This window comes from Triticum aestivum, chromosome 4A (genome assembly GCF_018294505.1).
Source record: "Triticum aestivum cultivar Chinese Spring chromosome 4A, IWGSC CS RefSeq v2.1, whole genome shotgun sequence".
Classification (NCBI taxonomy): Eukaryota; Viridiplantae; Streptophyta; class Magnoliopsida; order Poales; family Poaceae; genus Triticum; species Triticum aestivum.
This window is the reverse complement of record NC_057803.1, coordinates 283037399-283109487: the sequence shown is the minus strand read 5'-3', so window position 1 is coordinate 283109487 and position 72089 is coordinate 283037399. Positions and strand designations below refer to the sequence as shown.

At 44.2% G+C, this 72089-nt stretch overlaps 1 protein-coding gene across 8 annotated transcripts; it reads right to left on the bottom strand.

The window, feature by feature from the left end:
• Positions 1 to 41222: 41222 nt before the first annotated feature.
• Positions 41223 to 65569, bottom strand: LOC123085967 (GTPase HflX). Of its 8 annotated transcripts, none has more exons than XR_006440196.1 (14): positions 65126 to 65567; positions 64765 to 64907; positions 50994 to 51110; positions 49879 to 49993; positions 49267 to 49404; positions 48533 to 48628; positions 48333 to 48446; positions 48160 to 48228; positions 47994 to 48064; positions 47722 to 47815; positions 43995 to 44128; positions 41845 to 41970; positions 41663 to 41752; positions 41223 to 41490 (listed from the first exon to the last, which is right to left on the bottom strand). XR_006440196.1 is itself a non-coding variant. In XM_044507661.1 (13 exons), exons 1-13 carry the CDS (start codon positions 65510 to 65512, stop codon positions 41392 to 41394), a joined length of 1662 nt encoding a protein of 553 aa, XP_044363596.1. In that variant the 5' UTR covers positions 65513 to 65566; the 3' UTR covers positions 41223 to 41391. The 8 variants fall into 8 exon arrangements, 3 of the variants coding, with proteins under 3 accessions (XP_044363596.1, XP_044363597.1, XP_044363598.1); XR_006440195.1 differs by lacking the exon at positions 41223 to 41490 and adding an exon at positions 43763 to 43899 and having other exon boundaries at positions 41657 to 41752; positions 65126 to 65568; XM_044507661.1 differs by lacking the exon at positions 47722 to 47815 and having other exon boundaries at positions 43995 to 44091; positions 65126 to 65566.
• Positions 65570 to 72089: the final 6520 nt, after the last annotated feature.

Sequence of the window (72089 nt, the reverse complement as noted above, 5' to 3'; positions counted from 1 at the left end):
AAGGGGTAAGTGGGAAAGAGGGATACATGGGCCTTTGGCCCGACTCTGCGCGCAGGCAGGCGCCGGATGTCCGGGCTAGGGGCCGGATGTCCAGGGCTTCGCGAGTCGCCGGATATCCGGGCCACTGGCCGGATGTCCGGCCCGAAGATGGGCAAACTTCTGGTGCGTTCTGTCATCGATGCCCGATTTCCGGGGGATGTGCCGGATGTCCGGGCTTTGGCGAGGCGCCGGATGTCCAGGGCTGGCGCCAGATGTCCAACCGCTGATGCTGTTGGCCGTTTGTTGGTGCAGCTCCTTGGTGGCTGCACAGGCGCCGGATGTCTGGCCTCTGGCCCTGATGTCCGGCCGCTGTAGCTTCAGCAGCTCCGTCTTCTTCCGCCGTCGCTTCCAGGCTTCCCTCGCGGATGGTGTAGTTGTTCCTTGGCGCTTGCACTCCTCCTCGTCATCCGTAGTGTTCCAACAATATCTATGCATGCACACGAGTGGAGTGTCAAGTAGTATACCATCCTCGAAGGGGTCAAGTAAGCACGTGTAAAGGAGATGATTCACCTTTGTGTATGTGAAGTAGAGGTCGCACATGTCACTTGCCAAATGGACTCTTAACATGGTGATGTTCATGGGATGCTCCGCATCATATCCCCTCCCTTGGGAAAGATCCGAGCTCGGATCGAAAACCAAATCACCATGGGAAAGAGATGGCTTCACCATGTAGAAGTGGACATTCACCAAGTACTCGTCGTCTTGAATCTCGAAATGGGCACTCTCCAATGTCGCACCGTCTTGTGATTCCTTCAAAAGGAGTAAGGACAACAAACACTTGGAAAAACAAATGTGGTTAGCATTAGTGCAAAACCAAGCATTTGATAGGTGAGTCACCAAACAAGTGCCGTCATCATGCAAAGCATATGGTGTGACAAAGGATTATGACATGGCATGTAAGCATATCAATCGAGCACAAGCAAAGAAATCATGGGGACAAGCATGTAAATGTGAGGTAGTGATGCAAATATGTGTGTCAAGAGAATAAGCATCTACCTCAAGATCATAGCAAGCATTCACAAATTGATCAATGAAAGGTCTATGGTAGGCATATGAATCATTCACAACACCAAAGAAGATGAGATGTCTAAACACATGGATCAAGTGCAAGACAATCCAAGCAATACGTGCATAGGGTGTAGTGAAGATAGTGTGGCATTCAACACAATAGAAAGAGCAATTGTTCATCATGTGTGAGGCAATCAAGTCAATCATGTGACGAGCAACGGGACTTCGCATATGTGAAGAAATGACATTGTTGCAACCAAACATATGATAGGAGCAAGTAATCCAAGAATTGGATGCAACACACAAGGCATATATATCATGATGCATGGAACGGTGAAAATGACAAGTCGAAGCAAGATCTCTAACATGTGGGCAAGCAAGTGGTCCAAGATGGCCAATAAGTCTCATGGTGCAAGCAACACAAGTAGTATGATCCACAATATCCATGCTCAAGAAAGATGTCACCTTGAAGGCATGTTCTTGTGCGTCCTTCACAATGCCTAAACACAAGCAAGTGCAATGTAGAATCGTCGTGGTAGAAGGTGGTTCGCTCTCATGAGCTCGAATGGTCAACTCATGTGAAGTGGAAGTCAACACAAAGTCCAAGTATCCTACACATGCACACAACAAAAGAAAGAATGTATGCGCATGGTAGATAAACACATCATCCATCATGGTGGTTCTCTTCTTTTGCACACAAACATTAGTAGCACAAGTGCATGAATAATATGATGCAACAATGGCTACATTCATGGCACTAGGTAGATGGTGTAAAGAGGTATGACAAGCATGCTTCACAAGAAATATGTCAAAATCTACAAATATATGTGAGAATGCTATGGGGTCAATCTCATGAGCAAGAGTAGAATCATTGTTGCACTCAATACATGACAAATCGTCTAACATGAGAGTGGCAACACATGGAGATATATGACAAGATGCAATAACAATCATGTGCAAAGCATGTAAATGGTTGTTAGCAACTGCATGAAGTGAGAAAGTATGAATAATTGGTGATGCAACATAAGCAAGCATAGTAATCAAGTCGTGCAAGCTAGTAGTGTGAAGATGCAACATACTAGAGGAAATCATGGCAATCATGTCATGTGAGCAAATAATAGGCATAGTCAATACACATGACATATCGCAAGCACGAACACAAAGCAAGATCATAGTATCATCATAGTCATGGGGCACAAAGCAAACATGGCAATAGCAAGCAATATCTCCACCAAGCTTGCAAATACACATACAAGTATTAGAATCAATCATCATGTGTAATGCAAAGCATGGGTCACAAATGCATGGCAAAGGCATAGGAATGAGCATATCATGCAAAGTGAACATGGAAAGATGGGCAAAGGATATATAATGGACAACAACCCATAGCCAAGTGAGGGCCATGTAGAAGAAATGCGCGAAGTATTTGCACGAAGAGAGCGGTGGGAAAGGCAATCCATGGGATCCCAAATCATCGTTGCTCTCTAGAGCTCGTTTTGTCAACTTATGGGATTGTGAGGTTGACAAGTATTCATGGGTACCTACACAACAAATACATAAACGAAAGAAATTGTGTGTGTGACAAATGTACACATCATCCATTAGGATGTGTATGTGCACGTGAGAGTTAGCACAAGATAAGCATCGCTCAAAGAAATTTGATGCATGGTATAAGAACATGCCATCCATCATGAAAGAATAATTATTGTGTATAACACGATGGGGATGCAAATTGAGCATACAAGTATAAGGCATAACAATAGCATTTTTATTCATGGGGAGCATATTGTGCACACAAGTATTGGGATCATGCAACGAATGGGATGAATCAAAATCTCCTAAAATGTATGAGGAAACTATGGGGGTCTCCTCATGAGAAATGTTGGAAACATCATATGGAGAAAATGGACAACATCCAAAGTAATGCATATCTGAAGCTAGGTGGTCATGGCATGGCATATGAGATAGATGATGCAAAGGGAGCATATCAATATCATCACAAGAAAAACAAATGCCAATAACCATGGGCTTGTCATCTATGCCATATGTGCAAATTGGGTTCATTTTAATGGCATATGCATAGTCACTACGATGAGATTGCAAATATGACATATGATGGATCTCATGCATAGTATATGACAAGTCAAGCGGATTGTCAAACATGATGTGACCTAAAGAATGATCACAAGAAATCCTATGTAACATGGCATCAGAACTAATAGACTCCACATGGCAATCATCAAACTCATCATAAATGGGTAAATCATCGCATTGGGAAGTCACACTAGCATGAAGCATGGTAATAGGTTGATCAACATCATGCAAGCAATCAATGTCAAGAATGTCCACTAGTAGGACTAGAGCATCACCGTCACCTATGTTACCATTTTCATTCCACTCTAGTGGTGTAGGTGAGGTGGGTAAGACCAAAGGGTGGTCATCATCATCTTGATGGAACCATGTGGGGGGTGCATCATATTCCACCATGGCCATCATCTTGTCCAAAGATAGGACGAAGTCGTCGCGAATCGGCGTGTCATCGTATATGGGACCTAGCACCAAATGAGAAGACACAATAGAGGTAGAGGTTAAGTCATTAGAAATCATAGTGGCCTCACTCTCTCTATGTGGTGATTCACTCACTCCCTCAAGGTAGGTGCACTCAATCTCATGTATGGTGGAGTCACTCATCTCACTCAAGTGGTGGGGGTTGTGGCTCTCCTCACATGGGAATTGTGGCAACACATCATATATGGGGCTAGTGGTGAAGTCACTCTCACTCTCAATATGGTGGCAAAAGTCACTCAAGTCATCATACGACGCCGTGGTCGAAGGGAAAATCCCATGCTCAACCATCTCATCGCTGTCACCATGGATGAAAGATGAAGATGGCACATCATCACTCTCGCCTCCTAGGATGGAAGCATCATCCTTGCTCGTCACCATGTCGTTCGCCTCCAAAGCTTGGTCCTTGATGGTCTCCGTAGTCGTAGTCGTCACCGCACCATCTTGAAAAAGAGTCATGGAGGACCCGGCATCATCAATGCCACAAAGAGGGATGGCGGTGAAGTCGAACTTGGGAGCATCGTCTTGGAGCTCGTCGGGCTTGGACATCGTGGTGGTACTAGCCTCATGCTCGTTCTCATGGAGTTTGGTCATTGCGAAGTGAGCTTGGGGTGGAGAAGCTTTGGCCTTCATGAGTTCTTGTTCCGCCTTGAGAGCACCAATGTAGTTGTCGTTGAGGGACTTGTATTCTCGAGGAAGATCGTCTTGGAGATGTCGTTGTGCAATCCCATCATGAAGTGGAACTTCATTGAAATGGGGTCGTCCACGCTGGCTCGTCGCAAGGCAATCTTCATCTCCTTGAAGTACTCGTTGATGGACTTGGATCCTTGGATGGTGTTCTCCAATTGGCGTTGAAGTTGTTCCGTGTAGGTTGGAGGCACAAACTCTCGCCGCAAAGCTCTCTTTGTCTTGGGCCAACTCATGTCGTAGCTTTTCGAAGGTGTGTGAAGCCACCATGTGTACGCGTAGCCGTGGAAGTATCTTGTGGCGCACTTGACTTGATCTTTGGGAGGAACTTTATGTAGCTTGGGGTAGTTGTCCATCAAACATTCCCACTCGAGATACTCCTCGAGTTCTAGAGTTCCATAGAAAGGAATCTCATGGTCGATGTTGAGGTCGTAGTAGCTCGTGGAAGTCGCAGACCGTAGCTTGGGGAGCTTCTCTTGAGCGTAGTCTCGAGGTGCTTGCTGGTGAAGATGCCGTATATCCGAAGGCAAAGATGCCTTGAAATCACTTGGCGAAGATGCCAAGGGAGATGGTGAAGTCATTGAGCAGTTGTTGGTGTTGAGATCTTGACCTTCACGTTCTTGTTGGTGATGGTGTCGATGCCGATGTGATCTTGCCGAAGATGGTAGCTCGGAATCATGTGCTCTCAAAGATAAGGAAGATCGCTTGTAGGACTTGATGAGGTCTTTGATCTCCTCCATTTGAGCATGCATCTTGGCGTCGGTGGAGTTTTTTGTGGCATCGAACTCGTCATTGTTGTTGTAGACCGAAGATGAAATGCCTTGCCTATCCATCACAAGACTCGAGTAGAGGTGAGTAGGAAAAGAGATAAACAATACCAAGTTACCTTTTCCCAAAGTTAAGGATGTATCCCGTTTCACTCAATGTGAGATGAAAGAATAGTGGAATTGGTACCGGACTTGTTCAGTCACACCTACAAACTAAAGCTTATGGAGTAGCTCGGTGAGGATAGTGGCACAAAAATTTAATGCAAAATGTTAGCAAGAGTCAATAATGTTGAAAGAGATTCACAAATTCGCAAGTGAAACAAGTAGAACAATAGCAATGAATGGCACACGGAAACGCACACACGGATAGATAAATGGGGTCGTGCAACCAAGGAATGAGCTCAAAATGTGGAATCCACGGAAAATGCTCTTGTTGCACAACTCTAGAGAGACGCTAGCATGATTGCTCAATAGGCAGATACGACACTTGTGCACAACCTATAGAAGACAAAAATGCAATGACTTCTATCACAAGTATGCTATATATGTATGATGTTCCGGCGCTATGATCCAAGATGATCGGATATGACAATCTTATGTGCAATGTGGTATGGTGCTATGGCTATTGCTTACAAGCTTCTTTGCTCTCTCTTTTTCTCTGCTTAAAAGCTTATTTTTTTGTATATGGACACAATGCGAAATGTACAAACCAAGGTAGCAATTGGGTATATGCGAGAACAAACTTGAGGCACAAGAGATGATATGATGATACCAATATAATATGGTATGTATGTAATGGAAGGTGTAGACCACTAATGTGCACAAGTAATGTTGCCGGCAATACTCAAATGGCTAGTCTCGATAGGCAAGTGACGCAAAATGGGCCAGGGGTTAACAATGTAATGGCACGGAGAATATACAATGGATGGATACCACGATACCAAGATGATATGGAGGTTACTGTCCGCGGTGATGATGAGTGGTTTTGTTCTTGATGTAGATACCAAGATGATGGAGACTCGTCCCTAACTAGCCGAAACACCTTAGGAAACAGAAAAACCGCGAACTCAAAATCTCAAATGTCAAATGGTGGTAGAGGGAAAGCAGTGGTGGTTTTACGGAAGCTCAATGGGATTGCGGGAATGCAATGATGGGTGTCGGTGTCAAAACCGGCGGATCTTAGGTAGGGGGTCCCAAGTTGTGTATCATGGATCGATGGGTAACAGGAGACAGGGGACACGATGTTTACCTAGGTTCGGGCCCTCTTGATGGAGGTAAAACCCTACGTCCTGCTCTTGTTTATATTGATGGAGTATCAAGTACAGAGTTGATCTACCTCGAGATCATATGTTGTGGTCTAAAACCTAAGGGTATGATGAATAATGTCCTCCTCTATCACCTAGCCTGGCCTCGGCTTATATAACACACCAGAGGCCTAGGATAACAAGAGTCCTAGTCGAATATGTCGGTGGAGAGGAGTCCTTGTCTTGATCACCAAGTCTTGTGGAATCTTCCTCGTATATGTCTTCGGTTGTCCGAACTGGCCCGGGAGCATACGTCCATGGGGGTCCTCGGCCCAATCCAACTGATTGGGAGATGACGTGGTGAGTACCCCCTAGTCCAGGACACCGTCAGTAGCCCCCTGAACCGGTCTTGAAGTTGGGGACGCTCCTTGGTTCTTCCGAACTGTTCTTCGTCTTCGGTCGTCGGTCTTGAAAACTGGTTCAACAAATCTTCCCATCTTCTATCTTGGGGATTGCCGAGCTAAATCTGAAGATCTCACACGTCAGGTATCCGAGGAGCCCTTTAAGTCTTCGGCCTTTATCAATACCTTGTTATTTTTATGCCACACCTCGGGTTTGAAGTTGTTCCCGGGCGGCCGTGTCCTCTTGCGTCCGAGCTCCAACGCCGGACTATATTTGAGGTATCTTTTGCAGACGAGCACCAACGCCAGACCGCTTCCGAGCTCCAATGCCGGAATGTATCCGAGCTCCAACACCGGACTATGTCCAAGCTCCAACGCCAGACTATATCTGAGGTGTCATAGATCACCTTGGTTCAAAAAGGTTAAAGGAGTTTAGTCGAGCTTAATGCCGGAAATGCCCACTATGGAGCCAGCCACTGGCGCCCGAGTTTTATGCCGGACTGCTTCCGTGGTGGTGCACCACCCCGACTGTGGGCTGATTTTTTGTCAATATTTTTGATTGGTGCAATTTATTCTCTACCGAGATATATAGAAAGTAGCTCTCAAGGTGTGTATCGGTCTAAAACCCAAGATGCACCTGAAGGATGACATAAGACCGCTGATCCCAGTAGCCGCTGAGACTCAGGTTGATTTGCAAAATCGTCCTGAGGATCAACTCCTAGCTTGGCAGAATACTTCGAGACAAAAAAAGCGGTGTGCAAAGTCCTTGAGACTCAGGTTGGGTGCGGCCGACCAATCCTGAGGATCATAATCTCCTCGAAAGCTATATTGCACTTAAATTTTCTACACTGGATTTCTGACGTAGTAGCCCCCGAGACACTGGTCGGGTGGCAACACCAGATCAGGGGATCGATGTGCCCCTTTAATATTTATAAATAAAGAGCGAGAAGCCCAGTAGCCCCCGAGCCTTAATACGGGCACGGGTGGCCGAATTAAGGATCGATATCCATAGTAAAATCAAAAATTATGTGTAATGACTCTATGTATCCAGGGATGTTACATCATTAATGCATGAATCCGCATTGTACAAAACTTTGTTGACCGACCATTGGCTGCCACCTCCTCGGCCAATAGCCGAGGAGTGTTTGTCCTACTTTATAAAGCCTTTATGAGGGCAAAGATTTACGACAAACAAGGCAACCTGGCCATACGGTTTTATAAACAAAGGTACGCAGAGAGATATGTTATATTGTTGTTTAACATAAGAAATATCTTCCAAAGAAAATAGTCCCGCTATCGGTTCTTTCTTTGGGTTGTCATGCTAAGCATGATCATGAAACCTCAGCTCTAATGTAAGAGCAAAATATTGAGGATTTAGTTTGGGAGGCCAGTTACTAGCCCCCGGTAGTGTTCGGCGACAGTCGAGGTCAAGTCGTAAACACTTCGGCCAATGTTATGAATGGCCCGTCATTTAACATAGTCATCGGATCGCTGACCAGTTTATGCTTATTGTGACAGTCAGTTTTTGGCTTTCTCCACTGAGGTGCTTAACCATGTGAGCTAGAAGCACAATCGCAGTGGTTCTCCCTTTGCACACCTAGCCGAACAAAGCGGAACGTAGGAGGCAAGCGCAGGAGCCGGGCAACCCAACTATTGACCGAAGACACAATTCGAAACCAATGCATATATAGCAATATCCGAGAATGTTTTTGCCGAATCTCTAAAGGTTTCCGGCATTGCACTGCGAGACTTGTGCTGAAAACACACAAATAGTTTGAAAGTGCCATAAGCTTCGAAAACTAAAAAACGTCAGTAAAATCTTGACGTACGAACAACATCAACTGTTCGGTGCCAATCTGAAAATTGGAAGAAAAAAATTGTGCTTCTGTCGTGCTTTAAGATGATACACCCGAGCTCATTATCCCAAAGGCGGAGTACTTCTCCGAGATCAGTTTAGCAAATTAAACTCGAGCGCCTTTTAGAGACAAGACAAGCTATCCGGCTATTGACCATACACTCGAGTCGAAAAAGGAGCGGTAGAAAAAGACTTTGCAGCGACCAAGAAGAAAACACATTTACTAAAAAAACTGCTCATATAAATTTTAAGAACCCCCAAGTGACTTGGGTAAAAGAATTTTATGTATAATCATTGTATATACCAAAGTACTTATATCCCGAACTTTAAATGCATCTTAACCGACCGTCGGCTTCTCCCTCTTTGGCCAAGGGCCGAAAAGTGTCATGTACTCCACCTGTCGAGAGTATCGACAGTGTTTCCGATGACCAGGCAATCAAGCCATATGGCTATAACAGACAAAGCGCGCTCAGGGAACTTATGCTATATTACTGACGAACTGTAAGAAGCATCTTCAAAGAAAATAGTACCCTCACCGATACCTTTCTTCGGTGCTCATTATTACTATGAGACTTGTGCAATAGATTTTTAGCACTCATGAGTTCCGTTGTGTGCCGACCATGATTGAAAACAATAAGAGCACTAGCTTTCGGCTTCACCCAGTCTGAGGTCAGAGCTCGGATGACCCGGTCGTGACAATCGCAGAGGTTCTCCCTTTACTCCATAGCTGAACAATCGGGAATGTAGGGGTAAGCACAGGAGCCAGGCAACCCAGCTTGCGGAACACTTAAATCAATATGGTGCATATTGTGGCGTAATACACGAACAAGGAACGAAGCCGTACAAGTATAATCATATGCAAGAGGAAAAGCTTCATGAAGGAAGCCCCCAAGTAAACGGGGTATTCAAATTTGCGCGTCACAGACAAAGTTTTGACAGGGAAGTATGACACTTGGTCCAATCGGGAGAAAACAATTAAAACCGAAAGTTTTTGAGCATGAAAGCGACTTAGCTTGTTAATGTGTTCGGCATTGATGACGCGGTCCAAGCTTGATGCAGGACAAGCTTCCATCCCCCAAGCCAGTCCCAAGGTGGCGGAGCGAAGAGCTCGGCACTCCGAAGTGGTGGCATAGCACGGCCAAAGCGGACCGATAGAGTGACGCCGAAGCCCCCAGTGCGGGTTAATGAAGTGTTGACAAAACCTCCCGTCTAGCCGAGGAGACAGCACTGCCCAACTCGATTCATTTACCTGTGCACAAAAAATAGTGCAAACCGGAGATAATGGTAATAATGATGAATAAAATTGTTGCATAATAAATAATTTATGCAAAGTCAGTAATAAAAGAAGTATGGCCTATGCGCTGAACATTCGGTGAGGTAGAGCTCTCTCGGCGATGCCGAAGTCCCTGAGGCAACCGAACACGTCGGTATGGCAACACGGCAAACAAGGTGATCACGCAAGCCGATTTATGCCAATTTGAGACAACGGCGTTGGCTTGCCGAAGCGACCGCGTAGCGTAGTCAAAGTCGATTACCTACACGTATAAAATAGTGCGGTCCAAAAAGAATAATATAAATATATATAAATCCTTGCATAATTGCTTTTCGCAAAAATAATTTATTTAAAGAGACGTGGCCTATCGCCGAAGTCAATGTTGATGCAGAGCGTCAGTGTGACGCGATGAAGGCGTGGCAAAAGCCCGAATTCACATGCCGGTCCGAGTTCCGGATTCGGCGTTTGCCAGACTATATACGGAAACTGAACGTACCACCGCGTGACCATCAATAATGCGGCCGCCATTTGACAGGCCTGCGTAAAGATGATGGAACAAACCCGAGTAATAATTCTTTGTGGAGAATAGACCCAAACAAGTAAAAATTACTGGGATAAATAGCACCTGGTTTTTTTATTGTAGCAATCCGAAGAAAGGTGACTCCCAACATTGGGACTCGGCACACCCATTGCCTGATGGGTGATAAAGCGCCGGCATGGCGATGCTGGCAAAGGTTGGCTTGCCGAGACAAAGCCCTTAGTCCAGCTAATCGTGACAAAGTTGGTCGGCTGGTGACGCCAAAGTCACCAGAGTAGGTTGATGAAGAGATGATGAAGCCCCCGGTCTAGCCGAGGTGTTGGAGAGGCTCGGCGAAGAGATGCCGTAGTCTACCTGTCAGCCGATGTGTCGAAACAGGTCGGCGTGTTTGACGATGATTTGAAGAAGAGGCAGCATGGTGATGCCGACGCAGGTCAAGACTTGTGACGCGATCGGCGCTAGCTTGATGAAGCTATCGCGTGGCGATTCCGGTGTGCCCGCTCCGTGTAATCCGTGTGGCAGCGATGTTGACGATGATTTATCCTTCACGATGCCGAACTCTTGTTCGGCTTGCCTAGATGATGATTGAAGGAGTTGAGCTCGTCTCAATAAAGCGGCGACGTGTCTAGCGCAGGTCGGCGACCGTGGAGCAATACTGCCGGACTGGTTTGACACCAGCGTGATGGTGAAGATCACCTCAGAGGAGGCTTAAAATTTTATGGGTACGTGTTTAAAAACAACGCGCAATACCCTAGAAAAAAATTCCTTTAAAAGTGGTGTCCGATATCCCGTTCATGAAGAAACATGAACTCGGGCCGGATTCGTATTCGCATAGAAAATGGATCCGAAAATCGTTGTGCTCATCGGAGGTTTCCCGGAGTTTGAACGGTCGGATCAAGCTGAAATTTTTAGGGGTGGTAGATATTGGAATTCCGCAGCCGATCAACGGTTGGATCTTCCAAAGGACGTCCAGGCTAGATGCTGGACGCTACGCTCCAAACTCGTCCAGATTCCCGTCCAGATTCAAAACGGCTTCGGTATATCATAGATTGCCAGAGATTCCACCATCGGAACTCGATGAAATTTTTCATGGTGGTTGTAGACTCAATTCCGCACAATCCCACTGAAGTAATCGTCAAAGCGATACTCGAGGAGGTGGTGGCGGCAGATACGAGTTCGCTGTCCAGAAAAAAAGCACGGTCGCTCGAGGGCAATGTTGACGTTGAGCCCCCGAGCTCCATGGATGATTCCTCCATGATCTTGATAGAGATCGGAGTTTATGTTTGATTAAGGCCCTCGTCCGAACATGGTGATCCAAACACGGGGCGCAGTTCTTGGTTGAACCAAGGTGACCAATCGAGCTGGTGACGAAGATGCCGAAGTCGCAGTTGATCTGCAGGCGAGCCATCGATCTTTTACAGAACACACAGCGGAACTCTCAATGAAAGAACCATTGTCGGTGTCAAAACTGGAGGATCTCGGGTAGGGGTCCCAAGTTGTGTATCTTGGATCGATGGGTAATATGAGACAGGGGACACGATGTTTACCCAGGTTCGGGCCCTCTTGATGGAGGTAAAACCCTACATCCTGCTCTTGTTTATATTGATGGAGTATCAAGTACAGAGTTGATCTACCTCGAGATCATATATTGTGGTCTAAAACCTAAGGGTATGATGAATAATGTCCTCCTCTATCGACTAGCCTGGCCTCGGCTTATATAACACACCAGAGGCCTAGGATAACAAGAGTCCTAGTCGAATACGTCGGTGGAGAGGAGCCCTTGTCTTAATCACCAAGTCTTGTGGAATCTTCCTCGTATATGTCTTCGGCTATCCGAACTGGCCCATGAGCATACGGCCATGGAGGTCCTCGGCCGAATCCAACTGATTGGGAGATAACGTGGTGTGTACCCCCTAGTCCAGGACACCGTCAATGGGTTTTGAGATGCAATGCGGAAGTGGAGGGTAAGGTGGTGGACAACACTTTACTTATTTTTGGAAGAAAATATGCACAAAACTGCCACGCTAGACTTATTCACGTGGAACTTCGAATTGAACTTCCAAACAAAATAAAAGATCATAATGAACTTCGAAACACACTACATAATATAGAGAGAAAACAAAACTAACCTAGAGTTTCCCAGACTTTGATTCAGAAATCCTGTCTACAGCAAGCACAACCTTGACAGCTTTGTACATCCAAGCAGATACAGCAAACTTATGTGGAGGAGGCGGACCTCCTATCTCAGCAGGAAAGTTGACACTTGAGATGTCAAGTCTATCGACATACATGAGATGCACAATACGGAATAGTACAGTAAACATTATGGAGTGCTAGGAGTAGTTTAAGATAAGGATGCCACCCTCGGGAACATAATTTTCCATGTCTGTGTGTAGTGTAGAAACAATGAGTGCACATTTGCCATGTACTATTAAATAAAGTTGCCATGTGCTTACAATTGGAGTTGCCATGTATGAACAAGTATAGTTGCATGGAAGGAAACTGTAGTTGCCATCTCTAAGCAACTAAATTGCGATGGTTTTGCAAATGGATTTGCCACAGTTTACGAATGAACAATATGTTTGCCTAAAAACACATCAGCCACCTTCAATGAATTTAAACGTAACAAGGCATGAAAAAATCAACATAATAAAAGCATGTGCAAAGAAATTATCACCATCATGTGCAGCCGGCAACCCTTCTGATACATCTTGGTAGCAAATGTGCCATGTAGGGAATTAGCAATGAACTTGCACCAATTCATGTTTTTTATGTCTTTCAACATCGCCTGCAGAAATTTCAAACAGAGATGTAAGCACATACACCGTTAAAAAGAACATGAAGTGGACAAGCATGCTAGGGGATGACAACAAAACAGCTGATAGAAAAAATGAAAAAGAAATGAAGACATTTACCAAGATGGGAAATCATACGTTGCTTGGTCGTAGCGACATTGTAGGCGCAAAGATAGATGATACCAAGTACATCAGCAAGTTCATCTTGAATGCCTCTCCATAGGAATTCATTTGATGCAACGAAGTTGCAAGTGCAATCTTGTTGGGCATGGATGCCTGACCAGGGAACACACGGGGGAACAGCTCTAGCTCATTATCGTTGTTAACCTCGTACGGAACTTTAATATGTCCCCAAGGAACACCCAATGTGCAGAAAACCAACTCCTCATCCAACGGTATCCTCCCACGTCCCGGGATAACGAATTCCCTGGACTCAGGGTCATACAACTCCCCAAGCCAGTCCCACACAGGGTTTACCAAGTTCGTGCATCGCACATCCATTAGAGCCTGCATCCCCATTTCACCGGCAGATGACTTCTGTTTTGGGCTAGATCCTTCGATCAACACAGTTAGCCCTTCTTGCGAAGCCCTATTGCACGGAGGTTTCTTCTTCTGCAAGCAGGAACAAATTCCCTATTGCCATCAATCATTTCTGGAAAAAAACAGTGAACACATGAAACAAACTCCCTTTCACACCAAAAAAGCAAAAAAACAACCTCTTCCCCAGCTTTCTTAGCACCAGCCCCATCGTTGAATGGCGGTGGCTCCATGAAGTCATCGTCATTGTCCTCCCCGTGGTTACGAACCATGATGCTGTAACCGACAACGAATACACATTGGTGTGCACAGGTAAACAGAGTATATTGGACATGAGTGCAACGTAAGCATGGTAACTAATAAAGTTGATGACTGATGGAAACCGCCAAGTTTGCTAGTCGGTGGACGGCAGATATGCGGGCGACATATATCTGATAAGACCTACTTTTCACATAGCACAAAACATATATATAGCAACAGTTGCCACAAAGTAGATACCTCAATGGCACATGATGTAGTTGCCATGCTAACAGGAATTGGCATGTTTGCCACTGATATGAAGCTATAGCAATGGATACAGTTGCCATGGGGAAGTAGAACAACACGAGAACACATTTTGAATTGTGATCTAAGAAAAATGCGGCCATGTAACTGCCATGCCTACACCACATACAATAGTGAACGAATAATTTCCACATTTGCCTCTAGATACATACTGATGTTTGCTTCTAACTGCCATAATGTACGAAATAAGCACTACGGAAAACGATCATAAACAATGCATAGTTGCCAAGATTTCTAATAGTTACAAAAAGATGCTCACTTTTTCAACTGACTCCATCACTAGAAAACAATGCAGTAAACAAATAGAGTACTGAAGCAAAATATGGAGGTTCCATCTGTTAGGAAAACAGAATGGCAACTTAGCACTAAGCACACACAAATGTGATTTTCCCCTGTACAAAGAGACACCATGGCAACTAATTTAGTAAGCACATGGTCAGTTGCCTGCATCACACACGAAGGAAAAAACAACTAGTGCGTTTGGGCAGCATTGGAGTTACCGTATGTTGAGAGAACAGAATGGCAATTAGCTGCAAAATCAAAGTTATGTCTTTGCCATGTTTGGTACAACACAGAGGCAACTAATTATGATCAGAGCACACACATTCGCCATTTTGTTCAGTTGCTTGCATCAAACACGGAGGTGCAGCAACTAGTGTGTTGATGACCCACAAGTATAGGGGATCAATCGTCGTCCTTTCGACAAGTAAGAATGTCAAACCCAACGAGGAGAAGAAGCAAATGACAGGCGGTTTTCAGTAAGGTGTTTTCTGCAGGCACTGAAATTATCGATAACACACAGTTTGGTAGTAAGATAATTCGTAACGGGTAACAAGTAACAACTGTTACAAAGCTGCAGGAAGGTGTCCCAATCCTTTTTATAGCAAAGGACAAGCCTGATGAACTATTATATAAAGCAAAGTGCTCCCGAGGACACATGAGAATTATCGTCAAGCTAGTTTTCATCATGCTCGTATGATTCGCGTTTGTTACTTTGATAATTTGGTATGTGGGTGGACCGGTGCTTGGGTGTTGTCCTTACTTGGACAATCCTCCCACTTATGATTAACCCCTCTCGCAAGCATCCACAACTACGGAAGAAGAATTAAGATAAATCTAACCTTAGCATGAAACATGTGGATCCAAATCAGCCCCTTACGAAGCAATGCATCAACTAGGGTTTAAGCTTCTGACACTCTATAAACCCATCATCTACTTATTACTTCCCTATGCCTTCCCCCATGCCCAGATCATGGTGAAGTGTCATGTAGTCGATGTTCACATACCACCACTAGAGGAAAGACAATATACATCTCATCAAAATATCGAACGAATACCAAATTCGCATCATTACTTATAACAAGACTTCTCCCATGTCCTCGGGAAGAAACATAAATACTCACAAAGCATGTTCATGTTTAAGATCAGAGGGGTAATAAATATCATTAAGGATCTGAGCATATGATCTTCCACCAAATAAACCAACAAGCATCAACTACAAGGAGTAATCAACACTGCTAGCAACCCACAGGTACCAATCTAAGGTTTTGAGGCAAATATTGGATACAAGAGATGAACTAGGGTTTGAGAGGAGATGGTGCTGGTGAAGATGTTGATGAAGATTGACTCTCCCACGATGAGAGGATCATTGGTGATGACAATGGCTTCGATTTCCCCCTCTCGGAGGGAAGTTTCCCCGGTAGAATAGCTTCGCCGGAGCACTTGATTGGTTTTGCTCAGGTTCCGCCTCGAGACGGTGGTGCTTCATCCCGAAACCCCCTTATGATTTTTTTTCTAGGTCAAAACCCTTCATATAGTAGAAGATGGACACCGAGGGCTGGCCAGGGGGGGCACAAGCTCGGGAGGCGCACCCTAGGGGTAGAGCATGCCCCTAGGGCTTGTGGCCACCTGGTGGGTCCCCTTTTGTTGTTTCTTCGCCCAATATTTTTTAAATATTCAGGAAATTTGGATTTGTGTAGAATAGGTATCTCAAATTTGCTCCTTGCCGGTCCAGAGTTCCAGCTATCGTTATTCTCCTCTTCATGTAAATCTTGTAAAATAGGAGAGAAAAGGCATAAGTATTTTATGATGAAGTGAAATAACAGTCCATAATGCAATAAATATCAACATAAAAACATGATGCAAAATGGACGTATCAATTCCCCCAAGCTTGGACCTTGCTTGTCCTCAAGGGAAAGCCGAAATCTATAATCATGTCCACATGTTTAGAGATAGAGGTGTCGATAAAATAAAATACATAGAGGGCATCATGATCATCTTTAGAACAACAACATATTGTCATATAACTTCTTATGCCAAAGTAATAATTTATTACAAGGTAAAGTCTGAACCAAAAACTTCATTGAAAACTAAGAATGTATGATCTTGATCATTGAGGCAATTGCTATCATAACATCAAAAAGAGTTCATGTAAGAGCTCGTATGTAGCAAGTTCAGATACTCAACCATCTTTTCTTCTTTCATAATTGCTAACACTCATGTGATACTGATGAGATTAAAGCTTTAATCAGACACATAGAAAGATAGGGGCTTATTGTTTTGCCTCCCAACCATTACATCAAGGGTAATGTCAACAATAATACTTTATGATCACCTACATCCGAGTGGATATGTATGTCTCGATCTTTCCCCAACACATAATGCTTACCAAAAAGAGAAAATATAAAAAGAAGGGTGGAGATCACCATGACTCTTGCATAAAGGTAGAAAGAAAAATAAAAGATAGGCCCTTCGCAGAGGGAAGAAGAGGTTGTCATGTGCTTTTTGGTTGGATAAACTAAATCTTAATGCAATGGAACGTCACTTTATATTGCTGCTTGTGATAGAGAACTTTATTATGCAGTCTGTCGCTTTTATTTCTTCCATATCACAAGTTCGGACTACTTTTTATTTTCCTAATTTTTAAAATATTCCAAAACGGAGTAAAATTGCTTTTGGAAAACTTTTTTGGAGTCGGTTTACTTACCGTATCACCTGCATATTCCTTTTTAGGGTTCTCGAAGGTTTCCCTTATGTACTCCTCCGGTGTTATTAAATGGTTAATATTAGTTTCAACATTTATGGGCATACCTAAAATATAAAGTTTGATTCTTTGCCCATTCACCACCTTCGGGTTGTTGCCTTCGGTGTTGTTGATCTTGATAGCACCGGAGCATAAACTTCTTCGATGATGTAAGGTCCTTCCCACTTAGAAAGGAGTTTTCCTGCAAAAAATCTTAAACGAGAATTGTATAGCAAGACTTGGTCACCTACGTTAAATTCCCACTTTTGTATTCTTTTGCCATGCCATCTTTTAAATTTTTCTTCAAATGGTTTAGCATTTTCATAAGCTTGAGTTCTCCATTCATCAAGTGAGATAATGTCAAATAACCTCTTCTCACCGGCAAGTTTGAAATCATAGTTGAGTTCTTTAATTTCCCAATAAGCTTTATGTTCTAATTCAAGAGGTAAGTGACATGCTTTTTCATAAACCATTTTATATGGAGGCATACCCATAGGGTTTCTGTAAGCAGTTATATAAGCCCATAATGCATCATCAAGTTTCTTAGACTAATTCTTCCGAGATCTATTAACAGTCTTCTGCAAGATTAGTTTTATTTCCCTATTTCTTAGTTGCACTTGACCACTAGACTGAGGATGATATGGGTATGCAATTCTATTGTTAACATCATACTTAGCAAGCAATTTACGGAAAGCACCATGAATAAAGTGTGAACCACCATCAGTCATTAAATATCTAGGGACTCCAAACTTCGGGAAAATAACTTCTTTAAGCATTTTAATGGAAGTGTTATGATCAACACTACTAGTTGGAATAGCTTCTACCCACTTAGTAACATAATCAACAACAACCAAATTATGTGTATACCCATTAGAGGAAGGAAAAGGTCCCATATAATCAAATCCCCAAACATCAAATAGTTCAATAACAAGTGAATAATTGATAGGCATTTTCTGACGTCTACTTATATTACCAATTCTTTGACATTCATCACAAGACAAGACAAACTTACGAGCATCTCTGAAAAGAGTAGGCCAATATAAACCAGATTGTAATACCTTGTGTGCAGTTCTATCTCCAGCATGGTGTCCTCCGTAGGCCTTGAAGTGACACTTGCATAGGAGTTGTTCCTATTCATGCTCAGGTATACAACGTGTAATAACACCATCTACTCCTTCTTTATAAAGGTGTGGGTCATCTCGGAAGTAATGTCTTAAATCATAGAAAAACTTTTTATTTTGTTGGTATGTGAAACTAGGTGGTATAAATTTAGCAACAATGTAATTAGCATAATCAACATATCAAGGAGTACTACAAGAAGCATTTATGACAGCTAGTTGTTCATCGAGAAAGCTATCATCAATAGGTAGTGGGTCATCAAGAATATTTTCTAACCTAGACAAGTTGACAGCTACTGGGTTCTCAGCTCCTTTCCTATTAGTGATATGTAGATCAAATTCCTTTATCAAAAGAACCCACATAATAAGTCTAGGTTTAGCATCTTTCTTTTTTGTAAGGTACTTAATAGCAGCATGATCAGTGTGAACAATTACTTTAGAATCAACAATGTAAGATCTGAATTTATCACAAGCAAACACAACTGCTAAAAATTCTTTTTCAGTGTAAGCATAATTTCTTTGGGAACTCTCATTAGTTTTACTATCATAATGGATAACATTTAATTTCTTATAAACTCTTTGTCCTAGAACAGCACCAACAGCATAATCACTAGCATCACATAATTTCAAAGGGTAGGTTCCAATCAGCTGGTTGAACAATATGTGTAGATATTAAGGCTTTCTTAAGTATTTCAAAGGCTTCTACACAATCATCATCAAAAACAAATGGAAAATCTTTTTGCAGAGATTAGTAAGAGGCCTAGAAATTTTAGAGAAGTCTTTAATAAATCTCCTATAGAAACCAGCATGACCAAGGAAACTTCTTATACCTTTGATATCTTTAGGACATGGCATTTTTTCAATTGCATCCGCTTTAGCTTTATCAACTACAATACCTCTTTCAGAGATTTTATGCCCCCAAGACAATACCTTCATTAACCATAAAGTGGCACTTCTCTCATTAAGGACAAGGTTAGTTTCTTCACATCACTACAAAAATCGATCAAGGTTTCTTAAGCAATCATCAAAATAAGTTCCGTAAATGGAAAAAGCATCCATGAAAACCTTAACAATCTTTTCACAAAATTAATAGAATATAGCAGCCATACATCTTTGAAAGGTAGCAGGTGCATTGCATAAACCAAAAGGCATACGTCTATAAGCAAAAGTACCAAAAGGGCATGTAAAAGTAGTTTTTTCTTGATCCTCTTGTGACACGGGTATTTGGGGAAAACCAGAATATCCATCTAGAAAGCATAAATGTGTATGTTTTGATAGTCTTTCTAGCATTTGATCAATGAATGGTAGAGGATAATGATCTTTCCTAGTAGCTTTGTTTAATTTTCTAAAATCAATTACCATTCTATAACCTATGAGAATTCTTTGTGGGATAAGTTCATTTTTATCATTAGGGACAATGGTGATACCTCCCTTCTTAGGAACACAATGAATAGGACTTACCCATTTACTATCAGTTATGGGATAGATTATACCTGCTTCCAGAGGCTTTAATATTTCATTTCTTACCACTTCCTTCATCTTAGGATTTAATCATCATTGGTGATCAACAACGGATTTAGCATCAGGCTCCATATTAATTTTATGCTGACATAGAGTGGGACTAATTCCCTTAAGATCATCAAGAGTATATCCAATAGCGGCACAGTTCTTCCTCAGAGTTTTCAATAATCTCTTTTCTTCATGCTCGGAAAGGTTAGCACTAATAATAAAAGGATATATCTTATTTTCTTCAAGTTAGCATATTTCAAAGTATCAGATAATTGTTTAAGATAAAACATGGGATCACTCTTGGGAGGAAGAGGATCTCCAAGAGTCTCAATGGGCAAATTTTGTTTCAAAACATGCATTTTTTTCAAGAATATCTCATCTATTTTGTTTCTTTCATTCATAAACATATCATTTTCATGGTCTAGCAAATATTGTTCTAAAGGATCAGTAGGAGGTATAACAATAGAAGCAAGACCAATAATTTCATCCTTACTAGGTAATTCTTTATCACGTGGTTGTCTACGGAATTTGGAGAAATTAAACTCATGAGATACATCACCAAAACTTACACTATCAGTTTCTTTCTCACAATCTATCTTAGCATTAACCGGGTTCAGGAAAGGTCTACCAAATATAATGGGACAAAAATCATCTTGTGGGGAACCAAGAACTACAATATCAGTAGGGTATTTTATTTTCCCACACAAGGCTTCAACATCTCTAACAATCCCAAGTGGTGTGATAGTATCTCTATTAGCATGCTTAATAGTAACATCAATATCTTCTATTTCAGCAGGTGCAATATCATTCATAATTTATTCATATAAGGTAAACGAGATAGCACTCACACTAGCAGCCAAATCACATAAACCATGATAAAAATGATCTTCTATTTTAACACGGACAACAGGCATGCCAACAACAGGTTTATTCTTATCTTTTTCATCGGGTTTGGCAATTGTAGTAGCTTCATCACAAAAATAAATAACATGCACATCAATATTTTCAACCAAGAGATCTTTAACCATAGCAACATTATGTTCAACTTTAATTTGTTCAGAGAGTGTAGGTGTTCTTGTATAACTTTTGTGAACCACATCTGAAACTTTAGCATGTTCTCTTATCCTAACAGGAAAAAGTGGTTTCTCAATATAAGCGGTAGGGATAACTGGATCAACATTATAAGTAGTAATTTCTTCTCTAGCTTCAATGGGTTCTACTATTTTTACTTCAGTGAGAGGATGATATTAAACCACTTCTACTTAGGGAGATCAACATGAGTAGGAAATGATTCATAGAAAGAAGCTACTATCTCAGAGTCAAGTCCATATTTAGTGCTAAAATTTTGAAAAGCATCGGTATCCATAAAAGTTTCAACACAATCAAATTCAATCTTTATGCCTGACTCCTTACATTCATCAAGCTCCCAATCTTCAGAGTTGCGTTTAATTCTTTCCAAAATATCTCATCTGAATTCAATAATATTCTTCATAAAAGAACCAGTACAAGAAGTATCGAGCATGGATTGATCATTACAAGAAAGTCGAGCATAAAAATTCTGAATAATGATTTTTGTTGAGAGCTCGTGATTGGGGCATGGATATAACATTCACTTAAGCCTCCCCAAGCTTAAGCGATACTTTCTCCTTCACGAGGCCAAAAATTATATATATAATTTCGATCACGATGAACCAGATGCATAGGATAAAACTTTTGATGAAATTCCAATTTCAATTGGTTGTAATTCCAAGCTCCAATATCATCACATAGCCTATACCATGTCAATGCCTTTCCCTTCAAAGATAAAGGGAATACCTTCTTCTTGACTTCATCTCCAGGTAAACTTGCAAGCTTAAATGATCCACAAACTTCATCCACATAGCTTAGATGCATATCAGGATGTAACGTTCCATCTCCTGCATAAGGATTATCTAGCAGTTTCTCTATCATACCCGAAGGAATTTCATAATAAATATTTTTATTAGGTGTAGTAGGTTGAGGAGCAACTCTTTTTTCTTCCGGTCGAGGTGAAGATACCTCAAACAAACCCCTCAAAGGATGATTTTCCGTAGTGACAAGTAACAGTAAATTTCAGCACGTAATATAATTTTTTTTCCTTACCAAATTCCACTCACCAAATGCGCTTCACTCCCCGGTAATGGCACCAGAAAAGAGTCTTCAATCGTGGTCCTTTCGATAAGTAAGAGTGTCGAACCCAACAAGGAGTAGAAGGAAATGACAAGCGGTTTTCAGCAAGGTATTTTCTGCAGGCACTGAAATTATCGGTAATAGCTAGTTTGGTAGTAAGATAATTCGTAACAGGTAACAAGTGTAACAAAGGTGCAGAAAGGTGACCCAATCCTTTTTATAGCAACGTACAAGCCTGGACGAACTCTAATACAAAGCAAACCGCTCCTGAGGACACATGGAAATTATCGTCAAGCTAGTTTTCATCATGCTCATATGATTTGCGTTCGTTACTTTGATAATTTGATATGTGGGTGGACCGGTGCTTGGGTGCTGTCCTTACTTGGACAAGCCTCTCAATATGATTAACCCCTCTCGCAAGCATCTGCAACTACAAAAGAAGAATTAAGATAAATCTAACCATATCATGAAACATGTGGATCCAAATTAGCCCCTTACGAAGCAATGCATAAACTAGGGTTTAAACTTGTAACGCCCTCGATGCGGCTATATCTCCCACGTGTCGAAGCATGACTTAGAGGCATAACCGCATTGAAAGCAATGTCGCAAGTGAGGTAATCTTCGCAAACAACCCATGTAATACAATAAGGGAAAAGAGATACATAGTTGGCTTACAATCGCCACTTCACACAAATACATGAATAAAGCATTACATCATCCAAATACAATCAAGGTTCGACTACGGAACCAAAATAAAAGAAGAACCCCAAATGCGACAAGGTCCCCGATCGACCCCAACTGGGCTCCACTACTGATCAACTAGAACGAAACAACACAAAGGACAAGATCTTCATTGAGCTCCTCCTGAGCTTGGTTGCGTCATCTGCATGGACTCATCGGCACCTGCAAGCTGGTTTTGGAAGTATCTTTGAGCCACAGGGACTCAGCAATCTCGCACCCTCGCGATCAAGACTATTTAAGCTTATGGGTAAGGTAAAGGTATGAGGTGGAGCTGCAGCAAGCGACTAGCATATATGGTGGCTAACATACGCAAAAGAGAGCGAGAAGAGAAGGCAAAGCACGGTCGAGAATCTATGATCAAGAAGTGATCCTAGAACAACCTATGTCAAGCATAACTCCAACACCGTTTTCACTTCCTGGACTCTGCCGGAAAGAGACCATCACAGTAACACACGCTGTTGATTCATTTTAATTAAGTTAAGGTTCAAGTTATCTACAACCGAACATTAACAAATTCCCATCTGCCCATAACCGCGGGCACGACTTTCGAAAGTTCAAATCCCTGCAGGGGAGTCCCAACTTAGCCCATCACAAGCTCTCACGGTCAACGAAGGAATAGACCTCCTCCCGAGACATTCTGATCAGACTCGGTATCTCGGTACAACAAGACATCCTCGACAATGGTAAAACAAGTCCAGCAAGACCACCCGATGCGCCGACATCCCAATAGGAGCTGCACATATCTCGTTCTCAGGGCAACACCAGATAAGCAATCCGTACAACTAAAACCAGCCCTCGAGTTTCCCCGAGGTGGCGCTGCAAGGGGCTCTAGTTTGGACCAACGCTTAGACAAGCACTGGCCCGGGGGGGTTAAAATAAGATGACCCTCGGGATGCGCGACTCCCAAGGGAAAAGAAAGGCTAGGTGGCGAATGGTAAAACCAAGGTTGGGCCTTGCTGGAGGAGTTTTATTCAAAGCGAACTGTCAAGGGGTTCCCATTATAACCCAACCGCGTGAGGAATGCAAAATCCGGGAACATAACACCGATATGACGGAAACTAGGGCGGCAAGAGTGGAACAAAACACCCGGCATAAGGCCGAGCCTTCCACCCTTTACCAAGTATATAGATGCATTAATTAAATAAGATATATTGTGATATCCCAACAAGTAAACATGTTCCAACAAGGAACAACATCTCCATGTTCCAACAAGGAGCAAACTTCAGTCTTCACCTACAACTAACAACACTATAAGAGGGGCTGAGCAAAGCGGTAACATAGCCAAACAACGGTTTGCTAGGACAAGGTGGGTTAGAGGCTTGGTTTAACAATATGGGAGGCATGATAAGCAAGTGGTAGGTATCGCAGCATAGGCATAGCAAAAGAGCGAGCAACTAGCAAGCAAAGATAGAAGTGATTTCGAGGGTATGGTCATCTTGCCTGAGATCCCATAAGGAAGAAGAACGAATCCATGAAGAAGACAAACGGACGCAGTCGAACAGGTCCTCACAAACACGACGTTATCGGAACCAACCCGAAGAAGCAACACCGGAAAGAAGCAAACAACATAGTAAACAACCACCACCTAAGCATGGCATGATGCACAATCAAGTATGATGCATGTCCGGTTTAATGAAGCATGGCATGGCAAAATGCACAAGCAAATTCTACAAATTAAGTGGAGCTCAATATGCAACGAGTTGCATATTGACGGAACACCACATTAATTATTTAGTTCTCTCCCGGTTAGGTACCCAACAATATTAAATGTTGGTTAATATGGCAAGAGGTGAAGTATAGCAAAACTATACCATCTAACAATTTAAATGAGGCCGGATATAACCAACAACAAATCCGGTAAATCCCCATATGCATTTATCAATTTGGTGCAACAACAATTTTAAACATAAAGTTGTTAACATGATGCGGATGGCATGTTCAAGTTTATGCAATTTTATTAAAAGTTGACAAGAGCATTAAGAAGCATTTGTCATCGTGGCGGAAACAAAAGGGGTGCCACAGCAACGATAACGAAACGGTGCCACGGCAACATTCCGGTTCCCGGTAACTCGATTGAGATACCGATGCAAAGGAGAAGTGTGCGGATGCGGGTGCTCCTGGTTACCGGATTCCCACGGGTTAGCGGCAAACGAAGGGGACCGAGCAAGTGACAACTCGGACACGGTGCAGACAACGGGTGCATCTCAAACATCGCAAGCATTCGTTCACGGATGTCGTCTCGGCGTGCAAAGGGGACGGCTCTCATTCGTAGAGGAAAGTAGGCGTTCTCACGACGGTGGTAGTGGAAGTAGTCGTTCTCGCTTCGTAGATGTTCACACTTCGTAGGTGTTCAGGGTCAACAAGGAACTTGACGTCCAAGGGATCTTCGAGGGTCGACGGTAGTGGTACACGTTTGGCGTTTCGTAGTCGTTCGAGTCATCGGTAGAGAAACTTGGTGGTCCATGTAGTCGAACTTGGCGCATCCGAGGGGTACTTGGTGAAATCACGCAGTCATACACGGGTCGTAGAGGTACTTGGCGTCCCTGAGTCGAGGGTAGTGGTTCCCTTGATGTTGTAGTCGTGCATGGTGATGAGCGTCGGGGTACTTGATGGTCTCGAACTCCAAAGTGGTACAAGGAGAGATGCACGGTCGTGTTCATCTTCGGACCTGGGACTCCATGGCGGCGCCGTGGTGGTCTTGCAGCAACAGCAGCAGCAAGGCGTCCGGGAGGAGATGGTCGCGGCAGAGGACGAAGCAGAGGAGCAGCAGTGCGAGGTCGGGCTTGCGGGAGGTGGAGCGACGGGAACAGCGGCATGGTGACGTTGGCGCTCCTGCAGCAGTTCACGTGAAGGCAGAATGACGGGGAGGCATGGGCGAGGAGGTGGACGAGGACCGCATGGTGATGGGGCGACAGCCGGCAGCGGCACCTGTGGCCGGTGGACTTGGAGCAGAGGAAGGGGTCCGGCGAGTCCCGAGGGCGTAGGCGGGACTTGGCGGCGAGGCTTCGGCATCAGGGAGGCGCAGGTGCTGGTCGTGGTCGCCGTCAGTGATCGGACATGGCGGCGGGGCTTGCCGTGGCGCACTGGTGGCCGGGGCCAGTCGGCAAGAGGCGGAGCGTCGACGTGGTGCTGGAGCTTGACGGCGGAGGGAGGTGGGTGGCGCCCTGGCTTTGGTCGCCGCCGAGTGGTGATGTCGAGGGATGGGGATCGGGCTGCGGGTCTCCTCCTCTGGTGCGATGCGAGGAGAGCGAGAGGAGGGAGAGATGGAAGATGGGGATCGAGGAGATGGGTCTGGCGGTGGAGGGAGAGGGATTCGTGAGAGATCGGGCCAGGGGATCGAGTGGGAGGCCTCACCTGGCGTTAGGGTTAGGATTAGATGGGCCTGGAGGTCGGCCCAGTGGGGAGGGTGCCGGCTGGGCCTTAGAAGGCTGCGGGCCTGCTAGTTTACTCTCCCTCTCTCTCTTTCTCTAAAATCTCTTTTTCCATTTAAAAACAAAACAGAGAAAGAGAAAGAAAAGAAAGAGAAGTTAGGGATGGAATCTGGGCATGGGGATAATTTTCCTGGACTCATATAAATAAGCATGACCACAGAAAAATAGAAGTGGCAAGATTGCAGGAATTAAATTCAAATTCATTTGAATATAATTCAAATGGTTTTGAATTGGGAGTAGGTTTGGTGTGGCCAAAAATGTTCAGGTTTTTGGTGGAGCTTGGGAAAAGAACAAAAGAAATATCGACAAAGTTTGAGAGTCGGAAATCGGAAGAAGGAAAGGTCAAAGATTTAACGTGCAAGTGGGTTGCGGATAATTCCAAACTAATGGAATATTTATAGTAGGTCCCTAAATACTGGGATGATATGTTATAAAGAGAACTCACCATGTGAATTCCCTCGGTTTAAATGGATCGAAGATCCAGACGGTTTATTTAGTTGAGTTGCAAAATATTTATGAGATGATGGCATGATGACATGATGCAATGCACATGATGCAACGAACCAAACAAAACACACGACGAAACCCAGAAACCCTAGAAGGTAACTGAAGCTCCGGTCTTGGGCGTTACAAAACTACTGTCACTGTAGCAACCCATCATCTACTTATTACTTCCAAATGCCTTCGCCTAGGCCCAAATCATGGTGAAGTGTCATGTAGTCGACGTTCACATAACACCACCTAGAGGAAAGACAACATACATTTCATCAAAATATCAAACGAATACCAAATTCACATGACTACTTATAACAAGACTTCTCCCATGTCCTCGGGAACAAATGTAACTAATCACAAAGCAATGTTCATGTTCAAGATCAGAGGGGTAATAAATATCATTAAGGATCTGAACATATGATCTTCCACCAAATAAACCAACTAGCATCAACTACAAGGAGTAATCAACACTACTAGCAACTCACAGGTACCAATCTGAGGTTTTGAGGCAAAGAATGAATACAAGAGATGAACTTGGGTTTGAGAGGAGATGGTGCTGGTGAAGATGTTGATGAAGATTGACTCTCCCATGATGAGAGGGTCGTTGGTGATGACGATGACTTTGATTTCCCCCTCCTGAAGAGAAGTTTCCCCGGCAGAATAGCTCAGCCGGAGCCCTAGATTGCTTCTGCCCAGGTTCCGCCTCGAGACGGTGGCGCTTCATCCCGAAAGCATCCTTATGATTTTTTTTCTAGGTCAAAACCCTTCAGATAGCAGAAGATGGACATCAAGGGCTGTCTAGGGGGGCCACAAGCTCGGGAGGCGCGCCATGGGGGGTAGGGTGCGCCCCCTAGGCTTGTAGCCACATGGTGGGTCCCTTTTGTTGTTTCTTCACCCAATATTTTTTGTATATTCCAAAACAATTCTCAGTAAAGTTTCAGAACATTTGGAGTTGTGTAGAATAGGTATATCAGATTTGCTCCTTTCTGGTCCAGAATTCCAGCTGCCAACATTCTCCCTCTTCATGCAAATCTTGTAAAATAAGTGAGAAAAGACATAAGTATTATACCATAAAGTGAAATAACAGTGCATAATGCAATAAATATCAACATAAAAACATGATGTAAAATGGACGTATCATGCGTTTGGGTAGCATTGGAGTTGCCATATGTTGAGATAATAGAACGGCAACTGGTAGCAAAATCTAGTCCGAGGTGAAACCCATAAGATCTTGCAACCAACTCATGGCTCTGGTACATGGATAGCAAGCTTCCACGCACCCCTGTCCATAGCTAGCTCTTTGATGATACTCCAATCCTGCAGGTCTCTCTTAACGGACTCCTCTCATGTCAAATTCGGTCTACCCCGCCCTCTCTTGACATTCTCCGCACGCTTTAGCCGTCCGCTATGCACTGGAGCTTCTGGAGGCCTGCGCTGAATAGGCCCAAACCATCTTAGACGATGTTGGACAAGCTTCTCTTCAATTGGAACAACACAGAGGCAACTAATTATAATTAGAGCACACACATTTGCCATCAACCTAAGCACAAAACCGCATGTGAATCTAACCATCAGAAACGGAATCTAGGGTTCATGATATGCTCTTGAACTTCTTTGAAATCACATCAAAATGCTCGAAACTAGGGAGGCAATCCCTGCTTCACAACATTTGTAGCACAAAACAACCTCGATCGACCAAGTGCACCATCCACTAGAATTCACAATTCGAAGAAAAACTAACTCGACGCTAGAAAGGGGAGCACGAATACCGCAGGCGACTGGAGGACCGATCCAACGGCCACTATGCGGCAAACAAAAACCATCTACAGCCCACCGGCGACTCCCCGAAGAGTTCCCACCGACAGGGAATGAAGAACCCCAACACTACGCCGTGGATTCTCCATCGGTTCGAGGCACAATATTATAGATGGAGAGAAGGGGGGCGAAGATTTCGATGACATTACCTCAGGTGGTGCACTCTCCGACAACGCTGCAACGGCTACTAGAACACGGTCACCTGCAACAAGACACCAAGAGCGCCACCGCCATCTCGCCGTGGAATCGCTGATGCGTTGCCGTGATACGTCCATTTTGCATCATGATTTTATATCGATATTTATTGCATTATGGGCTGTTATTACACATTATGTCACAATACTTATGCCTATTCTCTCTTATTTTACAAGGTTTACATGAAGAGGGGAATGCCGGCAGCTGGAATTCTGGGCTAGAAAAGGAGCAAATATTAGAGACCTATTCTGCACATCTCCAAACGTCCTGAAACTCCATGGGAATTATTTTCAGAATATATAAAAATATTGGACGAAGAAAGTACCAGAGGGGGGCCACCCACCGTCCACGAGGGTGGTGGCGCCCCCCCTGGGCGCGCCCCCTGCCTCGTGGGCCCCCTGGTGGCCCTCTGATGCCCATCTTTGGCTATATGGAGTCCTTCGTCAAGGAAAAAATCATAAGCAAGCTCACGGGAAGAAACTCCGCCGCCATGAGGCGGAACCTTGGCGGAACCAATCTAGGGCTCCGGCGTAGCTGTTCTGCCAAGGAAACTTCCCTCCGGGAGAGGGAAATCATCACCATCGTCATCACCAACGATCCTCTCATCCGGAGGGGGTCAATCTCCATCAACATCTTCACCAGCACCATCTCATCTCAAACCCTAGTTCATCTCTTGTATCCAATCTCTGTATCCAAACCTCAGATTGGTACCTGTGGGTTGCTAGTAGTGTTGATTACTCCTTGTAGTTGATGCTAGTTGGTTTACTTGGTGGAAGATCATATGTTCAGATCCATTATGCATATTAATACCCCTCTGATTATCAACATGAATATGATTTGCCAGTAGTTATGTTTGTTCCTGAGGACATGGGAGAAGTCTTGCTATAAGTAGTCATGTGAATTTGGTATTCGTTCGATATTTTGATGAGATGTATGTTGTCATCCCTCTAGTGGTGTCATGTGAATGTCGACTACATGACACTTCACCATTGTTTGGGAATAGAGGGAGGCATTGGGAAGTAATAAGTAGATGATGGGTTGCTAGAGTGACAGAAGCTTAAACCCTAGTTTATGCGTTGCTTCGTAAGGGGCTGATTTGGATCCATATGTTTCATGCTATGGTTAGGTTTACCTTAATACTTCTGTTGTAGTTGTGGATGCTTGCAATAGGGGCTAATCATAAGTGGGATGCTTGTCCAAGTAAGGGAAGTACCCAAGCACCGGTCCACCCACATATCAAATTATCAAAGTACTAAACGCGAATCATATGAACGTGATGAAAACTAGCTTGACGATAATTCACATGTGTCCTCGGGAGCACTTTCCTTTATATAAGAGTTTGTCCAGGCTTGTCCTTTGCTACAAAAAGGATTGGTCCATATTTCTGCACCTTATTTACTTTTATTACTTCTTACCCGTTACAAATTACCTTATCACAAAACTATCTGTTACCGATAATTTCAGTGCTTGCAGAGAATACCTTGCTGAAAACCGCTTATCATTTCCTTCTGCTCCTCGTTGGGTTCGACACTCTTACTTATCGAAAAGGCTACGATAGATCCCCTACACTTGTGGGTCATCAAGACTCTTTTCTGGTGCCGTTGCCGGGGAGTGAAGCGCCTTTGGTAGGTGGAATTTGGTAAGGAAAAATTTATATAGTGTGCTGAATTTACTGTCACTTGTTACTATGGAACATAATCCTTTGAGGGGCTTGTTCGGGGTATCTTCACCCCGACTAGTAGAGCAAAGAGTTGCTCCTCAACCTACTGAACCTACTGAAAATATTTACTTTGAAATTCCTTCGGGTATGATAGAGAAACTTCTAGCTAATCCTTTCACAGGTGATGGAACATTACATCCCGATTTGCACCTAATCTATGTGGATGAAGTTTGTGGATTATTTAAGCTTGCAGTTTTCCCGAGGATGTTATCAAGAATAAGGTCTTCCCTTTATCTTTGAAGGGAGATGCATTGACATGGTTTAGGCTATGTGATGATATTGGATCATGGAACTACCAACGATTGAAATTGGAATTTCATCAGAAGTTTTATCCTATGCATCTGGTTCATCGTGATCGTAATTATATATATAATTTTTGGCCTCGCGAAGAAGAGAGCATCGCTCAAGCTTGGGGGAGGCTTAAGTCAATGTTATATTCGTTTCCCAATCATGAGCTCTAAAAAGAAATGATTATTCAAAAAAATTATGCTCGGCTTTCTCTCAGTAATCGCTCCATGCTCGATACTTATTGTACTGGATCTTTTATGATGAAGACTATTGAATTCAAATGGGATTTATTGGAAAGAATTAAATGCAACTCTGAAGATTGGGACTTGGACGAAGGTAAGGAGTCAGGTATAACACCTAAGTTTGATTGTGTTAAATCTTTTATGGATACCGATGCTTTCCGTGAATTTAGCACTAAATATGGACTTGACTCTGAGATAGTAGCTTCTTTCTGTGAATCCTTCGCTACTCATGTTGATCTCCCTAAGGGGAAGTGGTTTAAATATAATCCTCCCATTGAAGTAAAAGTAGTTGCGCCTATTAAAGTTGAAGAAAAGACTATCACTTATAATGATCCTGTTGTTCCTACTGCTTATATTGAGAAACCACCTTTCCCTGTTAGAATAAAGGATCATGCTAAAGCTTCAACTATGGTTAACAAAAGTAATATTAAGACACCTAAACCCCCTAAGAAAATTAAAGTTGAACCTAGTGTTTCTATGGTTAAAGATCTCTTGGTCGATAACATTGATGGGCATGTTATTTACTTCTGCAATGAATCTGCTAGAATTGCTAGACCTGATACTAAAAATAAACATAGACCTGTTGTAGGCATGCCTATTATTTCTGTTAAAACAGGAGATCATTGCTATCATGGCTTATGTGATATGGGTGCTAGTGCAAGTGCAATACCCCATTCCTTATACAAAGAAATTATGCATGATATTGCACCTGCTGAGATAAAAGAGATAGATGTTACTATTAAGCTTGCCAATAGAGATACTATTTCACCAGTTGGGATTGTTAGAGATGTTGAAGTCTTGTGTGGGAAAGTTAAATATCCTGCTGATTTTCTTGTTCTTGGTTCCCCACAAGATAACTTTTGTCCCGTTATATTTGGTAGACCCTTCTTGAATATTGTTAATGCTAAGATAGATTGCAATAAGGATATTGTTTCTGTTGGTTTAGCGGATATGTCTCATGAGTTTAATTTTGCTAAGTTTAGTAGGCAACCCCATGATAAAGAATTTCCTAGTAAAGATGAAATTATTGGTCTTGCTTCTATTGTCGTGCCTCCTAGTGATCCTTTAGAACAATATTTGCTAGATCATGAAAATGATATGTTTATGAATGAAAGAAGGGAAATAGATGAAGTATTCTTTAAACAGGGACCTATTTTGAAACACATCTTGCCTGTTGAAATCCTAGGGGATCCCCCTCCACCTAAGGGTGATCCCGTGTTTGAGCTTAAACCTTTACCTGATACTCTCAAATATGGTTATCTTGATGAGAAAGAGATATATCATGTTATTATTAGTGCTAACCTTTCAGAGCATGAGGAAAAGAAATTATTGAAAACTCTGAAGAAGCACCGTGCTGCTATTGGATATACTCTTGATGATCTTAAGGGCATTAGTCCCACTTTATGCCAGCACAAAATAAAGCTGGAAAAAGACGCTAAACTAGTTGTTGATCACCAAAGACGGTTAAATCCTAAGATGAAAGAAGTGGTAAGAAAATAAAAACTAAAGCTTTTGGAGGCAAGTATAATTTATCCCAATGTTGATAGTCAGTGGGTAAGTCATGTCCATTGTGTCCCTAAGAAGGGAGGTATTAATGTTGTTCATAATGATAAAGATGAATTGATCCCACAAAGAATTGTTACAGGTTATAGAATGATAATTGATTTCCGCAAATTAAATAAAGCTACTAAAAAGGATCATTACCCTTTACCTTTTATTGATAAAATGCTAGAAAGATTATCCAGACATACACATTTTTGCTTTCTAGATGGTTATTCTGGTTTCTCTCAAATACCTATGTCAAAAGAGGATCAAGAAAAGACAAATTTTACTTTCCCTTTCGGTACCTTTGCTTATAGACGTATGCCTTTTGGTTTATGTAATGCACCTGCTACCTTTCAAAGATGTATGACTACTATGTTCTCTGACTTTTGTGAAAAGATTGTTGAGGTTTTCATGGATGATTTCTCCGTTTACGGGACTTCTTTTGATGATTGCTTAAGCAACCTTGATCGAGTTTTGCAGAGATGTGAAGAAACTAATCTTGTCTTGAATTGGGAGAAGTGCCACTTTATGGTTAATGAAGGTATTGTCTTGGGGCATAAAATTTCTGAAAGAGGTATTGAAGTTGATAAAGCTAAAGTTGATGCTATTGAAAAGATGTCGTGTCCTAAGGACATTAAAGGTATAAGAAGCTTCCTTGGTCATGCCGGTTTTTATAGGAGGTTCATTAAGGACTTCTCTAAAATTTCTCGGCCTCTGACTAATCTCTTACAAAAAGATGTTCCTTTTGTCTTTGATGATGATTGTGTGGAAGTATTTGAAATACTTAAGAAAGCTTTGATTTCTGCACCTATTGTTCAGCCTCCTGATTGGAATTTACCATTTGAAATTATGTGTGATGCTAGTGATTATGTTGTAAGGGATGTTCTAGGACAAAGAGTTGATAAGAAATTAAATGTTATTCAATATGCTAGTAAAACTCTAGACAGTGCCCAAAGAAATTATGCTACTACTGAAAAAGAGTTTTTAGCAGTTGTATTTGCTTGTGATAAGTTCAAACCTTATATTGTTGGTTCTAAAGTAACTGTTCACACTGGTCATGCTGCTATTAAATATCTTATGGAAAAGAAAGATGCTAAACCTAGACTTATTAGATGGGTTCTCTTGCTACAAGAATTTGATTTGCATATTATTGATAGAAAGGGAGCTGAGAACCCCTTTGCAGACAACTTGTCTAGGTTAGACAATGTTCTTGATGACCCACTACCTATTGATGATAGCTTTCTTGATGAACAATTCGCTGTGATAAATGCTTCTCGTACTGCTCCATGGTATGCCGATTATGCTAATTACATTGTTGCTAAATTTATACCGCCTAGTTTCACATACCAACAAAATAAAAAGTTCTTTTATGATTAAGACATTACTTCTGGGATGACCCACATCTTTATAAAGAAGGAGTAGATGGTGTTATTAGACGTTGTGTACCTAAGCATGAATAGGAACAGATCCTACGCAAGTCTCACTCCGAGGCTTATGGAGGACACCATGCTGGGGACAGAACTGCACATAAGGTATTGTAATCCGGTTTTTATTGGCCTACTCTCTTCAAGGATGCCCGTAAGTTTGTTTTGTCTTGTGATGAATGCTAGAGAATTGGTAATATTAGTAGACGTCAAGAAATGTCTATGAATTATTCACTTGTTATTGAACCATTTGATGTTTGGGGCTTTGATTATATGGGACCTTTTCCTTCCTCTAATGGGTACACACATATTTTAGTTGCTGTTCATTACGTTACTAAGTGGGTAGAAGCTATTCCAACTAGTAGTGCTGATCATAACACCTCTATTAAGATGCTTACAGAAGTTATTTTTCCAAGGTTTGGAGTCCCTAGATATTTAATGACTGATGGTGGTTCACATTTTATTCATGGTGCTTTTCGTAAAATGCTTTCTTAGTATGATGTTAATCATAGAATTGCATCTCCATATCATCCATACTCTAGTGGTTAAGTAGAACTGAGCAATAGAGAGCTTAAATTAATTTTGCAAAAGACTATTAATAGATCTAGAAAGAATTTGGTTCAAGAAACTTGATGATGCATTATGGGCCTATAGAACTGCATACAAAAATCCTATGGGTATGTCTCCATATAAAATGGTTTATGGTAAAGCTTGTCAGTTACCTCTCGAATTAGAACATAAGGCATATTGGGCTATTAAAGAGCTCAACTATGACTTCAAACTTGCCGGTGAGAAGAGGCTTTTTGACATTAGCTCACTTGATGAATGGAGAACCCAGGCCTACGAGAATGCCAAACTGTTTAAAGAAAATGTTAAAAGATGGCATGATAAAAGGATACAAAAACATGAGTTTAAGGTAGGTGATTATGTATTGTTATACAACTCTTGTTTAAGATTTTTTGTAGGAAAACTCCTCTCTAAATGGGAAGGTCCTTATATCATCAAGGAGGTCTATCGTTTTGGTGCCATAAAAATCAACAACTTCGAAGGCACAAATCAGAGGGTGGTGAACGGTCAAAGGATCAAACATTATATCTCAGGTAATCCCATAAATGTTGAAACTAATGTTATTGAAATCATAACCCCGGAGGAATACATAAGGGACACTTTCCGGAACATTTTAGACTCCGAAAAGGAATAGGTACGTGGTACGGTAAGTAAACCGACTCCAAAACAGTTCTAATGGCATTTTTTCTCCATTTTGAAATATTTAAGAAAATAGGAAAATAAGAAGTATTCCGGAAAGGACACGAGGCTTCCACGAGGGTGGAGGGCGCGCCCTACCCCCTGGGCGCGCCCCCCTGCCTCATGGGTACCTCGTGTGCCCTCCGGACTCCGTTTTCTTGCACGATACTTCTTTTGGTCAGTAAAAACTCACTATATAATCTCCCAAAGGTTTTGACCACCGTATCACGCAAATATCCTCTGTTTTTGTTTCGAGTTGTTTCTGCTGCAGATTAGAGCAATATGTCATCCCAAGATTCGGAGGGCGAAAGCTATGTGGTTGATTACCTTGCAGATCATAAGGTCTAGGGGGATTTGGAGCATGGTGGTTGGACCACAGAGGAAGAAGAAGACTATGAGCCTAGGGGAAAGGAGGAGACGAGCTCAGATGAAGATGAAGTCCCATTACCTCAACCTAGGGACATGCATGTGGAGTTCAAAAAGTCAAGCCTCCCCAATAGAGCAAAGAAACCTAACATCGAGTTCATCCCTTTTCGTATCTTGCAGGAGAACAAACAAGAACTATGCAAAAAGGTACTAAGCCTTGAGCGGGAGATCGAGGACCTAAAGGAGCAAAATTCTATCCTCAAGCGCAAATTAAGGAAGAAGCACACGCCATCAACATCTCCATCATCACCATCCCCGAAGAAAGAGACATAAACACATGGGTATGGGCACTCCCCTTGGCAACTACCAAGCTTGGGGGAGTGCCCCGGTATCGTATCACCATCACTTTTATCTTTACCGTTTTTCTTAGTTTGATCCTTTTGGTAATTTCTTGATCTAGTAGAATAAAGTTTTAGTATGATCTAGTTGTGAGTTTTGCTTTATGATCCTTTTATGTAATCGCTTCCATGAGCTATATATAATAAAGATTAGTGTTGAGTCAAGGGCTTGATTATTTTTCTATGATCTTGAGGGAATAAAATAAAAGAGAAGAAATAAAAAGAAATAAAGAGATCATATGGATCTTATGGAGAGTAATGACTTCACATATTTTATGGATCATTGCTGAGAGTTGACAAACATGGTTTTGGTCATCGTTGCAATTAATAGGAAGTAATAAAGAAAGATAGGTTTTCACATATAAATATACTATCTTGGACATCTTTTATGATTGTGAACACTCATTAAAGTATGACATGCTAAAGAGTTGATGTTGGACAAGGAAGACAACGTAATGGGTTATGTTTTCTCACATCTAAGATAAATTATATTTTCATGGATCATCCAACATGTTGAGCTTGCCTTTCCCTCTCATGCTAGCCAAATTCTTTGCACCAAGTAGAGATACTACTTGTGCTTCCAAATACCCTTAAACCCAGTTTTGCCATGAGAGTCCACCATATCTACCTATGGATTGAGTAAGATCCTTCAAGTAAGTTGTCATCATTCCAAGAAATAAAAAATTGCTCTCTAAATATGTATGATTTATTAGTGTGGAGAAAATAAGCTTTATACGATCTTGTGATGTGGAAGAAATAAAAGCGACGGACTGCATAATAAAGGTCCATATCACAAGTGGCAATATAAAGTGACGTTCTTTCGCATTAAAATTTTGTGCATCCAACCATAAAAGCACATGGCAACCTCTGCTTCCCTTCGTGAAGGTCCTATCTTTTATTCATGTCTTATACTTTATGCAAAGAGTCATGGTGATCTTCACCCTTCCTTTTTACATTTTATCCTTTGGCAAGCACAACGTGTTGGAAAGATCCTGATATATATGGCTAATTGGATGTGAGTTTTCATGAACTATTATTGTTGACATTACCCTTGAGGTAAAAGGTTGGGAGGCAAAACTATAAAAATAAATGATCATTTTAGAAAATGTTTTTCGGATTCCCGAATATGTTTTGAATACATGATCATTTTTTCAAAATCATGAACATGATTTTATTTCCCAACCAGTTTTCCAAATTGTGATTTTTGTACAACTTTGCGAACAGTTTTGCAAAACCACCAACATTTTTTGAATCTGCAAAAAATTTATGATTTTCTAAATTCGCATATATTTTATGATTTTTCAAACATTTTTTTTAAAAACTCGCAGCTTTTAGAATATTAAAACCCGAATTAATTTAAAAAAGAAAGAAAACAGAAAAGACAAATAAGTAAAATGAGAAGAAACAGGGGAGTAAAGCCATGGGCCGGCCCATGAACGCATACATGGATGAGAAAAGAAAGATTAAATTTGTGCAAGCTGGGGATCGAACCCTGCCCTCCTCGGTGGAGGAACGATCGGCCAACCACCCTGCTGCTTGTTGTTCTGCCACTTCTACTCGTCGCGCCCCTATAAATCAGCGAATGAGGTGGCGATTTTTAGTCCGAAAACTTGAATCGTTTTCCACTTACGGGTGGCATTGGTGGGTAATTTTTACCACCTTGAAGGGTAATTTCAATGACGGACGACCAGAAGCCATAGCCGCTTTATTAGTAACTAGTAAATATGCCCGTGCGTTGCACCGGGAGAATCAAAACACACCTCCCTAGCCCAATGACCCAAGATAACATTCTGTTGCATCAGCCATGTAATGTATATTTTACCAATGATCTTAAAATGCATGTATGAGATGCTACACTTCAATCCTGAAAGAATTGATTAATTTAAATATCTAAATTACCTTCCTAGTTAATTTGTAGTATAATGAGTCATTACCTTCATCATTTGATTTATCATTGAGAGCCTAAATCATGAGGATCGTACATGTATGTACATATATAAGAAATTAAGGTTTAATTGGTAAGTTACCAGATGCCCATTACTGATTTTCGTTACCAAATTTCTTCTAAACTTACATGCACGGAGACCTATAAAGTCTAAAGTACAACTCAATTTTCTTTCATATAGAAGGAAACATAATAAACAGATTTGCACATACCACACTAAAACGAATTTTCTATTTGAAGAGGTCACAATAATTTTCATGAAATCAGGTGTATGATTCGGAATTTCTTTTTTAACCATGCATGCTTCAGATTCCATGGAAAGGCATTATTCCCAGTGTGTTGCAACGGAAAAAAATCATCCCTCATACGCACACCTGAGAGCATCGGCGAATCCCTTCAAATCTTTCACAATGCCCCACGAGAAACAACATGATAAGTGGTGTAAGTTCATAAGGTTGTATTATTTGTGAAATGTATTCAACATGTTTCCAATTTATTAGACTACAGAAATATCAACGTTAAGCCGGGATTTTCAAAATACCCCATATAAAGAAGATATTAATAAAGGTTGCATCATAAATGGAATTTTAGGAATGATGATTAATATAATAGCATATTTGAAATCTACACATCTTTTTAAAGGGATTTCCATATATAACATGTTAGATTTGGCGTTAGGATTTGAAAGTGATTAATATAGTACCATATTTGAAATCTACACATCTTTTTAAGGGATTTCTATATATAACATGCTAGATTTGAAGTTAGGGTTTGAAAGTTATGAGTTTTTTTGACATTGAAAGTGATTAATATAATACCATATTTGAAATCTACACATCTTTTTAAGGGATTTCTATACATAACATGTTAGATTTGGAGTTAGGGTTTGAAAGTTATGATTTTTTTTTGAAATATATGAATATGTCTAAAAAATAGAGTAACTGGTACATTGTGCTGCCCATCTGCTAAGTGACGCTGGAGCGAGTAGTAATATCCTACGCCTACCAACATTAATAGGAGAGAAAAATAAAAGAAGGAAAAGGGAGCAAGGGGACTCGAACCTGGGTCTCCCAGGTAAACAGGCGAGCCTCACACCACTGCGCCACACACATGCAAGCTGTTGATTACAGGGGCTTCACTTTAATAACTTGAGTAGGTCGCGGATTTTAGAAAAGGGTAAACTGAACCGTTTTTTCCACTTACCAATGGCATGGTGGGTAATTACTTACAACTTCAAGGGCACTTTTAATGACGGACGACCAGAAGCACTCCGTGCTTTATTAGTAGGGAAAGATTTTAGCATAAGAGATCATATGACAATATATGTATATGTCGTTGTTCTAAGAATGATCATGATGCCCTCATGTCCATATTTTATTTTATCGACACCTCTATCTCTAAACATGTGAAAATATTTTTCGATTTCGGCTTTCGCTTGAGGACAAGCGAGGTCTAAGCTTGGGGGAGTTGATACGTCCATTTTGCATCATGCTTTTATATCGATATTTATTGCATTATGGCTGTTATTACACATTATGTCACAATACTCATGCCTATTCTCTCTTATTTTACAAGGTTTACATGAAGAGGGGGAATGCCGGCAGCTGGAATTCTGGGCTAGAAAAGGAGCAAATATTAAAGACCTATTCTGCACATCTCCAAAAGTCCTGAAACTCCACGGGAATTATTTTCAGAATATATAAAAAATATTGGGCGAAGAAAGTACCAGAGGGGGGCTACCCACCATCCACGAGGGTGGCCTCATGGGCCCCCTGGTGGCCCTCTGATGTCCATCTTTGGCTATATGGAGTCTTTCGTCGAGGAAAAAATCATAAGCAAGCTCACGGGACGAAACTCCGCCGCCACGAAGCGGAACCTTGGCGGAACCAATCTAGGGCTCCGGCGGAGCTGTTCTGCCGGGGAAACTTCCCTCCGAGAGGGGGAAATCATCACCATCATCATCACCAACGATCCTCTCATCGGGAGGGGGCCAATCTCCATCAACATCTTCACCAGCACCATCTCATCTTAAACCCTAGTTCATCTCTTGTATTCAATCTTTGTATACAAACCTCGGATTAGTACCTGTGGGTTGCTAGTAGTGTTGATTACTCCTTGTAGTTGATGCTAGTTGGTTTACTTGATGGAATATCATATGTTCAGATCCATTATGCATATTAATACCTCTCTGATTATGAACATGAATATGATTTGTGAGTAGTTACGTTTGTTCCTGAGGACATGGGAGAAGTCTTGCTATAAGTAGTCGTGTGAATTTGGTATTCGTTCGATATTTTGATGAGATGTATGTTGCCATCCTCTAGTGGTGTCATGTGAACGTCGACTACATGACACTTCACCATTGTTTGGGCCTAGAGAGAGGCATTGGAAAGTAATAAGTAGATGATGGGTTGCTAGAGTGACAGAAGGTTAAACCCTAGTTTATGCGTTGCTTCGTAAGGGGCTGATTTGGATCCATATGTTTCGTGCTATGGTTAGGTTTACCTTAATACTTCTGTTGTAGTTGCGGATGCTTGCAATAGGGGTTAATCATAAGTGAGATGCTTGTCCAAGTAATGGCAGTACCCAAGCACCGGTCTATCCACATATCAAATTATCAAAGTACCGAACGTGAATCATACGAACGTGATAAAAACTAGCTTGACGATAATTCCCATGTGTCCTCGAAAGCGCTTTTCTTTATATAAGAGTTTGTCCAGACTTGTCTTTTGCTACAAAAAGGATTGAGCCATATTGTTGCACCTTATTTACTTTTATTACTTGTTACCTGTTACAAATTACCTTATCACAAAATTACATGTTACCGATAATTTTAGTGCTTGCAGAGAATACCTTGCTGAAAACCGTTTATCATTTCCTTCTGCTCTTCGTTGAGTTCGACATTCTTACTTATCGAAAAGGCTACGATAGATCCCCTACACTTGTGGGTTATCACGCTGTGACATCATCAATGTGGGAGACAAAGAGGATGAGAGGGGTGAGATATGGAATGAGAGAAGACTGTGAGTGAATACGCGAGACGGAGTGAAATGGGGGGCGAAGGTGGCGTTCGTGGGTTGTTCGGGCGATGTGGCAACCTCCCGCACAGCGAGGGTGGCAATCGCGCTAATCCAACCGCGGTTGCAGGCGTTCGGGCGAGTTCTCTAACGCCCGCACACCCCCATGGGATGATGTGGCACACGAACCCCCCTCTCTCTGCTGTGAGATTCGTGCAACAGCATCCAACCGCAGCGGATGCGTTTGGACCAAGTTGCAAACGCCCACACTTATGGGTGTTATCATTTGAGGAAAAAAAACTGTGTACTTGTTATTGTTGCGAAAACTGTGTACTTGCTGCCCTACAAAGGTCAAGTGGGAAACAAGATAATCTCTCCTACTAAACTTTGTACGTCGCCCGCCAACAAAAACCATATGACGGCCGATGATGGACTCGAGCTGGAAAAGGGATGATCATAGAGGAGCAGCCACCTGCTGCCGCAACGGCGTGAGAAGCCTTGCAAGAGGTAGAGGCACATGTGCTTTTATCAACGTGCCATTTTCCATGTACTCCTGCAGGTAAGATTGATTGCGCCAGGTCATAAAAATCTCAAAGTTTGCGTCCTCCTTTTTTGTAGTTTATGAAATTTACATGCTGGGTTTGGATTGACTTCATAGCGGGGTACTCCGTATTTAAAAAAAATGAGTTGATGTTTTGCTTTCAATGAGCAAACAGGACACTCACCGTTTTCTCAACCATTCCAACCTTATGTATGTCATTTAACAGATCTCCTTTGTCATACGGAACAAAAGCTTCTATGGGCACCAGTGAGTCCTGCACAAGACACATACATAGGCGTGATTCACCTCAGATAAATTAAAGATGCACCACATGCCTCAAAAGTCCAGAACCGAAACAGCTCATACTTTCAACTTTGCTTGGATTGCATTGCAGAACTCTTCCAAACCATCACCATTCATGGCGGATATGCAGATTATCCCTTGTTTCTCGGCTTCCTCCTTCACTCTCAATGGGTTATCGGTATTGTCAATCTGCATGCCATACAACTTACTTCGGTCAATTCAGAAACATATTAATTAACAGCAATTCAAAATACTATTTATCCAGATCTTAGGTATTTACTAATTTAATTATCAATGTCTTGGTGCACCAAAATAACATTTTATAGGGAAACGAGTGGGAGGATGACTAGCAGCAGCTGCCATTGACTGCAGGGTGTGACAACATCAGAGATATGGCATGCTCGAGTAGCAACACGACTGGCGACGAACAGGATATGCGATGGCGGGTTTCCTTCGCCGCCGATCTCATCACACGCACAGTCTCCTTCTCCGACGGCATGCTCACGCTACGGCGAGACGCTCTCCGCCTCGTTCTCTCGAACAGGCGCGGAGTTACGGTGGACGCACGGTTTCTCCGTTCGGGGGAAATCGTCGACATCGGCGAGATTGTTTCCTTCCCGTGTCATTTCGCGAAGATTCGAGATCGACTACCGGCGGCGAGCGCTACGCCGACGAAGGAGGCGCGGGGCGAGGGACGTGGCAATGCGGTACACGGGAAGGGCACGGGGCTGCGTGTGCGTGGGCCAAGTCCAGGCGAAACGGACCCAAGCCCCACTCACCGCCCGCCAATGGCGGATGCAAGCCACGTGGGAGCTGATCCGGCCATCCATCCCCATCGGCAGGTGGGAAACACTGGTATAAAGCCCCCGCCTCGCCCGATCCTTGACCTAGAGGATTCACTCTCCCACTTCTGGGCGGCGGAGAAAAACCCTAGATCGAGAAATTCGGAGTCGTTCGAGTGGTGGAAGGGCAAGGTCGGAGGGGATCCCAGATCCTTTGCGGAGGTCGCGGCCGCTAAGGTACCACCTCCCATGGCGACCGAGGTGGGGCGTGGGAACCGTGGAGGGGGCGGAGCGGGACATGCGAACCGCGGAGGAGGGCGGCAACCTGGCCGTGGCAACGGTCGCGGAGGCGACCGCAGCAAGTTCTCATGGAAGCGGGACGAGGGAAGCGGCCACACCAACTCTACATCCTCCACAATCGCGCCGGCCTCGGAGGGCGCCTCACGGTGGGACGAGGCGGCGGCGCCCAAGCATCGCGACCAAGACGGCGGGATCTGGGTGCAGAAGGCCAAGGAATAGTCCGAATCTGGCGGCATCTCCACCGGGCATCAATCTGCTTCACCTCGGCGCCACATACAGGGAATACAAAACCCTGCTCAGGTGTCTCCGTCCAAAAAATCCATTGCCTGCCCCATTTGCAAGTCTTATGAACATCCTCCTATTCTATGCCCTCAAGCATATTGTGAAAGATGCGGCAAATTAGGACACCTTGCTTCTGTTTGTACTGAATTTCTGCCATGGGAATGTGTGGCACCGATGTGTGCGTTCCAGGGCAAAGGGCAAGGGTTTTACTATATTCATGACGCTTGCTCCGCCAACCAGCTTAAAGAGAGGGCTAATAACATTGTGGTCACGATTGTAGAGGGAGAAACATCTACTAGACAAATGGAACTTGATTTATCTGCTTACTTAGCTACTGATTGGTGCTGTTCAGCTCATGCAATAGGACCAGGAACCTTTGTAGTGCGCTTTCCTAATCCTCGAGCAGTGGCCCAAATTTGCTATGTGGGGAAAATCACTCTTAAAACTAGCGGGGCTGTTATTCATGTTACTAAATGGTCATCTGCTGTTGGGGCTAAAGGGGTTATGGAAATAGCTTGGGTCAAAATTAGCAATATCCCTCTGGACAAAAGGAGTAATAGGAATCTAGCTTATGTTGCCTCGCTGGTGGGTGTTCCTTTGGAAGTAGATGCTGCTACCTTGCACCGTCCGGCATCTGTCAGGGTCCGGATTGGTTGTAGAAATGTGGAGGAGATTCCTGCAGTCGCAGAGGCTGTGCTTGGTGATCATTTTTATGATTTCTTTTCTGAAGTGGATCAGATTCTGGTGAGGGATCCTAATAGAGAGAAAAAAGTTGTTCAAGCTTCCTCTAATCCTGGTGAAAAAAATATGGAGATGAAAAATTCCTTGCTGTCGACTCCTGGAGCTAACCTGGGTAGTTTTTCCACTGGGCTTGGAGGGAAATCTCCCTGCATTCCCCAGGGGGAAAAACAGGACCCTATTCGGGAGTCGCAGGAGAGTGTGGAATCTGATGAGTCACAACACACGACCTTGTTTTTAGATTCCTTCAATCAAGAGACAATGGATGAAAAAGTAAGAGAACAAAATGAAAATTCTGCTGTTATAAGTATGCAAAAAAACAAAAAATCTTACTCTGATATTGTGAAAAAAAATCAGCAGGTTGAGAAGGTGGTTGGGGAGGCCAAGACGGCCAAAAATAATGAATACAGAGTGGAGTTTCCTGATATGGAGGGGGATATTGAAATGATCCCTGCTCCTCCCCCGGTCACTGAAGAAAATCTTCGGTTCAGTCTGAGGAATGCACAGAACAAGATGGAGAGGGTTGACGAAAAGGCCAGGGCAGCTGCAAAAAAGAGAGACATCGAAGGTACTCCTCGAGTCCCCAACTCTTTTGATACGCTATCTAATCCTGAACTTATTCTCAGAGCTGTGAAAATGGGAGTAAACATCCCAGATGCTGATTTTACTAATGTTGATATCATTAGAGAATTAGAAAAATGTAGAAATGTGGAAACTGTTAAGGACAAACAGACTCAACCTGATGTGGGTGGGGGACATTTGGTATTAACTAATGCAAAAGGGGACCAGACTCCTCTTAATATGAACTGGGAGGATAATAGTGATGTGGATAATGATAACTTTGTTGTGGTCCGATCTAGGAAGAAAAGAGAGAGAAAGATTAATGTGGTGATAGCTAGACCTTGCACTAGAAGTCAAAAAGGGGGGGCTTCCTTGCAAAATGTTGCCGGTGGATCTACTTTGCTTCCTAGTAGAAACACCAGGCAGGGGGGTGTCAAAAAGAAAAAATGAACGGTATATTTTGGAACTGCAGGGGAGCAGGTAAGAAAGGGATGACTACCTGCTTCGCTGATATAATAAAAGATCATTCCCTGGACTTCCTTGGTATCCAGGAAACTAAGAAGAAGAATTTCACCCCTAAACTCCTTAGAAAAATTGACCCTCTTGATAAGTTCAATTGGAACTGGATCCCTTCGATTGGTAAGTCTGGAGGCATATTGTGTGGGACTAGGAGAGAAACCTTGGAGATTATTTCCTGGTCGGGGGGTGAATTCCTTATGCAGACTACTGTCTTTGATGTGAACCTCAAATGTGTGTGGACCCTAGTGGTGGTATATGGGGCAGCCCAAAAAGAGAGAAAAAATGATTTCCTTGCAGAATTGGCTACGACATGTGCCACGATTATCAAGCATAGAAATATAAAAGAATTGGCTACATGAGGTGTTGCATCACACTCATCAAAAGAAAAAATGTGGGATTGTATTAAAATTGGACTTTGAAAAAGCATACGATAAGATAAACTAGGACTTCCTGCTAGAAAGTCATCGTAATCGTGGCTTTGGGGCAACCTGGTGTGGATGGATCGAACGAATCCTACATAATGGCATGGTGAGCATTAAACTGAACAATGAAACAGGTGCGTATTTCCAAAGTCACAAGGGGGTCCGGCAAGGCGATCCCCATTCTCCTTTCCTTTTTAACCTGGCTGTAGAGACACTCTCGAAAATGGTTCTTAATGCACAAAAAGAGAAAATGCTGACGGGCTTATCACCTGACTTGATTGAGGGGGGTGTGGCTATCCTGCAATATGCAGATGACACTGTAATATGTTTTGAACATGATAAGGAAGCGGCTGTGAATCTGAAGCTTCTATTGTACCTGTTTGAACTTATGTCAGGACTGAAGATCAATTTTATGAAAAGCGAAATCCTCTGTGTCGGTGGAGATGATAGTACCCTTTCCTTTTATGCTGATCTCTTTAATTGTAGTATTGGACATTTTCCAATGAAATACTTGGGAGTCCCAGTCAGTTTCTCTTCTTTGCGTAGCATAGACTGGGATTTTATGGATGAGAGGTTCCTTAAATGCTGTGAATCCTGGATTGGTAATGCAGCATCTTCGGGTGGGAGGCTCATCCTTCTCAATTCCTCATTAACTAGCATTGTCTTTTACTATATGTCTATGTTCCTTCTTCCTAAAGGGGTGATTGAGAAACTGGATAAACACCGTAAGCGGTTCTTTTGGCAAGAACATGAGGGGCGTAAACGATACCATCTAGTGAGATGGAATAGAATTTGTAGATCCAAAGAGAAAGGGGGACTGGGAGTCAAGGATCTTCATAAACAGAATTTAAGCCTCCTCACCAAGTGGTGGTGGAAGCTGGAAACTAAACAAGGGCTATGGCAGGATGTGATCCGGGCCAAGTACTTTAAGCAAGACACGGTGACCTCTGTCAAAACTAAATTCAATGACTCGCCAATCTGGAAAGCAATCATGAAAACTAAAGATTACTACCTGGCTGGCAGAAAAGTGAATTTACAATCTGGAGATCTTGCTAGACTGTGGGTTGATCCAGTTGGCAATGAACCTCCCCTCCAGTTGCAGTTTCCTATGATTTATGATATTTGCAATGATCAGGATATCACGGTTGCTAAGTTCAGGGAAGGGGTGGAGGAAAAAAACTTTTTTAGAAGGCAACTCCACCCTCCCATGCTTGAGCAATGGAATAATATCAAATCTATAGTGGGGACTTGGCCGATGACTGGCGAAGCCGACCAAGTGGTCTGGACCTTGGGGAAGAAAAGTAGGTTTACTACGAAATCTGTTTATGAATATTTGGAAAGAAATGTGGCGGGGGCAAACTACAAGTGGATATGGAAAGCAAAAATTCCCCTTAAAATTCAAATTTTCCTTTGGCAACTGTTTCAGGACGCTATCCTAACTAGAGATGTGATGAGTAGACGAAAGTGGCTGGGAAATCCTACCTGCTCCTTCTGTGCGGAGAGAGAAACATCCCAGCATCTCTTCTTCACTTGCCCTGTGGCCAGAGTCCTCTGGAGGACTGTAGGCTGTGTACTGGGCACGGATCTGTGTCCAAGTAACATTTGGCAGTACTATTCATGGGCTTACATGTTTTTACCTGATGGGGAGAAATTTTATACCTTTGGTCTAGCAGGTTTATGTTGGGCGATGTGGATTAATCGTAACAATGTTACCTTTGAGTCTAAACAGATGAGGTCGCCTTTTGATGTGGTTTACTCTGCATGTGGTTTTCTTACCTACTGGGCAGGTTTGATGATGGAGCGCGGAGCCAAGATGCTGAGGACCAATGCATCGAACATGATGCGGATCTGTGCAGCGCCGAGGGGAACCTCAAACTGAGAGCTGAAGCGTTTGCTGCTGATAGATAGTTCGTTTGCTCCTGCGTGAGTGCTTAACTATATCTGGAAAAATAGTCCTTTCGCCCCTGCGTGGGCTCATGGTTTATGTCTGGAGTAACCCTCCTAAAACTTGTTGGAATTCTCCTGGTTAGAGTTAGTCGGCTGGTTTTAGGGTGTCGTTGGGTTTTCGCCCCATGGTGAGCTGCTCGATGACGAGTGCTCATTGTGGGTTTCCCAGTGGTGCTTTGAGCTCGCTTCCCCTTTCTAGGTCTCCTTTTGAACTCTTAAAACTATTTGTATTTCCGTTATGCTAAGTAATGGAAAGGGGTTATGCCTGGCTCGAAAAAAAATTTAGAGCAAACACAAGCTGGAAGCTTAAAATTTGACATGTACTAACACTTGAAATTAGCTTAAAGCGATTAGATTGTTGTCAGTATAGGTCACTCCTAACAACGAACCTTATTCCACACAACCAACTTCGGAACCGAGTCTATATCCAGCTCTTTCAGTACTTTGTCAACAGCACCTATCTGTTGTTGAGCTAATGGATGGCTGGAACACACATGACACAAACACTATGATACCTAAATAGATGCATTGAATTGAATCATAATGATGAGAATATCTTTTGTACTCCCTCCGTCCCAAAATATAAGAACGTTTTTAACACTAGCATAGTGTCAAAAACGTTTATATATTCCGGGACAGAGGGAGTATTTTAGTTGCACACCTGATATCTGCAAGATGAACAATAATTGATGATTCTGATATCTCCTCCAGTGTTGCTCTAAATGCTGCCACCTGGACAAGCACCAATAGTTAATGCTCAGAAGATCATAAAGGGGAGGAGGGCCACAATAAAGCTTGTTCACGAAGATGATGTCTAGAAAGCATACCAGCATAGTGGGTAGCTTCTGAATGAACCCGACAGTATCTGTTAGGAGGAACTCAGTGCCGCTCTTCATCTGCAAAGTGGTCCATGCACTGATTAGACGTCGTACCTTGCACGGACACTTAAAAGTGTCATATATCTAAGTTTCCTTGAGATGTCAGTTTCTTAGCAACATACCAACACCCTCCGTGTTGTTGGGTCTAGTGTGGCAAATAATTTATCCTCAGCGAGCACATCAGCTCCAGTTAAGCGGTTCAAGAGTGTACTTTTTCCAGCATTTGTATATCCCACCTGATTTTTTTGGAAACTTTATCTATTAATAACTAATAATTAAAAGGACCTTCCTATTAGACTCAACAAAAATTCCATGGTTATACCAGAGAAACAACAGGAATAGGCACCGACCGTCGACGGTTGCGATAAAGCTTTCGATGTTTTCGGACAGACTCCAATTCCTTCCTCAAAGTGCTTATCTACAGAAGATACTTAGGTTCGAAAATCATCAATTCCAGAAAAAGAACAGGAAGTGCAACTAGAGTAAGTATTTCCTCCGTCCGAAAAAGCTTGTCCCTCAAATGGATGTATCTAGCATCATGTTAGTGCTAGATACATCCATTTAAGGGACAAGCTTGGGACAAGCTTTTTCGGACGGAGGAAGTAACAAAATTATATACAAGTTTCTCAGACATTAACACGAGGAACTCGTGCGTAACTAGTACATGGCTACAAATCATCATTTCTTCTACACAACAATGGTGAAAGTGACATGTAATTAACAAATGGGCAATAGGTGGTTACAAAATGATGAAGTCACACATATTACATTGCTCGAACTACTTAATAAACAAGAAATGGAGCATCTCTGGCTATGTTCTGGTTACATATATTGAACTGTATACACACCCTGATACAATTTACATGATAGAGAAGATCTTAACTAGTAAAAGATGAGATCAGATTCCATGGCACAAAAAAAAGGTACAGAATAAGAACATTATTCCTCTATTGAACAATTAAATGTCCTTAAAGCATTGGAGTATTTTGAACCTTGGTGGTTTCGTATTTGGCAGTTCGCATATAAATTATCTAACTGTAAGAACAAGAATATTACTTGTGTTCTCAAGATGCGCTTGTCAACTTCAATTTGTTTCTCACCCATACCCTTGACTTGGCCTCCCGACTGCCGCTCAAGGTGAGTCCACAGTTTTGTCAACCTAGGAAGTTGATATTCCATTTGTGCCAGGGTGACCTAAAAAGGAAACATCGGACTTGTGCATCAATTCCAAAGCAAATGAAGTTACTTTCCACTGTAAAGATATCTCAATTAAGTCCGCACATTAAATGTTTATGTAGAAATTTAGTCTGATGATGATACAGAGTTATGCACATAACTTCAGATGTTCACAAATAGCAATATAGTTCCAAATATCATGTCATCAAAACGGTGATGAGCTGGTACAACTTCGTCTTCAAGATAGTATGCCAGAGAAATGTTTTACCTTATGGCAACCTAACAGCCCAGCATACCCACTCAGCATTCATAAATGTAAAGGGGGCAAGGGACATACACTACTACACCAGTAGTGTATTGAAAAGATCATTTTCCATGTTATCCGAATATTGGTGAGAAGTCATAACCTCAGAAAATATCTTATAGGATCACTTAGTGCAGCAGTCACAGAATACCTTAAAGGACCGCTTAACACCTATTTGTTATGTTTACCTGCAGAGCAGCTTCATGTGTCACTGCCCTTTGATTAAAAATGTCCAGAATAAGAGCAGTCCGGTCACAGACTCGAACACCTCCACCAAAGGACTTCTCCAAGTTACGCAGCTGTCTGTTTAAAATTGAGCAAATAATCAAGGAATAAACTCTCAGGACAAGATTGTTGAAGTGTATATGTGGATTTCCTAGCCCTTTCCATCAGTTTGGACTTTTGATTACGTTGGCTAGTGCATGAAGCTTAACATGGTATCAGAGCCTAAGGTCTTGAGTTCAAGTCTTAGATTTCGTAATATGTCCAAAAATTGTTGTTGTCCCCTCTCTCTCCATGTATAGGCCTCTTGAGTCGTACCACTTGGTCTATTCACGAGTTGACTTCCCGCGTCACACGTGAGAGGGGTGTTGAAGTGCGTGGATTGGCTAGTGCATGAAGCTTAACAAAGATAACTAGACTTCTCTTTTTTTTTCTTTGTGTTTAACCTCGGGGCGCAGAAGTGAAGATAAACAGAGGCACTCTAAGGGTATGTTTGGTTCATGCCATAACAATGCCCTACCAAAATTGGCCAACAATTTGCTAATTCCTTGACCATTTATTGGCCCAAAAGTTGGCAAGATTTATGAAAAGAGTGTGAGAAAAGTTGGCGAGATTCCATAGGCAACCAAGATCTTGGCGACCAACCAAGCAAGAGTTGAAGTAACATATCCTACCATAATTTTGGTGGGATAAAATTGGGCAGCAACCAAGCATACCGTAAATTGCAAACCGAACAAAAGATAGAGTGGTATTCCCTTCGTTTGGAAATGCAGGGCAGAGTTTGACCGTGCAAAGTTTGAAATCTAACCTTATAATTCTTGTACAGCATTTTTGAATCGTTACAACGTTCAGTCATAAAAGGTACTTTTGAATACAAGTCCAATGATATCAATTGTGTGTAACAAACCCACATATTACTGGATCATAATTGTTAGCCAGAGTTTGATATTCAATAGTCAAAGTACACATCACATTTCCAAACGGAGAGAGTAATATTTTTCTCATTTCAACACAAAACAGTTCTTTGATTGCAATAGCTTCAGTAGATAAAATAAACACGTTGAGTCTGATGTGAGCTCACCCAGCAGACAACTCATCATCGAAAATTATAGTCTCAATATCAAGGGCCTGAACTGCACTCCTAATTTCAGCAACCTTCCCTGAACCAATATAAGTCCTTGGATTTGGACTTGAAAGCCTGATGAAAAGTAGAAAACATGAGACCTAACTGAGAAAAAAAGATATGTACAACGTGACAAACATCTCTAGCAATAGTCCCTACAGGCTAGATGGGGGCAAAATCTTTTATCCCGATTGGATTTAATTAACCTGACACAAGGACTGGATGCTTGGGAAGGGGGGGGGGCTATTTCGGTGTTTGGATAGTTATTTTTTTCCTCCGGCCTCAAAAACTGATTTGGGGGCCTGACTAGGGGCATTGCTGGAGATACTCTGAGGATTAATGCACCCAAAAAGTAGATCTAGATTGTTCATTTGGCAAATGAGCTTACTGGATTTGACAGCAGACTAAAGTTTGTTGTATGTGGTATGTTTTCATTTCCTAAGCTCAAACAATAAGATATAAATATTCGTATTAGATTGTGTAGAAGTACATGCTCTAGCCAATGCAACCAAAAGACCGATCTGATGGAAGAGACTAGGCAGCACATTATACGTCAACACTCCCCCTCACGTGTGGCTCCCTCAGGCCTAAACGTGGACCGAAAGTGGGCTGCAATTTAATTGCGCCAGCCGGGTCTTGAACTCAAGACCTCTTGGCTCTGATACCATGTAGAAGTACATGCTCTAGCCAATGCAACCAAAAGACCGATCTGATGGAAGAGACTAGGCAGCATATTATACGTCAACAGATTGGGGCTGGATTGAACCAATCCAGGCAAACTGTGGTCATATGACAACCAATAATTCAAGATTGCATTTCCTTTTTCTGCAGGCTATTGGTTCTATATGTTGGAGATATTTTGTACCACGTGACATGACAGCCTTGAGCTTGTCTCTCACGTATAGAATCAGGCAGTTGTGGAATCAGAAGTAGTTAGAGATATATTTCATTTATTTTTCTATCTCTCTATCCCTCCATGTATTCATCCTCACGGTTCAACAACCGTAGCCCTCAATAATACTACGAGACCCAAAGTCTCGATCTATCAATAAATACTACGCGGGCACCCATGTATGGGTGTTGAGACGCTTCCACCAAATCCAACATGGTATCAGAGCTTCCTCTCCCATCACATCGCCGACAAGGGCCCTCCAAGGGTTACCGTGGTGGCGGTGGCCGCCCCAAGTCCAGCGGCAGGGGCTCCAGCAGCGGAGGCAGCAACAACGGCGGTGGCAACAGCGGCTACAACAACAACGGCGGCAGCAGCTACAACAATAGCGGCGTCGGTGGCCACTACAACAACAACCATGGCGGCAGTGGTGGAGGCTGTTGAGTATAATCTACTACTACCATAAAAGAAAGAGAGGGGCAGATCCAAACAATCACATCCATTCATCATCCAAATCTAATGGCTCTTAATCCTTCTGTGTTTAACGCTACCAACCACGCCCTTAATCGATCGCTAACCCACCCTTAATCGATCGCTAACCAGCCACGCCCTTTAAAAAACTTGTACGCACGATCTCTCGCCCCCTCCGCACAACCTCTCGCCCCCTCTTGCTCCTCCCCGCGCCGTCCGCCGCCCGTCGCTCCTTCGCTGCGGGAGCCGCCCACCGTCGCGCCTTTCGCCGCGGGACAGCCGGAGCCGCCGCCGCGGGCGCCACCCTCCTTCGCTGCGGGAGTCGCTGCTGACCGTCGCGCCCTTCGCCCTGGGACAGCTGGAGGCCGCCACCCGTCGCGCACCGGGGGAGCCGCCACAGCCCGTCGCCGCGGGACAGCCGGAGCCGCCGCGACCGTCTGCAGCCGCCCGCCATCCTCTCCCGCCTCCCGCTCATCCTCGCCCACCTTCCGCCGCCCGCCGGTCCTCTGCCGCCTCCGCCGCCCTCCTCCCGCCCATCCTCTTCTCCTCCGCCGCGAGCATGAGCAGTCGCCCGCCGGTCCTCCTCTGCTGCCCCAACAAGGTGGGAGAGCACGAGCATCCCGCCGGCCTTCCTCTGCTGCCACTCGGAAAAACGCGAGCGCGGCCGGGTGGCGGTGTCCTCCTCTGCTGCCGACAACGACCTCATCTAGCCAGTAAGTTTTCTTTACATTGAATTGTGAATTGTTTGAACAGCATGCTTGTGGTTATGTTCCTTCCACACAAGACAATCTGATGCATACATGATCCTTCTGGTTATGATTATTTTAGTGCATAGATGATCCTTCCACACAGCGAACAAAATTAACCACCATTATTCTGGGACAATTGCCGCAGGTGAATTATCATGATCCAACGCCAATGCCACACCCAGCACTAAAAGGGTTAGAGTCTGGTTTATGAGTATTTAAGCTCAATCTGATTTATGAGTATTTAAGCTCTTTGTATGGTTCACAAATTGTTTGCTGTCACTCCAATTACCTTTTCAATGCTCTCAAAATTCTGCACATTCCTTGGGTGGCATGAAAATTACCACCCAGAAGATTCTGAGCTTTCTGATCTAAGATATTTAGGCAATCTCACTCACAATATTTTATATCTACTATTTTTGCCTCCTCCCTAAGAACACCTACTTTATTTATACAGGTTCAGACCATTCCCACTCATCACCATTCCCACTCATCACCATTCCCTGCATCTAAGGTCCATTTTGTCACAGTTTCAGATTTACTAAAACACTTAACAGTTTGATTTACTCAAACATTTATGAATTGAGCTTCTCAATATTACATGACAACTCCGCATGCCTACTCTTAAGATCCCTGTGTAGCATCGTTTTGTCATTGGACTGATTTAGGATTTAAGAATTAAGCTTCTCAATATTACATCACAGCTCCGCATACCTACTCTTAAGATCCCTATGTACCATTGTTTTGTCATTCTACTAATTTAGGATGTTCCCCAATACATGTCACAGATGAGGAATCATCGTCCGTCTGCGTTAGGATCAGCCGAGCGTTCCCCATTTAAAGATCTGAAGAATACGCCTACTCATGATACTTACATATGCTCTAGGAATATATACACAGTATGCATCACACTCTTATAGTGTTGATGTCCTCAATGGTGTCCAAAAATTTCTTTGTAGAATCAAATAAGCAATGAAATATATGAATAAGTTTACAATTTAGCTGTGTACCACAAAGAATTATGGAAACCCGATTTCAGGTGTTTTGGATATGTGTGTTCAGTTCCGTAGGCAATGGTTTACAACTGTGTGTTTTCAGATTTTTCAAATGAATTTAACCCTATGGCTAGAGCATCTTCAATGAAATGCAAACCTGTTCATTTGTCTTTACCATTAATAGTTGAATACTCCTGCTGGAATATTCAGGTCTGCTATTTACGCTTTGTGTGCTATGTTTTGCTCTCACTGTACTTCAATAAGAATATATTATTCAAATTGTTCACCGCGATGTCCTATATTTCTATGCCTGCAGGTGTGACACCGGGAGAACAATTTCTAGATGCTAAATTGAAATGTATTGTAATATCCAGTGTCTTGCAATGTCACTCTTTCATTATTGAAGGTATGTGTTTCACAACGGAATAGAAAATCCTAAATTTTGTATGTGTGATTGTTCAACAACCACAACCTCTGCACCTCACTGTCAACCACACGCAAGCTTCCTCCTTGCTTTAGGTGAGAGCATTGATTTCATCGCCTTTTTAGCTTGCTCAGGTTGCAAGTTTGATAGGTTTCCCCAACCCAGGTTTGGAACCCCTTTGATTTTGGTTCCTTACTACAACTCTGTACACAATTTTGTTTCTTTGTCACAGTTTGATCGATCCATTCTTAGCTACAAATGCTTATCTACTACCCCTATAAAAGGAAGAGAGGGGGCAGATCCAAATAACCAGAACCGTTTATCTAGCCCATCCAAGGGTCTAAAACATCTCTGTGTTTAAGGCAACAAGCCACTGATCAACCGATCTAATCCCCGTACCGCTCGTCATCATCAAACTATCCGCACGCCACGCCTCAACAAAAATAGAAACTGCCTGCACGCCTTCTGCCCCCGCCGCCCGCCGCTCGCTGCTCCTCCTCTGCCAACGCTCCTTTTCTGCCAGACGAACGGCTGCGCACGGCCAACGTCCCGCCCACCGCTGCTTCCTCACAGATGCGAGCGGATCGCCGCCGCCGCCGGCTGCTCTCCTCTTCTGCCTCACGGATGTGAGCATGGATCGCCCCGCCGCTCCTTCGAATCTGCCACACGGACATGAGCGCGGGTCGGCTGCTGCCCCACAGATGCAAGAGCGGGCCGCCACCACCGCCACATTGGGGCCCTCGCCACCACGCGGGCGAACTTTGATCAGGTTTATTTTATCTTAACACCTAACATCAAGCCACCAGTTCGGTGTATCCCCATACTCTATATTTTTTGCAAGAACATGCAAGACGAGGAGCAGCGAAGGAAATCTGGTTCCATGAAACACCATGGATGGGCCTGCTTCATGTTCAGTTTCCAGTGCAGTGTACCTCATACTCATGTGATTTTCCTTTTCGTAAACCATTGCAAAGAGCTTCATATTCAGTTTTCTGTTTGCTGCTTGACTGCTTCAAGTGTGTACAGATTGCACATACCAAGTTTCCTCAACTGTTCACGGACTACGGGGTGTAGGTTTCAAGTGTGTACAGATTGCATGAATCAATTTTGACTTCCGAGAATTCTGAAGCCCGCTACTCAATTTGTAGTTGGCATTTTTTAATGGGTTGTTTGGTTTCTTGAAACAACTACTCTGAACTGAAGCATGCATTTCTAAAGATTGTTTCTGTAATTATTTTCTCGCTACAAATGTACTATCTCCTAGCTTTGCCACTTTGGAGACATTTCATTAAACCGGGCCTTAACCACCTACTATAATCGGAGAGATTTTCAGAAGACTTGCTGATGCATGATTACACTGCTAATTGCTACAGTAGTCACGCAGACGCAGCTTGGTGCATTCTTCTCTTCTTTCCCTTTATATTTTCTTCATCCTTGTGCTTGTAAATTTGTAACTCAAGAGGTCACAAACTTTTGCAATCTGGAGGTATCACTTTCAGACTGGTACATATGCATGTAGCTGTTCATGAAGCATCATTTTACTAAAGTGTCCAATGTATGTTCTCTTATAATCCAGGTGCTTGATCAAGGCTGCGTATGAGCTTATTAACATCGATGGTGTGCTAAATGTGATCATAAGGAACCTGGAAAAGGAGTATGTCTCTTAATGGACATCTTTCTATTTTGCATTGAACTTTGATTAATTATTTTACTGTACATTTTCCAAAATTCAAGGATTGGCTTCTTACTCATTACAAATGGTTCCGGTCTTTATTCTTAGTTTTTACAGTTACATAAAGAACAATGTTCAAATTCACTGACCTGTGCATTGTGACAGTACTTCACTGTATGTTCATTATATATGCATGTAGCAATACTTCCTTTCAATCTATTCATTAGTTCGTAAGCTAGATCGTGTGCCAAGTTGCATTTACTGGACACTTGCTACTCTTTTCCTTGTGCAATTATTCAGTCCTGGTTATATTTTGTGGTATTTCTGAGTTGCATAAATGACTCGAAACATCGGGAGCTACTAAATCTTACCTGTACTGAATTTGTGCTTTTTTGTAATATCAAAATACGGTTCTCCTTCAAAGTATTATTTTTCCTTCTACTGAATATGCTTCTGGAAAAGGATCTCAACAGATCAACCAGAAGGAGAAGAGAGCAGCCAAAGAGAAGTTAAGAACAAGACACATGCTTCAGATTAACTCCTATTCCTGGACCTATATGCTTTTGATGATTGAATTAGATAAAACAAGTATATATTTCTAAAGATTAATGGATTCTAATCGTATGATTTTGACATGCAGCTAAGTTTTCCATATGTCTGACTATTGTGTTGCCGTGCAAATATACAGAAGGATGGTCTACCTTTTTGGGACTTGGTTTTGTGAATCGATGTGTTATCTTGAGCAAATATCTTACTATTTGTACAGTGTTATAATATGAACTTTTACTATTGATATATCATACTGTATGTCGAATGTGTCGATACATATATACTTGCGGCAACTACTAACTGAAATTTATTTTTCACCTACAAAAATATATAGAATCTTCGTCCATGTTTTCATGTCGATACCTGATTTACATGTCCATACAGTTGGGCTGTTCGAGCTAACACTGCAAGGCCTTACAGTGCATCAGGGGCATCTAATAAAGTTTTTAAGTTTGTGCCTAGAACTATTATATCCAGACAAGATACTTGCTTGCAGAACCATCAGAGCTGGACCTTCAAGGTAATTTTACATAATCAGCGGCTGGGCACCCACAATCATCCATGATTTGTGTCGAAGCGAGATAAGGTTTACTCATGTTCTTATAGTTTGTTTCTCTTTTCTGTTTTGCTTGGTTGATTTTCAGTTATAGAGAAGAGTTAGAGTTGGATGGAGTATCAAACAATGGAATCAAATCATGCATGGAATTGTAAGTCAACCATATAAGCATAGACATGTTTTCAGTTTTCCAATGTATAGTGGAAGTCATTTAAGTCGTTTGAAATATTAATAGAGAGTTTTTTCTATTGATGTTTGCTGTGAACGATGTGAATATATTCCCTTAAAAAAAATCGTGTGAATATATTTGGATGGTTTCATCTTCAAATAAGATCTCTATCGTAGCAACAATTTGGAATAAAAGATACTCCCTCTATAAACAAATATAAGACGTTTTAGATCACTAAAATTATATGTTCACACCTATACCAGTCTGAAAACTGAATAAGGATCAATTTTATTTTAGATAAACGTGCATTTGCACGTGTACGATTACTAGTGTATATTAGGAAGTATAGGATAGACTAGGATTTGTTCCTGCCTTGTCTTGTACTCCAAGTTGGTCATTGTACTCCTATATATATATACACAAGGCTTAAGCATGACATCCATCATATTTCGTAACAATCTCTCTCTCCCTTCTAACATGGTATCAGCCTAATCAATCCTAAACCCTAGCCGCCGCCGCTTCCACACCCGCACGCCGCCCCCGGGGCGGTCGACCTCCATGACCGCCGTGTCGAGGGCCGCGCCGCCCGTACCTAGGGTTCGTCCGCCGGTTGTGTTGACCGGCTGCCCAAGAGAGTCGTTTTCCCGAGCCCTTGCTTCGGGGTTTTTCTCTCTCTCCGGTCGCTTTGATCGGCGTTTACTTTTTGGTTTTCCGATCTTAGATCGGTTTGCGTCGCCCGCCGCCGCCGTCGACCCCCGCGCCTCTACTCCAACCTTGTGGCGCTAACACCGGCAGCCTTCAGCTGGAACGAGATGCGGCGTCTCAGGGACGCTTGAGGTCCGCGCGTTCGTCCGCATGATGTTCTCCGCCAGCCATCGTCATCCATCGATATCTTCATCATCCATCAAGAATGACTGCATCACAACATCCGAGGCCGGCTGGGCTGCACCCCAGCTGTGGCGGCCGCTCGCGGCGTGGCTGTTCTTTTGCTAGCCCGTCGTTGCATTAGCTCCTCACGGCGTGCATGAGTTGGTTGCTTGCACGTCCCGTGCATGTATGCTTGCATACCTAACACTCTTGTACAGTCGTGTGATGCATGTCCCCAATACCTCGTCGAGTTCGTTCACGTCTTCTTGATCTGGCTAGCCATGTCCGGTCTGATCAACCGCATGCGTGCAATTCCACTGGATCCGTGAAGATCATCACCGAGTTCAGCGCGCCTCTTCACCAATCGAGCAACAGGTTGCCGCTGCATCCTTCTGTCGGACTGCAGCGCCGCCGCCCCGTGGTTCTCCTCGCGGCTGCATCGACTCGCGCGTCGCCGTTGCGTCGCCTCTTCGGGGCGTAGTGCCGCGATACGCGGTCCCCGCCGCCGTCCCGAGGCCGTCCCCCGCGGTTGCACCGACCCGCACTCCGTCGCTGCACCGCCCCTTCCGGCTATAGCGCCGCGGCCCGCGGTCCCCGTGACCGCCCCGAGGTCTTTCGCCGTCGCCCGGACCTGCCCGCCGCTGTTGCGTCGCCCCTTCGGGCCGTAGCACCGCGGCCCATGGTCCACCGCCGTCCCCGCACGTCGACCTCCCGTGGTATGCGCCGCGCCGCCTCCCTTGGCGCGGGAACGCCGCCGTCCGCACCGGTCTTCGTCATGCTGTCAAGTTTCTTGCCCACTTCGAGCACCGCCGCCGCGCTACTAACCTAGCCGCCGCTGCTCTTCTTCGGCAGCCGCCGCTACCCCCTTAACCGCCGCCGCCCGTCCACCTCCTTCGTCTTCGTCCAAGCACCAGCCCGTCGCCAACGTTGCCGTCATCTACCCCGCCACTTCGTCTACTCCAACCACCGTTGGTGACATCGGCCCCCATGCCGATTGGCGCCACAACCGTCGTCGAGTCTTCTTCTCTGCTGGCCCTCCGACTCCTCGACATGGCGTACGGCTCGTGCAGGTCCCTTGTCTACGCATGCCCGGTGCTGGCAACACCGATATGTGCATTCGTCCACGACGTGTCCCCGGGCCTGGCAAGCCTGGCGCGACGCTTCGTCAACTTCGTCTTCGTCCGTCTATGCATGCCCGGTGCTGGCAACACCGACGCGTGCCTTCGTCTATGACGTGTCCCCGGGTTTGGCAAACCCTGCGCGACGCCTCATCAACAACATCTTCTTCCCGGCGCACCACTACTCCGACACCACTGCGCCCATGACTAACTCACTCGGCGCCTCCTTGCACCCGCGGCTCCACGCCGGGGGGAGGGGGGCGGTATAGCCATGTCGTAAGGCACGAAGAACCCCAAGTATGGGTTGTGCTGCAGTGGGAACTGGTTGCCGCAGCTGCCCTGGTCACCACGCCCCCGTACGCGCCCACGGCCACGGTCACCACCGTCGCCTTGGCGGCTGTTGTAGCCGCGCCCGTGCTGCTGGCCTTGGTTGTGATCAGAGCCGCGGTCGCCGGAGCGGTCGCCACGGTCGTCGGGGCGCGGCGTGAGACCTCCAGCCGAAGATGAGCCACCGTGACCCGAGGAGCCGCTGGAGGGGCCATCGGTGTCGTGGACGGCGAGCACAATGGCGCTCTCCTTAGAGGCGCGCTGGGCCAGATACTCCTCCGCGAATTTGACTCACGAGAAGACTGTCTCGAACGGCGTGAGAGGCACGGTGTCACAGAGAATGACGCGGATGGTGTTGAGGCGCTTGTCGAGGCCGTGGAGAAACTGTGTGGTGAGGTCCACCTTCGTGACGACGTGATCGATGTCGGCAAGGCCGGCGATGAGCAGCTTCATGCGTCACGCGTACTCATCAACCGAGAGGTCCCCTTGCTAGAGGTTGCGGTACTGGTGATTGAGGGTCATGTATTGAGTGGCGCGATTTGCGAGAAAATAGTCTCGGATCCAGTGCCAGAGATCATAGGTTGTGGTGGCACCGGTCACATGGTCAACGATGGCATCGGCAAGGGTGGCATACATGGACAGGGCAACATGGGCATCGAGCTCACGGTATTGGGAGTCCGCGTTGGGTGGAGGGGGGTGCTCGATGAGGTAGGTGACGCTGTAGCGAACGAGAACCATGAGAAAGAAAGATTTCCATTTATGATAGTTGTGATCGGCAGGGTTCAAGAGAAACTTGAAGTGGGCGGTGATGTCGGCGTTGAAGATGAGGTGACGAGTAGTAGGGGCAGGAGGCGGTGGGGACGGCGCCGGCAAGGAGAATAGCGGCGCAAACTAAGAGGTGGTGGCGGCGGCAGTGGTACTAGGGTTGGAGGATTGGGTGCCGAAGATGAATGGGGGGGAAGAGCTGCCGGTGGTATTAGGGTTGGTGTCGGCGGGGGTGCTTGCGGCGGCGGAGAGAGAGCCAAGCGAGGTGGCGGAGCTAGTGGCCGAGGAAGAAGAGGAGTCTGTAGCCATGGCGAGAGGAGCGTGGAGTCTGATACCAAGTTGAATAACTGAATTGCACACCCTATTCGATTACAGAGGGTTGCCCCGAATAGATACATGAAGAGCGCCCGAGATTAGTGGCACGCAGGCCTGGGCGACGGGTGCGTAATACGTCTCCAACGTATCTATAATTTTTTTTATTGTTCCATGCTACTATATTATCTATTTTGGATGTTTTATATGCATTAATATGCTATTTTATATTATTTTTGAGACTAACCTATTAACCTAGAGCCCAATGCGAGTTTCTGTTTTTTCCTTGTTTTTAGCTTCGCGGAGAAGGAATACCAAACGGAGTCCAAACGGAATAAAACCTTCGCAATGATTTTTCTTGAACCAGAAGACACCCAGAAGACTTGGAGATCAAGTCAGAAGAGCCACGAGGCGGCCACAAGGGTGGAGGGCGTGCCTAGGGGGGTAGGGCGCGCCCCCCTACCTTGTGGGCCCCTCAGTGACCCCCTGACCTAGCTCTGCCTCCTATATATTCACATATATTCCCAAACCACCAGAAGCATCCACGAAAACACTTTTCCACCGCCGCGACCTTCTGTTCCCGTGAGATCCCATCTTGGGGCCTTTTCAGGCATCCTGCCGGAGGGAGATACGATCACGTTCTACATCAACTCTATTGCCCTTCTGATGAAGCGTGAGTAGTTTCCTCAGATCTACGGGTCCATAGCTAGTAGCTAGATGACTTCTTTTCTCTCTTTGATTCTCAATACCATGTTTTCCTCGACGTTCTTGGAGATCTATCCGATGTAATCTTCTTTTGCGGTGTGTTTGTAGAGATCCGATGAAATTGTGGATTTATGATCAGCTTATCTATGAATATTATTTGAATCTTTTTTGAATTCTTTTTATGCATGATTTGATATCTTTGTAATTCTCTTCGAACTATCAGTTTAGTTTGGCCAACTAGATTGGTTTTTCTTGCAATGGGAGAAGTGCTTAGCTTTGGGTTCAATCTTGCGGTGTCCTCTCCCAGTGACAGTAGGGGCAGCGAGTCACGTATTGATGTGGAGCATCCTATGGTCATCCCCATGGACCTACCATCGTCTCACGAAGTGCCAAGAGGACCTATGACTCGAGCTAGAGCTAGAGCTCTCGAGACCGAGGTGACTTCTCTCCTTAGTGATATTGCATATGATCCCCTAGAGACATGGCTACTACCTAAATTCGAGATGTTGTGCATGATCAGGTACCAAGAGGACCCTCCCGAAGATGCACGTGAAGATGGACAAGCCGCCAAGTCCAAGGATGAAGAGGAACGTCGAAAGGAGAAGAAGGCAGCTCCACGACCCGAACATCCGGCCCCGAGCCCGGACATCCGGCCGCTGGAGACATCAACTACAGCAGCATTCCAGCCGCCAAGCATCTACAGGCCCCGGACATCCGGCCCGGCCCGGAAATCCGGCCCCAACGCCCGGATATCCGGACAAGCTGCATACACAGGACAGATGAAAAGCCCGTCAGCCCGGACATTCGGCTTCTCCCGAAAGCCCGGACATCCGGCCCGACGCCCAGACGTCCGGCCCCGTCTGTCTACGCACAGTAAAGGGCCGAGGCCCATGTACTCTTTCGCCCCTCCCCCCTAGACTATATATACTCTCCTCCTACCTACGTTTTAGGGTTAGCGTTGTGATACCTCATATTAGAGATAGAGCCTCGCTCATCGACATCGGATCTACTCCACGAGAGAGACCGCGGCCCCTCTACGGAGAAGATCCCCTTGGATTCAAGACCCCCTTTTGGGTGGCCCCCATCAAGACCTCCTTTGGAGAAGAACCGGTTACCGTGTATCGTCCCTTGTTGAGCGTGGATCTTGTATCTCCTTTTGTGTTCATGGATCTAGCACATGTGTGATCGTTCTTGTTGGTTTGAGTGATTCTCTCGTGTTTCACCTCGTGTTCTTCGTGTTCTTCGCGGGATCCGCTCCTTTCGTGAAAGATCGGCCATCTAGGGTTCCACCCTATATCATCTTGGTATCTAGAGCCACGTTGATCATGATTTCGGAGCCTCCCCGTTGTGTTTTCTAGCCTTGTTTTGTTGATTTTCTTCCTAATTCGAAAATTCCCCACAAAAATAGCCCCAATCTTTTTTTTGTGATTTGTTGGTGTGATGAACTTTTGTTGGATTTGATCCGCGGATTTCATGTGTTGTAGGTAGATCTAGCTTTTCGTCATCTTTTCCCCAATTTCCATCCACAAATTTCCCCGAATTTTGCCTGGATTTGACCTCTCCATGCGAAGTTCACCAAGTTCGTCCACGGATCCAGAGCCCGGACATCCTGTCCGACAACCCAGACATCGACCACCCACGGACATCCGACCATCAAGCCGGGACATCCGGCCCCTGGCAGCATCACTTCCATCCACCGCCCGTTTCCCGTCCAATTTTGCCAAATTTTGTTCCGGTGCCCACATACACTTCCGGATACCACCACCTCTTCCGCATAGCACCGCCATATACTACATACACCACCATCGCTTACCACTACCAACTCCAACAATTTTGTCACGTTTGCTTTGAGAATTTGAGTTGCGGTTCCATGTCCTATTGTGTTTCGGCTATTTAGGTACGGTTCGACATCAACATCACCGCCGCTCATCTTCGCCACGGACGCGTAATCGATAACGACCACTCGACCATTTTGACACCATACCGTAAGCAAGAAGCGGTAAACTCATCTTGGTATAGTGATACATCATTCTTGCCATTACATTGCTAGCCATCATAGCCTTACTCTTTCGCGTCGCTTACCCATCGAGACTAGCCTTTGAGTATTGCCGGCAATGTGACTTGTGCACATTAGTGATCATACTTCCCATAGCATACATATATCATTGGTGCATATCTTGGTATCATCTCTTGTGTCACAAGGTTGTCATGGGAAATACTTATCTCTACTTTGCTGCATCACCCTTTCCTCTTCAAGGAAAAAATCAACGCAAACTCAATAAGTAGCAGTTCGATCCTACAATCTAGGACTGTACGTGACACACTAGAAGTACATGCAATGTTACATATTAATTTTTCTATCTCTCTGTCCCTCCATGTATTCTTCCTCACGGTTCAACAACCGTAGCCATCTGTAATCCTACGAGACCCAAAGTCTCGATCTATCAATAAATACTGCGCGGGCAACCATGTATGGGTGTTGAGACGCTTCCACCAAATCCAACACTATAAAGTTGTGCAAGTTAGATATCTGAGCATGCTTGGCGCTTGCTGAAAGAATCCATTGCTACAGTTGTGTCTGATAATATGATTGTGCGACCTGCTTACCAGGTTTGGAACTCCTTTTAGTATTACTATAAGTCTTGTTATGTCTCAGTCGACTGAGGCTTCGTTAAGTCTCAGTCGATGCTATATCCATAAGATCTTACATTGAAATCCGTGCAAAAAAATAATTCAGTTTTTTCTTTTTCTCTCTTGCATGTTATTGTCATTTGACCGAGACTTGGTTAAATCTCAGTCGACTGAGACCTAGCCACATCCTATAATAACTATACTAATCATTCATCAATTTTATTTTTGCACATGAATCGTCAACAATGGACTCGGACTTGTCACGCCAAATATTCTCCGCATGTCCTCAAACACGATGTAGACAAGACAAAGCATGGTTCCTGGTTCCTACATTTGGGTGGCAAACGGAAGGATTTTTAGAAAGAAGAAAAAAAAAGGCCGTTTGGGGAGTTTTTTTTTTTTTGAATGCCTTTATGGCAGGCCGTTTGGGGAGTAAATATAGCTACGTTGTGAATCAGTTACTCCGATATAGCAGGGTCCACCTCAACAACTCAATGAGAATCAGTTAGGAAATGAGGGGGTCAGGAGCTTACTTTTGATAGGTCGATCCGAGAACCATGAGCCCAGCAGTATCAGCTAACTGCTCAAGCTCCTTGAGCGATTCCTCTATGCTGAAGTTATCTCTTGCGGCCCTCTTGCACTCGACTCCAACTAGGTAGGTCTTCTCTTGAAATATCTGCAGCAAGCTTCCAGTTTCAGTCCTTGGACCACACCATAGATTCAAATAACAAATAGAGTTACTTTCTGGAATGTAAGAAAACAGGGCCATCTCCGGTGAATTCGGTAGCTGCATCTAATTGTCTCATCCTCAATTTCTCACAAGCATCAGCGATTCTTATTTGTGCGGGGGCAATTCATGATCCTAGAGCAGCTAAGCAATACGAAGTCGTCTACCTCTTTGCCGTTGATGAGCTTGAACCGGGCGCGCTCCGCCGTGGCATCCTCTTCCTCCTGCTGCTGTCGTCGCCTGCTCTTCGGCTGCTCCTGGGCCTCCGACGGGCCCACAATATCAGCCTGCCCATCTCTTCCCTCCCGTTCACCGCCGTCTTCTATCTCACCGACACCACTCTCATCCTCGACCTCGGTCTCCGCTGGTGCGGGGGTTGGTGTCTCTAGCAGCCGCTCGTGGAGGGCCCGGACCACCCCGCCGCGGCTATGGCGTGGCTGGGACCAGCGGTAGGAGGCGTGACTCTGACAGCGTGGGCTCGAGGCAGCGGTGGAGGTGGAAGGGAGGGGGGGAGAGGCAGCGGTGAAGGACAAGCAGAAGCAAGCGGCTCTCATGGCGTGACGAGAGGACGCTTCTCTCTAGCTCGTTCTAACGGCCCAGTGGATTGGGTGAGGAAGTTGCGTCCGGTGATAACGTGGACAATTCTCGGCCATTGGATTGGATGCCGCGGGGGACGGTGTACCGTCAAGTTTGACCAAGTCTTGGAAATGTGGCAAAAATCATTATTCACTACAGCTAAGTTGTGTTCCTCTGGTTTTCTTGGCCACGGGTTATACCAAAGTTTTAGGCAAAATTGTTTGCCATGCTTGGTTTTCAGACGGGGGCCAAGCGGATGATGCTTGGTTTTCGGATCGGGGCTGAGCGGATGACCGTCAAGGGGTGATTTTGGATTCTCTCCGATGAGTTTGAGGACAAAGTCGACCCCAACAGTAAAGGTGGTTTGGTTCCTGGTTTGTGCTCTCCCTTTCTTTGGGCCTACGACTACCACGTCACGGGATACTTGGCCGAGGAGGTTGGGGCGATCCTACAGATCTCGGCTTTCAATCCGGCGCGAGAGGGGCAACGACGAGATGGCATGCAAGGATTTTAAGAGGCCATGGTGGGTGACTTGGTGTGCGGGGTTGTGGCTCGACGCTCTTCAAAGCCCCGGTGTGGACCTCTCTCGGTGGTCGGACATCCGATCATCACACTCACCAATTTTCTAGATAGTTTATGGACCAAGGTAATGCCTTGGAAAAGGAAGGGTAGGTTGCACCATGTGGCAGTGCATGTTAATCTTCAAAGTGTTCGTAATTTGAGGAGGGATGCCTCCTTACTTCCCCGATCTGCGGCATCACCATTGTCGGAGTCGGATGCAACCTTGGTGGATGGACATCGGCTGTTAAGTTCAAATTTGCTCGCATGTCGGACCCGGCTAGATGATGATGGGACAAATGTGGCCCATCAGGATCTGCATGCCCCCCATGACTCTGTGACAGGAATCATGCGTGGGACGATATTGATCATTTCCTTCCCTACTGCACCATGTGATTGACGTTCAGCCTTTGCGGCTTGTATGGATAAACTTGGGTTTAGGTCTCTGGGACGTGGAAAATATACACAGGTGTGGCAAACTTCGGATTCACACCTTTTTGTCAAAGCCGTCATGGCAGGGCGAGGCATGGAGCTGGGCGGTGATGATCGTGATCTTGGGAGTGCTCCTCCTCCCATGGCAGCACATCTCGTGCTGGTCCTGGTGACCGGCGTGCGCCACTGCCCAACGTGGTGGTTCCCACGGTGATGGCGGACGAGGTTATCGCAACGGTGGCCACATCAACTCTTATGGAGCCCGTGGTAATCAAGGTATGTAACAAGTTCGGGGCTCCTATGGTCAATCTTATGACGATTGCTATCCCTACCATGATGAGCGACAATAGCAAGTTTTCGAGGAGGCGCCCAAGACAATGTCTTTGGTAACTCTACCTACAAGGTAGTATCCTCAAGCTCATTTTCTGGACATGGTGCTTGTTGGAAATATGCCCTAGGGGCAATAATAAAAATATTACTTATTTCTTAGTTTATGATTAATGTTTATATTCTATGTATGACTACTATGGTTCTCGAGTCAGCGAAAACCAAGAGGCTCAGAGGAAAACACATGTGCACATGTAGAATTATAAGCGGTCAAATAGATTCCTAGTATTGCCTCTAGGACTAGCTTAAGTGTTGCATGATGGTTCTGTTTTCCTGATCAAAGGAATAATTAAGTGTAATGATGATGCCAACAACATTGAGGGAACGATGTTAGAAGGACACTTGTGCTGAATTGACCAAAGTTGTATATTATACTAGGAGATTATTTCATCACAAGTCAATAGTCCATAACATGAGAAACTTAACGAATGCATAATTACTTAGACCATGAGAGTATCGAGTCACCTCATACTTGACGATGCACTTTAGGGTTCTTCTAACATCACCCGTGATAGGGTGATCATAACGGTAGCTTATAGGTTCATCGAAAATGAATGACAAGGGACTAGATACTCGAGACTGAGATTTGCTCCTCTGGTGATGAAGAGATATTATTGGGGCCCTATCGGTGTGACAATATCTACCATGTTCTGTCCATACAAAGCGTGACTTGCTCACATGGATATCAAAACACAAGAATGAGAAAAGAGAACAAAACCGGTAACGAGGAGACTAGCATCAATTTTTGTAAAGTATTATGAACTGACAAGAATAGTGTGAAAGGACGTGGATGTCGCCTAGAGGGGGTGAATAGGCGGTTTAGAAACAATTGCGGTTTAGGCTCAAAAATTCGGTATAAAACTAGCGTTTAATTTGTCAAGAACAAAACCTAAATATATGAGGATTAACTATGTGCACTAAAAACTTATGCTAATCAAGATAAATAACTATGTGATAGCAAGATATATAACATGAAGCACTATGGCTATCACAAAATCAGTGCATAAGTGTCGGTGTCAAAACCGACAGACCTCGGGTAGGGTGGCCCGAGCTGTGAGATCGGCTCGATGGGTAACAAGAGACAGAGGACACGATGCTTTTACCCAGGTTCAGGCCCTCTCCAAGGAGGTAAAACCCTACGTCCTGCTCTTGCTTATATTATGGGAGTATCAAAGTACAAAGTTGATCTACCTTGAGATCGTAAGTTGTGGTCTAAACCCTAGGGGTAACGATGATGATGATGAATGAATGGCCCTCTACGGACTAAACCCTTCTGGTTATATAGGCACCAGGGGTAACCAGGGTCATACATGGTTGGTTACCATCTAGGGATTACATGCCGAATCTAACAAATGTACTTGAAGTACACCCAAGTCTTCGGTCGAAACAGACTAGAGGCCTCCGAAGTCTCTTCTCCTCTATGGGCTGGCACTCCGGCCCATGGACTAGACCGGCTAGGCCGGGACCCCTAGTCCTAGACACCTTTAGTATCCCCCGAACTTGTCTTCAAAGTCGAGGATGATAATCCTCTTCGGATAATGTCTTTGGCTGGATAGTCTTCGGCTTAGCAGGCAAGTTCAACGTGTTGGGAAACGTGGCATGCAATTTCAAAAAAAAATCCAACGCTCACGCAAGATGTATCTAGGAGATGCATAGCAACAAGAAGGGGAGAGTGTGTCCATGTACCCTCATAGACCGAAAGCGGAAGCATTTGACAACACGGTTGATGTAGTCGAACTTCTTCTCGTTCCGACCGATCAAGCACCGAGCGTATGACACCTCCGAGTTCTGCACATGTTCAGCTCGATGACGTCCCTCGAACTCTTGATCCAGCAAAGTGTCGACGGAGAGTTCAATCAGCACGACGGCGTGGTGACGGTGATGGTGAAGTGACCCGAGTAGGGCTTCGCCTAAGCACTACGACAAAAATGACCGGAAGAGTAAACTGTGGAGGGGGGCACACGACTAACATTTGTTTCTGTGTCTTCTAGGTGCCCCCCTCCCCACATATATATAGGTTGGAGGGGGGAAGAGGCAGCCAGGGGGCGCCCAAGTAGGCCGAATCCTACTTGGGCTTCCACCCCAATTCGCCCCCCTTTCCTTGTTCTCTAGAGGGAGAAGGAAAGAGGAGGGGGAAAGAAGGAAGGGGGAGGTCGAATCCCTCCCCTTCCTTTCTCTCTCCCCCCTTTCCTTCCTCTTACTATTCGGCCTACATGGGAGGCGCAGCAGCCCATGCTGGCTGCTGTGTTTCCCCTCTTGGCCCAATAGGCCCAAATCTTGGCCGGGGGTTGCCCGGAACCCCTTCCGGTGACCCGATATGTACCCGGTACCCCCGGAACATTTCCGGTGTCCGAATATCATTGTCCTATATATAATATATATATATATATATAATATGAATATTTACCTCTGGCCATTTCGAGACTCCTCGTCATGTCCGTGATCTCGTCCGGGACTCCGAACAATATTCGGTTACCAAATCACATAACTCATATAATACAAAATCGTCATCGAACGTTAAGCGTGCGGACCCTACAGGTTCGAGAACTATGTAGACATGACCGAGACACCTCTCCGGTCAATAACCAACAACGGAACCTGGATGCTCATATTGGTTCCCACATATTCTACTAAGATCTTTATCGGTCGTACCGTAATGACAACATGCGTTATTCCCTTTGTCATCGGTATGTTACTTGCCCGAGATTCGATCGTCGATATCTTCATACATAGTTCAATCTCGTTACCGGCAAGTCTCTTTACTCATTTTGTAATGCATCATCATGCAACTAACTCATTACTCACATTGCTTCCAAGGATTATCATGATGTGCATTACCGAGAGGGCCTAGAGATACCTCTCCGATACTCAGAGTGACAAATCCTAATCTTGATCTATGCCAACCCAACAAACACCTTCGGATATACCTGTAGAGCATCTTTATAATCACCCAGTTACGCTGTGACGTTTGATAGCACACAAGGTATTCCTCCAGTATTCGGGAGTTGCATAATCTCATAGTCGAAGGAATATGTATTTGACATGAAGAAAGAAATAACAATAAAACTTAACGATCATTATGCTAAGCTAACGGATGGGTCTGGTCCATCACATCATTCTCCTAATAATGTGACCTCGTTCATCAAATGACAACACATGTTTATGGTTAGGAAACTTAACCATCTTTGATCAATGAGCTAGTCCAGTAGAAGCTTACTAGGGACACTGTGTTTTGTCTATGTATCCACACATGTATCAAGTTTCCGGTTAATACAATTCTAGCATGAATAATAAACATTTATAATGATATAAGGAAATATAATAACAATTTTATTATTGCCTCTAGGGCATATTTCCTTCAGTCTCCCACTTGCACTAGAGTGTTTGAAAAGTTGCAGAGGTTTGAAAATCAGGGGCTAATCTGCGATAAAAATAATCGCGAATAGGTCCCTGGCCAAAAAATAAAATGAAAAGAAAAAGTACGGAACGAATGTTCGTTATCAGGGACAAACGAACGAATACGTTCGCTAACAGAAACGTTCGGACGAATGTTCGCTAGTTAGCGAACTCGAAAAAAACTGATCTAACCGATCTAAATCGAAAATCAAAAAAACATAAACCTAAAAAAACCGAATGGTTTATACCGTTTAGCCGGGGTTGACCGACGGTGTAACACCCCGGATATGACTTTCCCAATTTGTACTCCAACTCTTGCCATTTCCGGCTTTAAGTTATTTTATTTTCTCGGGTTCGGGTCTTTGTCTCCGTGTGTTGTTATCGTTGTCATGCATCTCATATCATGTCATCATGTGCATTGCATTTGCATACGTGTTCATCTCTTGCATTCGAGCATTTTCCCCGTTGTCCGTTTTGCATTCCGGCGCTTCGTTCTCCTTCGGTGGTCATTTCTACTTTTCTTTCGTGTGTGGGGATTGAACATTTCCGGATTGGACCGAGACTTGCCAAGCGGCCTTGGTTTACTACCGGTAGACCGCCTGTCAAGTTTTGTACCATTTGGACTTCGTTTGATGCTCCAACGGTTAACCGAGGGACCGAAAAGGCCTCGTGTGTGTTGCAGCCCAACACCCCTCCAAGTTGGCCTCAAACCCTCTCCATCACCTAGATCGTTCGATCATGATCGCGTGGCCGGAAACCGCACCTCATTTGGACTCTCCTAGCTCCCTCTATGTCTATTTAAAGAACCCCCATTCCAAATCCCGGGTCTCCTCCCCCGAAACCCTAAAAATCTCACATCCGCCGCCGCCGGACACGTCCAGACGGCGCCGGACACGTCCGATCCGCCCGCCGCTGCCACATGGCGCCTCCCTATTCGCCCGGTCGCCGCGCCCACTTCGCCGCCTCCACCCGCGCGCCGGCCCGCTCGGCCCGCGTAGGGCCCCCGCGGCCCAAGCTCTCCCGCAACGGCGCCCGCGCCCCGCCGCCCTTCTTCTACCTCGCGCCGCCGCCTTCACCTCGCCGCTCCGCCGCGCTTCGTCCGGCCGGCCGCCCTGACCTCGCCGGCCGGAGTAGGGAGCGCGCGCCCCTCGCCGCCCGGCCTCGCACTGCTCGCCGCGGGTCGCCCTCGCCCCCGCGGCGCCGCCCCGCGCCGGATCCATCTCTGAAGACCCCTTCCCCGCCGGCCTCGGTCTTCTCCGGCGAAAACTTCCATCTCCGGCGATTTCGTGCTACAGTACCCGGCCAGCTACAGTAACCCGCCAGATCTAGATCCGGAGACGGTTGACTTTTTGCCCGAAACCCTAGCTCATATGCTCCTGTTCATCGCATCGTAACTTTGCATCCGTAACTCCGTTTTTGGCATATAGCATATCAAAATGTACGCTTCAGAGAGTGCATCATTTCATTCCATTGCATCATTTCCATTTGAGTTCATCTTGATGCCCAAAATGCTGTTAGAAGAGCGCTACTTGAGATAATTGTCAGATCTGCTACTCCATTTAGATATTTGTCATTTTTGCCATGATTATTGTGTGCATGATATGCCCATGAGCTCTACATATGTTTTGTTAAGGATTTTGCCGTCTTTCCAGAGGTGCAACCCATGTATTTTTGTGATGTGTGTGGTGACTAGCACGAGCTTGCAAAGTGAGGCACTTGGTAATTCTGTTTTCAGGGACTTAGCATTTCCACTAAGTCCTTGACCTGTTTATCTCATGATGC

Bases quoted from the DNA above. Each gene is read 5' to 3' on its own strand.
- LOC123085967 (XM_044507661.1), bottom strand. From the start codon at position 65,512: ATGAGAGCCGCTTGCTTCTGCTTGTCCTTCACCGCTGCCTCTCCCCCC. The intron at 51,111-64,764 runs GTAAGCTCCTGA...ACTTTTCATCAG, and splicing joins CTCGGATCGACCTATCAAAA to GCTTTCAAGTCCAAATCCAA. The intron at 48,065-48,159 runs GTATGCTTTCTA...GTGCTTGTCCAG, and splicing joins AGAAGCTACCCACTATGCTG to GTGGCAGCATTTAGAGCAAC.